This window comes from Cynara cardunculus, assembly GCF_001531365.2.
Source record: "Cynara cardunculus var. scolymus isolate 2C chromosome LG 5, CcrdV1, whole genome shotgun sequence".
In the NCBI taxonomy this organism is placed as follows: domain Eukaryota; kingdom Viridiplantae; phylum Streptophyta; class Magnoliopsida; order Asterales; family Asteraceae; genus Cynara; species Cynara cardunculus.
The window spans coordinates 37131921-37196517 of NC_037532.1; the positions used below are offsets into that span (position 1 = coordinate 37131921).

The following is a 64597-nucleotide window of genomic DNA, read 5'->3' on the forward strand; positions in this document are numbered from 1 at the left end:
ACTAAAAATATTGACTCTGTTAAACAAAAGATACATTGTGATACCTAATCATATATAAGATGCATAGTGATACCACAGTGTTACATCTTCGATCGACCACACAAACGACATCAATGTGATACCCAAGCACACATATGATGCATTGTGATACCATTGTAGTATCACTGGAGGACGGTGGCCGGCGGACGGTGGCCGGAGAGAGAAGAGAGGAGGGAGGAAAGTTGTAAAATACCAAAAATATCCTTGCATTAAAATTTTAATTCAAAATTGCCAAAATTATAAATTTCCTAATTTATCTATTGATTTGTGGTTAATATTGGTTCTCACAGATATATATATATATATATATATATATATTTTGGGTTGCCATTTGTTGGGCAAATGTTAGGATTGTTTTAGTTGGAAACGTTTCATTTACAGTCGTTATGCTATTGAAATTGACTAGTAGTATTTTTTTAAACCACAGGGTACCTATTCAAACAATCTCACCGAAAAGTATGGTGAGAATCCCTCAGCCTATCCCCTAGTTGATACTGACTTGTGGAATGAGGCGGTTGGGGGATCCAAGAAAGGCCGTCTATTTGGGTTCGGGTACAATGAAGATCCTAATTTACTTGATGCTTCTGATGAAAAGTAATATGAGGTCTACATTTTAACATGGTATTAGCACAAAATTTATCATTATAAACACAAGACACTCTAGGATCAATATCTGGCTCTGTTGGAAGCCAACCAACTCATAAGTGTACAAATGATGAAATGCTTGAAGCATCAAATTCTACAAATACCATTTTAGTGAATAATGGAATCTCAGGTAAATTATCTCGTCATTAACGTATTTAATACGATGAGTTCATTTGATTTAAGTCATGTTTAAAGAAAGATCTCTAAAATAACCGAATCTTTGAAGAGAACCATGCGCAATATATGATAATGTACGAAACAGTTATCAAACGAACCATTTTTTTTTTGTTCGCAGGCCCAAAAAGATGGAGATTTTTCAACTATAATGGCTTCGCAATGGATTAAAATTGTGGCAAAAGAGCATCCACCCGATATTTTATTTGGTCAACTAGTAATGCAGCGTATGAAAATCAACCAAAGATTAAACCTCTTGATTACGAGAATACCCTCTTTTAAAGTTTGTTGATTCAACGAATACTGAACTTTAGGCTCAAACTCGATTTCACAGTGAACTCAAAATTTGGATGGAAATGAGAGTTTCTGACTTCTACCACTAACTATTAAGCGCAAGATGAACAACACTGGAAAAGATGATGGGACAAACATAGAAGTATACACTTGAAAATGAAAAACATGGTAAAAAACACAAAAGTTTCTTAAAACATGTTTAAACCACGTTTTTGACTCAAAAATCCTGTATGACCCTTCAAGACCTACCCAGGGCGTGTTCCTCCGTTTTCCAATCCGGCATACATTTCTCACCGGCGATACCTACCAGCAATTCCTTCCCTAATGACTTAAAAGCCACACCCCACCCTCTATTGCAACCGTTCTCACTAAAACCAATGAGCCCTCGGATTTTGAAAAGCTCGCCACTTTTTATAAGGGCATCGATAGTTTCCAATATTCCAACCTCTGAAATCGAGCTAGGATCAAACCCTCTAACTCGTAACTAAGAGAAGAATGTAGCCAACATCCTGGGATTCTTGATTAGCTGAACTGCAAGAATGTTTGACTATGGTTTCAAAATGTTTTGACTTTCTTAGTGGGTTTATGATAGTTTGACTCTAATTTGGTCAAATCTAAGTTTTGATCATGATGATAAAAATAAGTAAATAAAGTTAGTTGAAGGTATATAAAGGTTTTGTTCTTACCTTCTCACTATAACTCTTATTCTCACCATAACCCAACCCACTTATGTCATTATTGTTGTTTCAAGAAATATATGGTTGCACTCATAAGATAATACAGTGTCACCTTTCACGATCTTAATTTTCTTACCTTATGACGGAAGAATGAAACGGTAGCCCGTAACCACTATATACGCTATAGTCTGTCCACCCTGCCTTTGGTAAGAAGAAATTTGTCAACAATAAGTTTGTATTAGAAAAAGTAGGCTAATTTTTTCAGGCTTTGACATGGGATGGTTGACGGCACTATTCTTCATGTGGATATGGTAACAGCTCCTATGCTAGTTTATGAGCTTTTTGAAAAAGGAAAAAGACCCCGAGCGTATTGTCTAAAAGTGTTCCCCGGTGGTTAAGAAGAAAAGTTTTCATGGATAAATACAATATTAGCTATTAAATTAAAACGCTCGGCTGTATAATTCATTTTTTCCAAATAATGATGATTCAGACAACAAAACAAAAGGTGTTGTCTAACTATTTTGCCAAAAAGAGGTAGCAAACTAACCTTTGGAGTTGACGAGAATCAAATGCCAATTGAAACATAGAGAAGAAGGAAAGGCCAAAAGCAACTTGAAAACAAAGCCTCAAAAGGATACACTCCTGTCTTTTACATATAAAAAGTCAAACAAGACACGCCATTGGAGGGGTTTTTTTTTTTTTTTATTTTATTTTTACGGTAAGTCAGTTTACAGACACCTCGACTAATCATAAAGATTTTAGATAACAGTTAATTAGAAAAATCCTCAACAATTTTTTAGGACTCGAATCGAGAAGAGTCCCCAAAGACCCAAACTTTATTGTCATATCATTAAAGTTGTATTAACATAATCACAACTCTATTAATATGATTCACTCATTATAATAAAACTAGATTTATAGATATATAAAAAGTGTTGTAATAAATTTGTATAACATAATTTTTAGGTGTATTACCAGATATTTTTATATGACACTTTTGAGAAGTGTCATATAAAAACATCTTATCACCTGACACTTTTTTAAATAGTATCATATAAAAAACTAACAAGACATGTTGTGTTATAAAAGCTTGGTAAGACAGCCCGAAACGTTCTTTAGTTAGAACACAATAAAACATTCAAACATTTTTGATGTTATATAAACCCAAATTTATTGTAATGATACCTATATTTAAATCAACACAAAATAAATAATACATCAAATCATTCACGAAATATATGACGAGGGAAGGTTAACGAATAAGTTCGGTTACATGTTCGAAATTTCTAATAATTTTTTTATAAGAACATATATATACTTTAAAGACAATCACTAAAATACAATTTTTTAAATGTGATATCAACTTTAGAAATTATAGTCCACTAAATGGAGTGTCCGATTACTTTGGCCATATATTTCTAGTTTCATATAAAATAAGTTTAAGAGAGAAATTATAGTATTTATTTGAATTTTAATAAACCCAAAATAGTTATCAAAATCATGAGAAAGGACATCTTTGATTTTTCTCTTTCAAATAAAATATAACGATACAACACACAATAACCCTAACAAAGTATACATCGTTTTAATTTCTATTAACGAAACACCTTGCATTTTAGTATTCAGTTTTATAAGGTAAGGGATTTTTGGTCCATTAATTTTGAAAAATGGGTCGTTTTTAAGTTGTTAGTTTTTATTATTTTGGTTAAATTTGTGAAATTCAAAATATTAGATAAAAAAAACATATTTATTCAAAAAAACTTGATCAGTTATCTCCATTAAATGATTTTTATAGTCATATTCCGTATATAATTTGTTTTTTCTTTAAATTATGAGTAAATATTTTAAAACGAAAGAAGTAGTTGTTAATAGATTTTACGAGTTTCATTATCATGTAGGTCTTGCATTAATCCGTTTAGATGAATGTCTTTGTCTATCAATTAAAACCTACATTTTAATTAATTAAGCCAATAAGTTATTAATTCTCTACTTTTTTGTACCATAATCCATAAATCTATTCTATACTACCTTATAAAGCAGATTTCATAAAAGTCTTAAAAATAACTTTAAATGCATAAAGTATTATCTTTTGATGCATAAAATCTTAAAAACAACTTTAAATACATAAGATACTATCTTTTAATGCATAAAGTTTTAAAGTCTTAAAAACAATCCCTGAATTATAAAGTACTACCAAATGATGCATAAAGTCTTAAAATTGTTTCTCTAAGCCAATGTCCTCTCCAAGAAATCGATTCCTGCTTCCAAAGCGTCGATTCCTTCTGGCAACGATTCCTTCTCCCAATGCAGCAATTCACGTTCATTAATCTCTACTTCAAACCATCAAGGTGAGTTCTCCATTAATCTCTACTTCTCTACTGGGTTCTTTTTCCACTCCCAATGTCCTCTCCAAGAAATCGATTCCTGCTCCCAAAGCGTCTGATTCCTTCTCCCAGGGCAACGATTTCTTCTCCAATTGCAGGAATTCACGTTCTTGAAACCACCAAGGTGAGTTCTCCATTAATCTCTACTTCTCTACTGGGTTCTTTTCCCACTCTCAATCAATCGCCCACTTGAATCTCTCCTCTTCTGGACAACTGATTAAAACCATTGTATCATTGTAATAGGTTTGAAACCTCTAAATCTATGGCTTTTATTAGTTGATTTTTGGTTTTTTTGCACAATTTTTCTTATGATTTTTGGTTTCTGCTTCCATTGATTCAACCCATTAGGGTTTTCTTCTCTTCCACTCTCGCTCAATCTTCTCCTTTCAAGTTGCTGATGATTTCTGGGTGAGTTTCAAATTTTTTGTGAAGTTTTGGTTTTGATTTATTCTATTAATCATGAAGACGAATCAAGGCATTCAGGTAAGCCTTCATCTTTGTATGCTGACATTCAGGTAAGCTACTATCTCCATTTTTATCTTCGTTGAAGACATTCAGGTAAGCNCATTCAGGTAAGCCTTCATCTTTGTATGCTGACATTCAGGTAAGCTACTATCTCCATTTTTATCTTCGTTGAAGACATTCAGGTAAGCTTTCATTATMGATCACATTTCCCTATCCATTTCGGGTTTTTGGTTTTATTTGAATTTAGGTTAGATTGAATTTGGTTTYCCTATCCTTTCATYTAYGGATTTCACATGTTTTGTTAATTCCTTTAGGGATCATTTATAGTGATTTGGAGAAGTATTTTAATGTAATCTACTAATGTATATACATCATAGAAAATAACTTGGTTTGTTCAAGATCTTCCTGCAAAATCTGCTCCAAACCCATGTCAGGGAGTCTGCTTCAAGGGTTTCAACCCTTTAAAAAAACAGCCTACTTCCTGTCTCCTTTCAAACAAATTATCTTCGTCACCAGAGCAAGAACCATTTCGGGGCTTTCATCACTCCATTACAGGTTTCTGAAATGGTGGCTGACAAGGGTAAGAAACCTGAGATTGGAGAGAAAATCATGGAGGACAATACTGAGCAAATCATGAGCTTGTTCTATCCATTGCAAAGTTGCCGGAGGTCCAAGATGAACTTGAAAAGGTACTTGTTGTTTTCTTGTGGCTTGTCAATTTTCATGTGGGTTTTCAAGAAACTCAAGTTTTGAAAAACATATGCAACATTCATGTTAAATACTTAAACATACATGGCAATTCGTCTTGAATTTTATATGAACATTTTCATAAATTTGACACTTTTGAACTTAATTTTGTGTTTTAGTTAATCAATTGACTCCACTATACTTCTGAGTTTTATATAATTGGGAGGATCCTTGATGCATAGGTTCTGTTTTTGCTATTTGTTGAATCTTTCTTGGTTTACTTTATTGTTGATTGCACTTTACATGCTATGCCATAAAAAGTTACTATGGATTTGCTTGCTACCTCATTGGGCCAGAGTTTCTAGTTTGGTTGTGAATTTAATATAATGGGTTTGCTTGCTACCTCATTGGGCCAGAGTTTCTGGTTTGGTTGTGAATTTAATATAATGGGTTTGCTTACTGAAAAAAGGATCTCAATTTGGGGGTTATATTAGATTATAGGGTTATACATTGTCCCCTGCTGTGCAAAACTGGAAGCACATATTATGTTATCATAGGTAGGCGAAACCGGTGCTGAAGGAACAGTAAAAGTTGCCACGAAACGATTTTCATTCAACCATATGCATTGGTTCTTGTTCATTTAGCCATAAGTGATTTGATTTCAAATAGTTGTTTACTTTTCAATTTTGATGCTCGGACCTGGAACAAATGTAATTTTGTATGCTGTCGGATTATATGCATTTTGAGATTTTGTTATTCCCAAAAGGATCAAATTTGAAGAAGAATGTAGGGTCTTCATAATTATCTTCAAGCGTTTTTGTTAAGAATAATATATAATTTGGACATATATTGCTTCTTAATTGTGCATCTTTTCAGTCTCTTTTTTGCAATTTTTTGGTCTTTATTGGTAGTGCTTGTGAATTTAGATGGTGTTATTTTCCCTAGCTATATTGTTTATGCTTTTGCATGATAATCTTTTCTTAATAGGGGGTTCCAATTTGTTTGTGTTTTTGCATATTTTTGTTATATTTGTATAGGTAATTGGAGGCTTGAGCTGAACACTTGGGGAATGAGTTCGATGTAATTGCATGGGTGGCAATGCCACAACTACGAATTGGAGCACGAAGATCAAAACTGCTTGGTGATCTTCATTCTGCCACTTAACCTGTTGATCAAGGGGACGTTGCTACACCAACTCAAAACAGAACTAGAAGGAAAGCTGGTGGTGGAAGGGGAAGGGGCGATGATGAAGCTATAACAATAGGAACTAAGGGGCCGTTTACCAAATACTTACCCGGTAAGTGCTTACCAATAAATTTTAGCACTATTATTTACTTATCGGGTAAGATTTTAGTCCATCAAAACGACATCGCATGCAACAATTTATCCGATCGCTTACCGTGGTAAGAGTCATCGTTCTCACTTACCGGGTAAGACTCTTGGTTCTTGTCTCGCTCTGATCGGGTAATATTCTTGATCCTTACCATATTCATTCGGTTAGATAATATGCATTGGTAAACGCTTACCCGAGTAAGCGTTTGGTAAATTTTAGCACTGTTATTTACTTATCGGCCCCTAAGGCGGCAATACCGATGAGGCCAACTGCCACTCGTAGAGGTTGAGGTGCTAGGTTGATTTGGAACCAGAACCATCCTGTGATAAAGATGTTGCCATGTAGGGGGGGAGTGCTGATGAAATAATGGAGCTGAAGAGAAAGGAAAGACAACTCCACCACCTGAGAGGGTATATTATTTTTTTGAGATTCATTATTCTTTGATTGATTTTATTATTGGAAATTTTAACATTTGGTCATTATGAGTCTCACATTTGCAAACAAGTAGACTTATTTAACATGTTTCCGTTGTATCATTCTTTTTAGTGTTAATTTGTGTTCTTCCTATAAAAGACAAAGTAACATGTGTATTGCTTTGATGCAGGTACAAGTCGGTAATTCTCCTTCACATAAGCCAACGAAACTCCGGTACTTGATAACTACTTTTTTGTTCTACCATTTTATCATTTGAGGTTCTACTTTTATAGGTAGCATTAAAGTTTTAGCACCATTTTTACCCAATGCTTACCTGATAAGCACTTGGCAGTAAGTCAATATTTTCACTTAGGGGCCATTTATCAAACACTTACTCGGTAAGCGTTTACTAGGTAAATTTTAACACTATCATTTACTTACCTGGTAAGATTTTAGTCAATCAAAAATGTATTGTATGCAACAATTTACTCGGTAAATACTTACCGTGATAAGAGTTATCGCTTTCACTTACCGGGTAAGAGTCTTGGTCTTGGTCTCGCTCTTACCGGGTAAGATTCCTGGTCCTTATCATATTCATTTGGTAAAGTAATTTAACTTGTTCACTTGTCCGAGTAAGCGTTTGGTAAAATGCCCCTTAGCTTACCGTTAAGAATTAGTCTACTAAAACAACATTGGATCGAGTCTATTAAAATAATTTTGGCCTTTTCAAACGACGGGCTGTTTTATTAAAAATATGGTTATGGTTAATGGAGCAATGAGAATTTTTATCAAGTGATCAAACAACCTTGTCTTTAACCAAGGATAGGTATGGTTTGGAAATCATTTGTGATGTAAGGTGCACGTGTCCAGGTTTCGATGGACGGTTTTGTAGCGAGAAAAGGTTGTTGTGTTAGCAAAAAGATATTAGTATAGAATAGCCGATGCCATCAAATCTTCTGTGATGATAAGTATCTCAATTTAATTTGATTGGTCTATGCTTCTCATTGTGTTCACTTTGAAAAAAGATATACTTGAATTTGATGTACATTGGTTGCGTTTTGTTTCTATTGGTCTGCTGCCAAAAAAAAGGTCGTTGTGCTATTAGATTAGCACCCCTGTTGGTTCAAAAACAAAACATATATTAGCATCAATGTACACATATTTTTTGTATTGATTTTAGAATTGTTTGTTTGTGTCATACATCACCAGGTTGAAGGGATTGAAGAGATCTTGAAACCTTCACGGTGTGAAAGTGATGGATCATCAACTTGAATTGCCGGCAAAAGGTGAAGAAAACAAAAGCAGAAACTGTGCCAGCAACATCAAGCAGAACGACTGGTCGTGGAGTAAGGAGGCAATTGGCGATGTTAATGAATTGAAAACTACGATAGTTTCCAGCACCAGAAAGAAGGCCCCGACTACTTCTTGTGGCAATGTGGGGAGTCAACTGAATGAGTGTGAAGAAGTCGCAAAAAACGACTCTTTGGTGGAACATAAGACGAAGTGCATACCAAATATACTGTAGTAGTTGCAATATATAGCTGAGGGAAAGGCACCACAACATGAAATCAAGACACTGTTAAAAAGGAGACTATTGTTCAGAAAGTGTACAGCACAAGAAGATCAACAAGGCTAACTGCAAAGAAATCTGCAGAGCCAAGTGCGATGGAGAGGGAAAAGAGTGAATCTATGAAGATTGATTCGTTTTTGGATCCGAATTTAATTTTGTGATTTAATTTTGTGTATATCTCCTTGTCTTTGAGGCGGGTTAAGGGAAGGGGGAGATGATGATGGCATTTTGTTCCTTGTTTTGTTTTCATATTCTTGTGATTTTGAATTGTAAGAGCTTTTTTTATGCCACCTTGTGTACTTTTTCAGTTTAATGTAATATTTTTGTGCATCTATCTAATTAAATAATAGAAATAATCATTGTAACTTACGATCACACTCTTGGTGTTTTCATAGTTTCTTGCAACATCCATTTATTTATGCAAGTGTTACTCTCTCCAGTCTCCGGTAGGAAGATAAAAGTTACCCGATTGGTAACGGTCTTACCTGGTAACTAGATAAATCTTACCCGATAAGTTAATGAAAGCGTTGACTCTCACTGGTAAGTGATTGCTGGGTAAGAGTTGGGTAAACATCTCCATAAATTAGTTTTTTATTTAGTCAAAAAAAATAAACTTTTTCTCAATTGATGAAAAAGAGTTTTAATTTTTTTTTTATATTGTACTTATTTTGATTGGTTGCCATGTGAAAGAGAGTACTTACTTGAAGAATTATGGTTATGGGATATAAAAAATGATATGTCATTCTAAAGATACTAATGCCAGAAAACCAACTATGGGCTAAAAGAAGATTAAAATACTAGAAGTTTGTTTGGAATGCATGATATGTATGTATATCTACTAAACTATTTGCATCTGTGTATTTGTTTGTGTTGTTAATGCTTTGATGCACATTTTCAAAGGGTGTAGATCATCCTATTTGATTGATTGTTCATTTAAAGTGTTTTAGCCTTTCAAGTTCTTTTAATTGTGGAAGGTTCTCCTCCAAATACAACCAGGATAATTAAATATCTATATTAGAAGATCATCATGTTATAAGATCTCCTCTAACAAAACCACGAAAGCTTCAAAATTGTTTACATTCACGCCTCCTACGGTCCCGCCGCATTGCGCGGGTTCACAACTAGTTTATATAAAATGTGGAAATTATTTTGCATTTAAAAACGTGTATTAATCCATAAAATAACTACCATGAATCAAGGTTAAATGAATCGACAAGGTCAAGCCTCTAGCTTAGGAACCACGGTGAGATCATGAGATTTTTCAAAACATAATTTATGACGACAAATATGCATATATATATATATACATATATCTTTACTATTACTCAATGAGCCACTTAGTGTTTCTTTTAAATTAGGTCTTGCATAACAGATCTCGCGACTTATTTTTTTAAGCTGCTGAGTTTGTACGACCTCTATTAATAGACTAAAAAACTTGAATTATGAGGCCCAAAAAGAAAAATACTTCACCAACAAATATTTTTTTAAGCTGCTGAGCTTGTAAAATCTCTATTAATTCCAAAACCTAAAAATAACAGTCATGAAAATTCTGAGGGGACTCGAAGAAGTTCCAAGGTCTTAATAGTTTTGTGCTAACCCTATCCCTCAAAATTGATAGTTTGATACTCCAAGTGTAATTAATTAAAGATCTACAACTTTTATAAAAAAAATGTGCAACTTTTTTTCACATCTGGGTAAAAGGTTGATTAGTAGAATCGAACCCATGTGTAGTCTTTGTATTGTATGTACATATTAAGATATTATATTATATTATTCCATTTATAAAATTGTTCCATATGTAACACTACCTTTAATTTTTCATTCGGGAAAACATGTACTTGTTGTGTAACTATATTATCGACCGCAGAAAAGTTACTATGGCTTTACATAATTATAATACTCCCCAAGAAAATACGCCTTTCGGTTCAATCCACAATCAAAGTCGAATGGCTAATTTATAACCCGACAACCCTTCTTTTGCCTTCCCACGCTACGGACAGAAAGCAAAGTAGAAAAGCAACCCTGCATAGAAGTCCCCCTTTTCGGCTTCAAACCATCTTTGTTCAACCCCATTTCACCATCTTTCTTGGGTGGTTCATCGATTTCCTCAACCTTTTCTCTTAGGCTTTCTTTAAAAAGGTCCAAAAGTCTCATCTTTTTTTCGGTTGGAGTTGGAGATGGAGATGGCTCAAGTGTTGAACCATGAACTAAGTTGTTGTCCGGGGGGATGGCTATGGCTCTTCCGTTAGATTGTGGGGTTCCTACGGTTAAGCTATGGTGTACCGGCGTATTGCCTCTCGATGGGGTAAATTCTGCATAGGTTGCAAGAAAATGTAAACACAAAACAAAGCCCTTACGTGTTCGATAATAATCATTGAGTCCTCCTCTTTCAGGAGGACACTTTCCAAGAGATGGAATAGAATAACCCGGTTGAAGCTGTATATACTATTGAGATTCACAATATATAATAAAAATTCTAGCAACGATTGACTTGTTGAACCATATAACCATCGTATACTTGATTATTTGTTTGGAATAATTGCAAAAATAACCAAAATTGGAGATGACCCGTCACAAAAACACCAACTTTTTTCAAAATTAACAGAAAATAACCACCTATTTTGCAAAAAAAAAGAAGAGAAAACCCTTTTTCAAGTTTTGTCGGCCCATCTCGGAAAAAAAAAGAGAACCAAAACCTTTTCTTTGCGAAACATACCTTTTTCAAGTTTTGTCAGCCCATCTCGCATAAGGGACATCAAAACCCTCATTTTTGCAAATTAGGGGTTTCGCTCATGGTTTTTGAAGAGAAGACCACAAAGCGAATAAAATATGTCGAAAAGTGGTAAAGAAACGGGTTTATCTGAAACAGGTGGTTATTTTGTGCTAATTTAAAAAAAGTGGTCATTTTTTTCGGGATAACTGCGGGTTTTCAGGTCAGCTTACGCGCACCGACTAGTCCTCCAGGCGACCACAAATGGCGTTGAGTCATCGCAAGTGAACCTCCAGGCTACAAGGGATTTGACAACGCCTAGATTCGAACCCGAGGTAGATGATATTTTCCACCACAACCCACGTGGTTAATTAAAAGTGGTCATTTTGTGACGGGTACACTCCAATTTTGGTTATTTTTGTGATAATCCCTTATTTATTTCTTAGAACTATCATCGGGGTACTCGAAATGAAATGAAAGGTAGGCTTTTAGTTTTTAAGAATCAATGATGATGTTACTTACCACCATTAACACTCATAAAGTCATCTTCATAATCTGAATCTAACCATGCTTGGGAGTCAAAGAAGGTCTCCTCTTTACTGCCTGCAAATGCAAAATAACACATTCATTAAAGATCCAAATAGAGATAAAAAGACATTAGCTTCCATTATTGAGCCCATAAAGAATCAATGCACTCAAGATCTTGCCTTTTGATTATATGTATGCAATCAAAATCAAAATCAACATAAACATAGTTTATCCCAAGCAAATAACATTAGTCATTAACACATTTATGTTTGTGGCCCAGTCTGCATAAATCTCATGTCCCTTTCTGTCCACCAATTACGTGAAACCACATCATCACTTTGTTGACAAGAAAGAAAAAAAATGAATTAAATAAATTTATATTTGAGCAAAAACACAGCAACCCCAACCACCGGACTCACATGAAACCTGCCCACTATATAAGAACTACATGTGAGGAGGTATTTCAAAGTTGATTTTTATTCTAGCAAATGACCTTTCACTCTTATTCTCCATGTTTGTTTGCTAGCAAAGTACATGAAAACCAGCAAACAAAACCAGCAAAGCATGACATACCTACCAATTATATTATGATCTAGAGGAAGAAATGATCAAACCTAAACAAATAATATGACCCAAACAGATGTGAAAGAGAGTCAATTTACAACAATTTTGATTGAATTATTGTATAAAACATGATGAATTGATACTCTTAAAGATATATGAAACCCCTTTAAATTTCTTTTTATAGGAGCATGTCTAGCTGATATATGACTCTATCGTATGTATAATAAATAAATAATATAATAATTCAACTTAGGAAATAAAGAAAAAACTAATATCCTCAAAAGAACTCCAAGAAGGACCTCCCTTTGACAAAATGAATAAATAACATCACCATATTTTACATAATATATAAAATAACATTGCGAATCAAGTACACAAAGGTAGCATAATCATGAGAATCACAAGTTATTACATAAAAGCTTTAAGATCATTAGACGTCAAGTGTAATCAACTCAAAATCAGAACCCAGAAATTGAATCAATCAAGGAGTTAGGAACTGAAATCGCCATCAAGTATTCGAATAAACAATGATTTAAACACACCCACACATTGAATTAAGCAACTAATTGCAGAAATCAAAGCTACGAATCAAACAAAATCGGAATCCCTATCAATAAACCCAATATTCATGAAGTAAATTAGAGCTATGAACAAAATTATAAAACAGAACACTGAAAAAGCATCAAAACTAGAGCAATAATTGAACAAAACCAACAAAAAATGGAAAATAGATTATACGAAAGTAAAATATACCATAATCGGAGAAAGCAGGCGGCGACTGAGATGGGGGCAACTGAGGTTTAACAGCAACATGGCCATTCACCATCGGAAGTTTACCGCTCATTGGGGAAGATTGAATCACTAACTTATGATCTGGTTTTGAAGAATCAAACGACACTTGCACCTTCATTGCAGAAGCCTTATGATGAATCGACACACAAGCACCCATTTGTTCTTCGAAATCAACCGACAACGATTGTTCTTCCCACCCACCACCCAGATGCTTTTGGGGAAGAAAAGTATGAGTGGATTGTGGAATCAATTAAGAGGGAAATTTGTTCGAGTGGAAAGAAGGATCCGGAGAGAGGGGGAAATGGGAACTATTTGTAATGCGATCAAGAAGATGATCAAATTTGGAATGTTTTTATATGATTTGATCAATATTTGTAAACTTGATATTTTCTTTGATCATAACCAAGAGTCAAATTGTAACCACTTCTTCACATTAAAATATTTACATATCATTGCATGTTTTTGCATGACACATTTTTTTATATCGACATAACATATATCATATCTACTTGTGAGAAAAATAGTTATAGTAAGAAGCGTTGTACTTGCTTCAGTGCGTTTTATCTCATTGCATCTTTATCTTAATATGCATTCAAGGATGATGATTTCTTCTTACGTTTTTCACCATAACTCAACCATATATATATATATATATATATATAATAAGCAAAGGATCATGTGAAAAGAAAAATTACGATGAAAAATGTAAGAAGAGATTTAGACTCTTGATCACTTTTAATCTCATGTTCATCCATGAATTGCACTTTAGAAGTAAATTGATCTGGTGCATCTTGTTGCATTTCATTAAAATTGATATTCAACTAGGGTTAATTCAAGGGTAGAGATCTCTTCTTACGCTTCTCACAATAACTTTATTTCTCATCGAAACTCAACCTTATATATATATATGTATGTGTGAGAGAGATTAAATAATATAAAATATATGCAATAAAAAAAAATCAACTCGACACTTGAAATATACATAAAAATATAGAGGTGGTTTCATTACAAACTTAACCACGAGTATAAATCATGCAAACCACTATATTTATATGTTTATGAAAATGATGAGTGTCCATTTCTTATGACTATATATTTATGGAAGATTATCATAATTTGTTTATTATGATCAAAATTTTATATTAAAAAACAACCTGTAAAATCGGATATTCATTAAACTAGATGGACGATTAAAATTAGGTTTATATAATTTGTATAACTATGATGGTTTGTAAATGACCTGCTCTCAAAAAAAAAAAAATACTTTGTTTATATTAATCAGTAAAATATGGTTTTTATATTAATGTTTTAATTAATTGTAAATAAAAATATAACTAACTTTGGTGGTTAAATATTAAATCGCATACCAACTAATGTGTTGTTAACGAAAGAACCACGTATTCTTACGTGCCATTTTTTTATGTTAAACATTATTTTTTATGGATTTTTCTATTTAAAAAGAGATTTTGGAAGGTGGTAGAGCCTTAAATACCAACCACTAAACTAAAAAAAAATATGAAAGACGACGTAATTTGAATAAAAACACTTTTAGTTATGTTTAAAGATATAATCTTACGTCTTACTTAAAAAATTAATTTTTATTGGAAAAATGTAATAAATTACCCGAGTTGATATGATCGACTTTTTCCAAGTCAAACCACATTGACCTTTTTACATGATCAATCTGTGATTTTACGAGACTTTGATCCACTTTAAACGTACACCTCTGGAGCAAACATCATGAACCCACTGCTCTCCCCATATTCCTACTCCTCTATTTTAACCATATGATATCCCTTAATATGTGATGAAACTCAAAACGAACCTTCCTTTGTATCATTTTGATTTTGTTACAACTTTCATTTTTGTGTATATATATATATATATATATTTCGTTTAGATTTGTTATTTAAAATGGAGAAAGTAATACATGTTATAATTGGTTTGTACTTTCCATTTGTAAATATTTCTTTTTTTCGACATTTTCCTTGATCAATTCATCATGTTTATTAAATATCCCTTGTTGACCAATTCGTCATGTTTTTATCCAAATTCTATTGAATTCCTCGTCTCTTCCATCCCCTTGCTTCCTAAAACTCTTTTATTATCCCTCCCAATACAAACCATGGATATATATATATATATATATATATATATATATATATATATATATATATATATANATATATATATATATATATATATATATATATATATATATATATATATATATATATATGTTAAATGAAAATCTCTCTTTTTGTTTTCATATCAACCAATCGTTTGAATACATATATTATTTTACTTTATTGATTACCAGGAACAAAATAAACCAGTAAAAAAATTTATATTATCATTGTTGCGAAAAAGCGTGCTACGTGTGCCCGACTCATCTTCATCTTTGATTCATTTTGTTCATGTTTGTTCGATTTGTAGTCTTAATCTCCATCTCTATTTGATATATTTCATTTGTTCGATTTTGCAACATTCCTCTCTAACTTGGTTGCGTTGATGGAGTTTAGAAAAAAATATGAGAGATCACTAATGTTTTTTGGGGTTTAGGTTTAGAGAAAAACCATAAAAAAATGAAGAACGAGTTTTTTTTTTTTTTACTTCCTTCTCTTTGCGTCCCTTTTCTTTGTAAAAAAGTTTCGAGAACACAACGTTAAGTGTTGTTTTTAGTGTTCAATAGACCCATAATTTTTAGCGATTGAGTTGGAGATGTCCTGATTGTTATTTTTTAAGACAAATTTAGCGTAAAACCCTTGCCATTCTTGAAAAATGAAGTTGGTTTTCCTTTGAAACTGAATAACCGTCGATCAAGAATCCCTTTTATTTAGAAGTAGTGATTTGTTGGCAACCCTTTGATCAAGAAATCTTGAAGATCATTATTACTTTCCAATAAAAGAAGGAGGTTTGAGTTTGACTGAATTGCAAATAAAATGCTGAGGTTTGGTAACGCCGTCACCACCAATATCAATCCTAGGGCATTTCGTTGCGTATTTCTCTCCACCACCACACCCAAGTTCTGCAATTCGCCCATCACTGATATCGGAATCTCCTCCAAATTTCCAATAATGTCGATGGCGGTTGCAGCCAAGATAGCACCGTCGATGCTATCATCAGACTTCGCCAATCTGGCATCAGAGGCCGACCGCATGCTTAGATCCGGCGCCGATTGGCTTCACATGGACATCATGGTACCACTCTGATCTCTCTTTCTTCTCCACTATTTTACCCAAATTCTATTAATCTTTTCGCAATTACACTTTTGCAAGTTCTTACGAAGAACCGTCTAATTCAGTATTTTCTGCTTTTTGTTGCGATTTTCTCGAAAGGGGTTGGATATGAAATTATGTAAGATTGCAACTCTTGACCTAAATATATTGATGAGAAACTTAAGGTCCATTTGTTAGCAACTTAATAAGGTTAACGGGACTCCTAGGCTTATTCAATCAGCTATATTGTATGGTAGTGGCCTAATAATATAGAAAGTGGTTTATCTAGTAAGCTTTCAGGAGGAAGCTTTATGCAGAAAGCGAAAAAGATGGACGTCCCAATTAAAAAAAGCCCTTTCCAAGTTCCATATATGAAAATCCCTCCCAAATAAAAACTTTTTTAATATATAAATACAGATCAATCTACACATACAACTTTATCCATGCATGATATAATAGAAAACCAACCAAACGGCCCCTTAATCTTACTCGCCAATGATATTTAGGTTCTTATTATTCAGAATCCCCACAAAATGAAATTGGATAAAATCTACCAGGAATTCCGTTCACAATAGCCGATTGACCCTCCTCACTTTATAGCCACCTTTTGAACTTAGTGACTGAAATAGACAGAGTTACCCCAGTGGCACTTAATTCAACTTGCATAATGTCTACTTTTTCTGAATATCATATTGAAAAAAGTGGGTTATCGCAGGTTGCGTAAATTCTAGTTGCATAACCTCGGCTATTTCGGTCAATAAGTTGAGATGATGGCTATAAGTGAACAGGGGGTGTCGGAACAGGATGGCTATTTTGGACAATTTCCCGGTAAATGTAAATCCCACTCGAAAATACAAACAATTGCTAAGCATGTTGGGTTTTGGTGAATGCTTTTGGGTTCCTTGCTCCATTTTTTGGCGTCGAATGCATATCAGATTCACGGCCATATGGAGAAATCTGTATCCAATAACTAACTACGCATAGGATGTCATGGAGGATAATTGGGGATAGGGGAAGAGTAGTTTATGGAACTCTCAAGAAAGGCTATGAACATACAACTCACTACTCATATTTTTTATTTTGATCACTTAGGATTTCTCCAAGTCGGTTAGTTAACCGGTTGTTTTTGGTGAATTTGCAGGATGGGTAGGTCCTAGACTCAGCTATAAACCTTGTTTTTGGTAACCATGGGTCTAGGGGCCAGTTTTTGCTTACCTTGACTAATTCCATGGGGTCCTGAAGATAACAACCACGAAAATCCCCAAGGAGATTTGAACTGCTGACCTATGGGGAGGACCCCATAAGATCTCGTTTTTATTTGCCGGTTGAGTTGGCCCTTAGGGTGCGTTTGGTATCCATATATAACAGGGGACAGAAGAGACAGAACAGGACAAAAGAGTTTTTCAACGTTTGGTAAGACAGAACTGGATAGAACAAAACAGGTAAAATGACCAATTTGCCTCAAATGAGTTTTTATATCTTTCATATATTTTGATTAATTCATGTAAATATTAAATTATAATAAAATGAATGTTTTTAATAACAAAATATATCATTAGAAAGTTCCGTCAAGAAGTTAAAATGAGACCAAAATAAATAGTTTATGCAGTTTCCAAATTTTATTTTATACCTTTTCTATATTATTTTTTTATTATTAATAATTATAAATGACATAAATTGACCAAAGTATAGAAGCTGTATAAAAACAATATTTTGAGGACAATAAAGTGAAAGTTAAAAGAGCATAAAGTGTAATAAATAAAATTTAAAGAATGGATAAAATGTAAAGATAGAGGCGTATTTTGATGTTTTAGAAGAGAATTAAATTTTATTTTGAGGGTATGTTTAATAAAATATAGGATTATCCCCCTTGTTCCATGGAGTGGGGGTGGAACTCACTTGTTCCACTATGTTCCGAATAGAAGTCCTGCCAAACGTTAAAATGTGATTTTTGTTCTGATCTGTCCTATCCAGTGTACCAAACGCACCCTTAAGGTGTATCCTTATAAGATATTACAAGATGTTCGATTTTTAGCAATATGTATGGCCATTTGTGCTGACGTCCTTCGTTTTCTGCAGTCACTTTGTACCAAATCTTACGATTGGTGCTCCGGTCATTGCGAGTTTAAGAAAACATACCAAGTAAACCCTTCATTTATTCAACGTGAGCTTCCAACTTCGCAACTTATTCATCATGAATAAGCTTTTCTTTTCTGGTTATGCAGGGGTTATTTGGATTGCCACCTTATGGTCACAAACCCTCTTGATTATGTGGAACCATTCGGAAAAGCTGGTGCTTCAGGTTTTACTTTTCATGTGGAGGTGTCCAAAGGTCCGACAATGTCTGTTTGGAATACCGTCACAACAGAATTGGTTTTATAGGACGCCAAATATATCTAAATGTTCTAATAGACTACTTTATGGGATTGAACAATTGTGCACCCCATGTAAAGGTGTTACAATAAGTTGATAGGGCGCTTTTGGGCGTCCTAAGACGTTCTTAGGACAACTTTTGAAATAAAGTGTCATATTAGTCTTTTTATATGACATTATTTGAAAAAATTTCTTATAAAAGCAAGTGTCCTATAAAAAAAAGTTAGTACGACACTTAATTTAAAAAACGTCTTAAAAAACTTGTTAGGATGCTCAAATACGTTATGTTATCCTACAATAATATCTTTATACACGATTCACAATTGTTTGGTTTTATAAACTTAAGTCCTATGATGCAGCCTATTAGGACATTTAGGGCCTGAACATATTCGGAGCATAACGAGCTTAATGAGACTCACAACTTATTCGGTCAACTATACATGATTGTTTGGTAATGGCTTGATGATTTAGAAAGTAGCTTATTCAGTAAGCTATGAGGCTTCATGCAAAAAGCAAGTTTTTTTCCGAAACCCCTCTCCCAATTAAAGGACACGTTCATTCCGTCTATGAAAAAACCTCTCAAACAAAATCTTCTCAATCTATACAGACAAATTCATCCACACAGACAACTTTGTCCATACAAGACTTGATGAAAAACCAACTAAACATCCCCTTAGATCTTTCACATCATATAGAAGCCGATTTTGTTGTAGTGTACCATTTTACATTTTTAGTTCCAAAAGCTAAAGCTCTATTTCGTTTAGTAAAGCATCTTAAAGAACTTGTTAATTGTTGCAGATAATTGGCAAGAACTCGTTCATCAAATTAAAGCCAAGGGCATGCGGCCTGGTGTGGCATTAAAGCCAGGAACCCCCATTGAAGAAGTGTATTCGCTGGTGTGAATAATCTGGCTCCTAAAACCTTATCTATCTAATAATAAAATTAGTGTTACTATTTAATATCTCGAGCCAATTTGCATTATTATGTAGCTGTTGAATGATTCTACACAAAATTGTTTTGGTCGTGAATGTTTTTCTTTTTGCGATGCATAGCTTCAAGGTGAACATCGTGTGGAGATGGTTCTTGTTATGACCGTTGAACCTGGATTTGGTGGACAAAAGTTCATGTCAGAAATGATGAATAAGGTACACGAGGATGTTAATATTGCTGCTTCACATATGAATACATTTTGGTGTTGTAACTGATTTTATTAACCGTTGATTCTGTTTTTAGGTACGCACACTGAGAGAAAAGTTTCCAACACTCGATATAGAGGTTAGTTGTTCTATTCTATTTACATAATTTGTTGAATTCCGAAATTCTCCTACACACGTCATTCTTTAGGATTTATTGATGCTACCTAGACCCTACTTTTCAATGAGATATACTAGGTTCGTTTGGTTTGAGTAGTCTTGCTGTTTGTGTGGGGTTCATGGCGTATGCGAGTGAACGAGAATTTACGTAAATGGTGATGCAATGAAGTGATTAGGATGCATTATTGAAGTCGGGATCCATTGTAACTGTTGGAGTCCTGTATTGGCCAGACTTTGATCATTCTTCTCGCTATATATCAGAAGGTCCCTTTTCTCCTCAAAAAGTACTCTTTGGAGTATAATCTAATGGAGGTTCCACATAACACATTCTCACATGGTATCAGAGCCTATGTCTACCACTATAGGGAAATCGGTACTCTTCTAGTCCCCTTTCGACACTCTTGGGATGAAGTGTACCTGTCTAGCCTCCGTTGGCAGGGCGTGTTAGAGTCCATGTCGGCTAAACCTTGTTGAAATTTATGTGTCTCTCTCTCTCTCTCTCTCTCTCTCTATATATATATATATATATAGTCCTATTCTTTTACAAACCCAATAATTCGTACAAATTTACAAACTAGTTTTCATGTGACAACACGTGTGGCACAGTGTTTACACAGCGTTGTTTCATATGTTTAATTTTCACGACTGTTTTGCAGTTTCATGAGGATCATGTTTACATTTATGATGCATTGCAGGTAGATGGAGGTTTAGGGCCTTCAACTATTGATGATGCATCTAGAGCGGGGGCAAACTGCATCGTTGCAGGCAGTTCGGTGTTTGGAGCCGCCGACCCGGCTGAGGTTATATCATTGTTAAGGAAAAGTGTCGTTGAGGCGCAGAAATGTAGTTGAAATTTACGCATTTTAGTATGTAGACTACTGTTGTTGTCATCAATCTCTGAAACACATTAAACTTGTACGAATTGTATGGGTACACCTTCAAATCGAGCCAAACCCAACGAATCCAGTAAAATATCATGTAGAGTTAAGACGGGCGAACCTAAACAGAGGCACAGTGTCACCGCTTCCTGGTTGTGTCAGTAGTGGAAAAGAATTACATTATTGAAGGGTGAGAACGTAATGTTTGTTGCGTGTCTCTATATTTCTTATAATGGTTTGTAAAAATTCTATAGGTTTTGTTTTTATGGTCAAATGGTGTTACTTTTTAAAAGAAATCTCGGCCAAGGTTTAGGGTCTTTTAATAAATGTTTAATGGGTCATTTATCTTATAGGATGAGCATGATAAAGACCGATAATTGTAACTAGTAAGAGGGCATGACAACGACCGAGGTTTTGCGTGGTAAGTGAGGGAGAAACTTTTACCTGGTTAGCGCTTATTGTTGAGACGGTGATAAACAATCTATTTTAATGGCCAAGAATATTACCTGACTAGTTAAGTGATGATGGTTACTGATGTTAGTAAGCATTTATTCGGTAAGCATTTGACAAACAACTATTTAAAAAGTTGTTTGGTGCTAGTAGTGTTATTCATGTTTAAACTAGATTTAGAATGTAGGATTGCATCAAAGCGCTTAACTTTATAAAGGTAAAACTTTACGGTGTTTTTGTTGTTTTTATATCCTCATGATGTTGATGTTTTACTGTGAAGATTCAATGTTAATTTTGTGATCTGAAACCCAATCTTATGATTTTATAATATGAGTTGAATCTCATAGAGAACTTTATTCTCATATTTTTGTGATTGTGTATAAGTAATGATGTTATGTTATATGTAATTGTGTGTTGGGATCTGTTTAGCTTTAAGCCGGATCAATGTGCAGCATGTGTTGTCACGTGTAGATTCATCTCCTTGTACCCATGTCTCTCCATTCTTAACAATGTTGTTCAATTATGAGTCAATAAAAACAACTTTTTTTAATTTTACATTATTTAATTTAATTTTTGTCGTCTAAAATCACCCACCACCATCTCCTTTTTTAAATCATATTTCATATAACCATAAATTTATTTATTTGTTAGACAAGTCTCAAAATGTCAATTTCATTAGACTTTTTCTTTGATACTATGTAAGAATATGTAGAACTCAGGACTTACGTTCTAAAACAGAGAATGAAAGATCAATATATATTTCGAAGTCATGCTTTTTATAATTTTCCAGTTGTTTCTTTAACATGTTTTTTTAAATTATCATCTACCTTATCAGCTAGTCTTTATCAAAATTTAAACATTATTAATTTATCAGCTAACAATTAATTTATTAGAGCACTTCTTATAAGAACCCCTTTTCTTGTAGTGTCATCTTCAACTCACATAATTAATTAAGAACTTATATATAATAGTTATTATAAGAATAAGAACTTCTCTTCTGGTCCTATGTATTTTTGCAGCATCAGTAATTATTATATAAAAACTTCTTTTCGTATTATTAAGTCATTACCAAAAAATCTTATACAACTGACTGACAGAATAAACTGTAATTCCTACTAACAATGGTTTTAAGTGTCCATTTAAACAATGGTGTGGCCCCAAAATCCAACTTTTTGCTCTGGATTCCACTCTTCAACCATCTCGATGAATATGCTATGCATGTGGAGCATTCATCCCCTTTTTATTTTGATTATAAATCATTATAGAAAACCAAACCCACGATTCTTGGCCTTCCAACATTTGGGGATTAGGGTTTTTCTAACACTATATTACCACATAACCAAGTGCCAACATCCATTGCAACTCAACAATCTTCAAACTAATTTCACCAATTTTATATCATCGATATGAATCCCAAAATGAGGGCAATTCGGGTTTATATCGCAGTTAGCATGCTTGCTTTCGTTATATGCATTGTGGTTGCGGCATCTGTGTTTTACGTGATCGTATGCAAGAGGAGGAAGAAGAAGAAGAAGATGAAGCCGAAGCATTGTTTATCGTGCAACAGAAGTGTCGATTTGGAGCTCCAACAATTGAGTTTAAGTGTCCGAACTGCGAGCGAAAAGAAAGTCTCGTTCGAATCCTCGTCCCAGATGGAATCTTTGGACGACCATATCCTCCCCACCACCCCACGGAAGGTGGCGGCAATGGTGGTGGAGAGCTATACGGTGGAGGAGCTGAGAGTAGCCACCACTGAGTTCTCCTCCACCAATTTGATCGAGGGATCTGTGTATCATGGCCGCCTCAAAGGAAAAGACGTGGCGGTCAAATGCACAAGTCCCGATACCATCTCCAAGATCAAGTTCGAGCTCTTTCAGAGCCCGAATCGTTTCCACTCGAACATAATCCGACTGCTGGGATTTTGTATGGGAGACGGTACTATCACAAACACGATAGCCACCCACGATGAGTTTTTGGTGTTCGAATACGCCAAAAACGGATCTTTAAAAGATTGGATTCATGGCGGTTTAGCGATGAAGAGCCATTTCATTGCTTCGTGTTCTTGTTTCTTGACTTGGAACCAAAGGCTAAATATTTGTTTGGACGTAGCAAATGCGTTACAATATATGCATCAAGTACTGAACCCGAGTTACGTTCATAGGAACATGAAGAGCCGGAATATCTTTCTAGACGAGGAATTTCATGCCAAAGTTGGTAACTTTGGCATGGAAGAATGTGTTCGATATCAGAATTATCCCGAAGAAGTACCTGCTTCGGGATATCTGTATTCAACTTATCCTTCATCTTGGGACGAAGGGTACATTGCGCCCGAATATTCAAATTCGGGCGCCATTAGTCCAAGCATGGATATTTACGCTTTTGGGATTGTTTTGCTCGAAATACTATCGGGAAAACCGCCTATTAGGAGGGGTAAATCGGAGAGTAAAGACGACGGTTGTCGGTTATCGGAAAGAATCAAGCATATTCTCAACTCCGGTATCGTGGCGGAGAAAGTGAGGGAATGGATGGATAACGCGTTGGGTGAGAATTATCCGTTTGAGGTGGCGATGAAGTTGGTGAATCTTGCGAGAGAGTGTGTGGATGACGATCCATCGTTGCGGCCGACGGCCGGAGAAGTGGTGGTGAAGCTGACGGAATTGGTGGCGGAGGGCGAGGAGGAGCAAGTGATCGTTCGGGAAAGCTCCTGTAGACCTCTAGTAGCCCAGCCATTTGCAATTAAGGATGTAAATGATTTTTAATTGTATTTTGTTATGATATCTAAAATCAGTATTGGGATATTTAAATATATATGATATTGAACGAGCTTTTACTCTTTTTTTCGTGGTTATTATTTCTTTAGTTATGTCATAAGGTTATAAATTTAAAGGGATTGTTTGGCGGTTACAGAATGATTTGATTCATTATAATTAAGAACTTTTTATAATATAGTATAACATGAAATGTAATTGTTCGGTAATTGTTTACAATGAAATTAGGGTGCTGAATGTTTAAGGGAGACCTATAATACAAAATTATTTAAAGAGTTTTAGAATTATAAAGATATAGACTTTTTTTTTGTCAAACAAGATTTATCTTTTAACGATTCATAAACTGACTCTTAATAGAATTATTAAGAGGTAAACAAACGACTCATAAATAAAAACTCATTTAAGATCATATCTCTGATTCATCCATACTTTTGTTTAACTAGACTTGTTCTTCTTTACTTTGATATATGTTGAAATATTCCCTCTCTATATAAAAGGTTTTAGCATTTTAATGTAACACCAGTAATTTAGTAATGTATAAATCTTGTTACATTTTATTGATTTTTACCAGACTACAAGGGTAGACTAGTCTATTTGCAACAAGAGCTTATTAATCTGACTAGTTGTTAAGTTTTTGTTAGCGGTTTGTTAGTCTTCTGTAATTCTGAGTATAAATAAAAATACTCTTTTAATTCAATCAATCAACGAAATTGCTCCCCACTTTTCTTCTATAGTTCGTGATATGGTATCAGAGTATAAATAAAGTTTTGTTCCACTTATTTGAATGACAAAATGTATCTTATTCTCTTTTAGATATACCTACCAAATAAATATTTAAATATTAAAAGAGTACATGTTTAAAAATAACATTTGACCAATCGTTCCGCCCCTGGGTCTGGGTGTGTGATATATTATAAAACGTTGTTTGAGTTGTACCTTTTCATTGGTTTGGAAGGTTGACCATGTTTTGTTGCAACTTGTAAGAAAGGGCAGGCAGTTGCAATCTCAAATCCAATATTATTTTTCGTCACGTTAACAAGACCAGGTTTTATTACTCCAATTTTTATTTTCAATAAAACACGTTTCTAGAAAACAACCGGTTGCATACATAGTTATAAAGACCGTATAATTATATACATTGGTGTTTTTTAATTGTTATATTTTATTTTGAATATTTAACATAAATTTATCACATTGTAATTGTAAATTTTCTATTTTTAGAAACCTAATAAAACTTTCCATATTAAAATGATTAACATTTAAAATTCTTTTAAATAAATAAATTATTGAACTTTCCCAATTTTTAATGATTAAATCTTAAACATTTTTTCTAATAAATTTTATACCAAATTTTAGAAATTGATTACCTTTATTCTTTTAACCAAAAAAATTAGTTATACTTTTTCAAACCATTGGCACCCAACGCTATCGCTCGCTATCGCCACTGCTGTCATTTACCTTTTTTTTTTTTTTTTTTATGTGTACTCATTCTACATTGTAGGAAAAAAAAAAAAGAAGGAACTGAAATACAAAAAATAGATAAAAAGAGATGGATGACGGGGGCAACATTGGTGATGAAGAGTAGACAACAATAGGGCAATGAGGTGTGCCAATGTTGTTAGGTGTGATGGATTTCACTTACATACTATTTGAAAACGATAAACATTTATAATTCTTTTTGGGTAAAAAGATGTGATCCATTTCTAAAAATTCCATGTTTTATTTATTAAAGAAATTTAGTTTTATTTATTTAAAATAAAAAAATTCAGATATTTAATCATTTAAGATGGAAAAAAAATGAAACCATTCATTTTTGTATGTATGGTATTTTTAGTAGTAAAAATACTTTATTTTCCTATAAAAAAAAATCAAATCTGCTGCATTAGTTACAAGACTAGAAAATAATATTTAAAATTAAAATATGAGAAATAATATACCAAAGAAGTTACTAGAAAGATCTAGAAAGCAAATGCCGATATGACCAAAATTCCGACTTTGGTGGTTGCATTTACGGGCAATAACAATCATAAAGCTCTATCAATAAATTTATCAGAAACAAATGAAAACAATATATATACATTCATGAATATGTATATGAAACGATTACGACATCATTTCCCTAAATTCTTCAAAACTGAGGACACCGTCACCGTTCACATCAAACTTAGCGATCATCAACTTACAATCATCAAAGCTTCTCGACTCTCCCAATTTGCGAAGCATCCTTCTTAAGCTTTTCGGCGTTATACATCCGCTACCCTCCGTTTCTTCATACATCTTGAACGCCATTTTTAAATCGTTCACTTTTTCCTCTTCGTTTGCACCTTCCACTACGTTCACCAAATCCTCCAAGCTTAACAACCCGTCGCCATCTGAATCCATCATCGCCGCAGCCATCTCTGCCTCCTCCAATGACAAATCGTCACCAATGCAAATTTGAAGCTCTGACGGCGATATCTTCCCATCTCCATTTTTATCCAAATGTCTAAATACACGTATGTATTGTTGTTGTTTGTCCATCTCTATTTTTATCCCGATATAAACGATCAAGACCACAAATATATATATATATATATATATATATATTAGTTTATAGATATATGTATGTATGTATGTATGTATGTATATGTCTTAGAGAGACGAGTGTTTAACAAGTGAAATTGCATAGAAAATAGCATCTTTATATAACAACAATGTACGGCGTCCGCGTTTTGGCCACGGGGTTTGTTTTGACCAACATTTTAAAGTTTAAGGATGTAAGCGATTACGAATTTTCAAAGTCGGGGTGGAGGAAACATCTTGGAAACACACTCATCCAATAATATCATTATACTACCTTGCACTTCCAAAAATCTTCAAAATCCCCCCTCCTATTTCATGTGTGCACACCGTCATCAAACCAAAGTACAACTCTCTCTTGTATATTTAAAATTAAAAGACAACGTGGATAAATGATATTTAATAACCATTTGGTTTTTCTATAAATATAATTTAATAAAAAATTAGAGTTTTATTTTTACAATTATATTTTAAAGATTCATTTGTTTTTTTTTCTTCAAACAATTATACTAAAATATATAGTAAAATAAAGAGAAAAAATATATAAACAATTTATGAAATGATTTTTAAAACTTTAAAACGCTTTTTCTACACCTCAGATTGACTTGAATTTTCTTTTTTAGTATATTGTTGCTTTTAAAAGAATTTAAAAAAATATTGGTTTAAAATTTCAGTTTTTTTCATTTTGAAAAAGTTGTTGTAGATGCTTTAATAACTTATCTATCTAAATTAGAGAATAATGGAGAAAACTTTAAATACAGAGAATTCTCTAAAACTCTAAAAAAAAGAGGAAAGAGATATGAATTTTATTGTTTATCCCTTTAATGTTTATTTTTTAAAAAATTATTGAGAAAATAAAGTTATAGAGTATTTATATAATATAAATATTCTAAAATTGAAATTAATTGTAATCAAATTTTTTATTTAGAAAAATGGAAAAGGAAGCGACGTTATCAATTGTGAAAGTCGTAATTACAAATAATGAAATAGTGTCGTGTGGATTATGATGAAAATTTCAAGGAGGCGGTGGGGAGGGAAATTGGGAGGAAATTCGTAAAATGTAATGCCATCGTGACCACATATTACTGCTTTGCTTCTAATTAGTTAGTTAAACCACTTTTTTTCATTTTATTATTATTATTATGTTCAAGGAACCAAATAAATATACTCCAATTAAATTCTCATTTTTCTCTGTCTTATAAAATAAAAATAAAAAAAGTCATATTCGATGTGAATTATCTAAAATCTTTATTTAAAAATAAAAATAAAAATAAAAATGGATGGCTATTTAATATTTATTTTTATAAAAGTAATCCGCAACGACTCAAATGGAGGAACCGACTTTTAAAGGTCAACTTGATTGTGATTTTTGCAGGTACCATTTTAATCGAAATCCGTACATATCTCTATTTTTCTGCCATCATCTGTAACACGTAATCTATGACTCATCAATCAATTTGATTTATTATTTATTTCAAAAAAGAATATTTATTACGCCACGTTTAACTTTGATGATCATCACTTATTTCTTAAATTACAAGGATTTCATTATTTAAATTGATTTGTTAACACTCTCACGTTTCAAACAAATGTTTCTGTTTCTGTTTTTGTTTCTATTTATATTCATATAAAAATAAATATATATGTTTTCATAACTAGATTCTCATATCTACATTCAACTTCTTAAAAAGAATAAATTAATTAAGAGTAAAATTAATATAATAATTATACATCTCTAAAACTATGTTAATATATTTTTAGAATTATATTTATCAAAATCGAATTACAAATATAAATCAACGATTTTTACTTGTATTTAAATAATCTTTTTTAAGTATTGTTACTCAAGACCACAAACTTTAAACCAAGTTAATAAAAATAGGCAGAAACCCATCATTTTTTAATTACAAGTTAAGTGCATATTAAGTTACATTGTAAATACACTAAGATAATAGTTTCAACTATTAGGTGGTGTGTATTAATCCATACATACACACTCTATCTTGTAATTGTGCATGTTATTCATTTTTAACGAAAAGATGAGAGAGAAGATATAAAACGTCTGCAATACTCTTTATTTAAATCATTTGCTCAAATTACGAAAATTATAATGTTTTTAGGGTGCGTTTGATATAATAGAACTAAACAGTTATCCATGTTTCACATTTGGCAGGAATTTTATATAGAGCAGAGAAGAATAAAATGGAACAAAAATGGAAAAGGCATGTTGGAACATAGTCAAACAAGATGAAGCATATTTGTATTTTACCAATATAATCTCAAAATAGATTTAGTTTTCTTCTAAAATGTCTAATATGTCTACTTTTTATTTTTTGTTCATTCATTAAATTTTATTTATTGTACTTTATGTTTTTAAACTTTTATTTTCTTATCCTCAAAATATTTTTTTTATGTAGTATCTATGTGTTCATTAATTTATTATATAGTAATAATTAAAAAATGATGTAAACAAGATATAATAATTAATTAATTTACATAATTTATCAAATATTAATAATAAAAACATGATATAGCAATTATCAAAAAAATGGGATTGTGAAAAGAATTTATAATTTATTAAGGACAGAATATAGAGAGCTAAACTGATTCAGCCTAAACTAATAATTACTACTCGCTATTCATCCAGACCTCTCTAAGGAGTTGATACCTAACGGTATTGCGACTCCCGCCATCTTTCAAAGCCCAGATGGGCTTTGATGAAGCAGTTACGGTCCGAGAAGTGTCAATGATCGAAGTCAACGGTGAATCCAATTCATCGAGTTCATCATCACTTGTATTTGACTTTCGTAGGATCGAAGAACCACTGCGTGATAACCGAGTCCCGTTTCCATCGTCTCCTAAGATGCATCCAATTAAAGATGCAGAAGGCGGATGATATACGATAGGAGGTGCAGCACAAGGGAGCCCGATGATGCAATCTTCGCCACTCTCGAGTAAATCCTTAATCAAAAATATTAGGAAAAAACGCAAGTATATCAAATGTCGAATTGTATACTTGTTTTGTTCCACGATAATTCGGAAAATTTCCATGCTAGATTGAGATATCTATCTACGACTACACATAAGAGAATAAAAACATGATTTATTTAGCTCAACGGCCTTCTTCATAAGCTCGTTTTACAAAATGGTCCTCTAGTGTATTTCTAAGTTTTTAACTAGGGGCAAGGCTGTTTTAAATAAGGGGCAGATCAGATGAGAATGTCATGCTCCTGATTAAAATTTTATTTCAAGTCACTTATCCAAAGGACCTTTGACTTTATGATATATTTAAGAGTTCGGTAAAGAATGCTTCAAAAAGTTTTTCTCCTAAACACCTATGACTACTATCAACTTTTGGTGGTATACTTGGTTATTATAACTTTAAATGAGATTCTAATTAAATCCATAACCTTATGATGTTTTGTTAATACAGCCATTTTTTCTTCAATAGATCAAGAGGGTTATGGATTTAACTAAAATCTTATTTAAAGTTATATACTTAAACAACCCCAATTTGGTATAGGTCCGTTCAGGATGCAATTTGGAACATTTATGTAGCATCGAGCCTGGTGAGAAAGCCAGGAAAAGACCCAACAGGCATACAAACTCACTCTCTCGGGGCAGCAGAGGAAGGCAACATTTATTAGGAGGCGGCAATTCTTGGTCATTGAGATTCATGGTAATTAGGATTAATTTTATGGGTAAGCAAACTGCTTTAAGAGATCCATTGTTGCAAGACTAAGTAGAAAGATTTCACGTTAGTTGAGGATAGGAACAAAGGTTGCATTATAAGAGGCTTGATACCTCCTTTATCAAACGCGTTTTAAAACCGAGTTCAGGTGTGTGGACAAAAATGGACAGTATCTGCTAGGTTTAGCCTGGGATGTTATAGTTATAGATGGCATTGGAGCCAGGAACCGGACTGGTATAGCAAGGATGCTTGGGTCCCAAGGGGGCGGATTGTACCAAAATCCTACATTGGTTGGGGAAAGGAACAAAGGTTGCTTTATAAAGGCATCTCCAACAGCCTAAGCTATAATTTTCTAAAATAGATAATCAAAAGTTAAAATCTCTAAAGAATCAGGAGGAACTAACCTCTGAATCCAGGGCTTCAAGCACCACTTCAGGAATAGGGTCCGGGCAGAACTCATCCGGGACGAAGCTATCAAGAATCCTCTTTATTAGCGGTACACCAAAAGTAGGACACACCTTCAAAAAAAATTAAGACTTCTATTTAATCGATCAACGGGATATCAGGATTTTTAAAAGAACAATTTTGGTTTTTAAGAGTTAGAAACCTCTTTCCGGATCGTGTTGCTTAAGAGCATATCTTTTGGAAGCATCATGAGCTCACTCAGTGCATTCAGGAGATGAAAAGAGTTGAAGGATGTACCGTAGCTTTCTCTGTTTTCATCGTAGTCAGCTTCATTCTCATCTGTTAAAGAGTCATTGATCTCAATGCCAAATAGATCGGTGATCCATCTGGACCAGTTTCCGATCTGTGCTCGATCAATAGAACAAATATTATGGCTTTTAAAACATGACCTTATAAAATACTTGAAGTAGCGTTTCAATAGGCTCCGGGAGCTTTTTTCCAATTATGCCCATAGCGTTTTTCCAATTAATTTTTCAAGATGTCCTTTTAAGTCATTTCACATTGTCATCTAGCTTAAGAACTAGGTTATACCAAACATGACTAGTTTATCAGCTAGCTTATTAGCCAAACAACTATCTTATCAGCTAATTTGCCAAACATAGCCCAATACTATATGTAAGTTATTATATACCCACGACATGTGTCACATAGATATACTGCCAACGAGTATGTAAACCTATAAGGGTCGCACACAAAGAATACGTACGCTTCTATTATGAGAACCCGAATTAAATCATGTTGATTATTAAAACGATTATTTTTGTAGAATAATTATAAATATGTGTTAAAAGCGTAATTATGATAATTACGAGATTTTATGTGTAAATATAGATATTTATGTTTAAATAAATATATTTACGGATAATTATAAAAGCTTATTTGAGTTATAGTCTATCTATAATTCAATCAACCTAAAAATAAGGTGATAAGCCTAACTCTTTGATGATTCATTTTAGCTATCAGATAAAAACAGAAAAAATAATATATCATCTTTCTTTTCTGTTAAGAAACGCATATTTAGACGGGTTTTGGGCTAGCACCTAATAGAAGACACAAGCATATTCGTGTGTGGATCTTGATAGAAAAAATCTACATTGATTTCTAAGGTGCTCCTTTAGAACCCACGACGAATCTGAAAGGTAAATTTTCCAAACACCCTATGGTTTATTTAGATTTGTTTTAATAGTCATTAGATCCGGCTACAAGGTTTAATATTAGAAAAGTTTTCTAATAAAGTAACCTAAACTATTTTTCCGCTGCGTTTTAGTGGTTACAAAATTGTTTTAAAACCCTACACAATCAAACACATAAGTTGTTAAACATTGAGGTTTCATTCATTTATGCCATTTTTCTCCATAGTCGATTTTGTGAGTCTGTACTTTATCACTAAATGAGTCCCAACTTCACATATTCGTTTCATGCTATATAAATGAAATACACTAAATGAACAATGTTAAAATGGAGAAAGTGAATTGGACCTAAGGTTAAGATAACATTACTCACCGTCTTTTTCAGTTGTGCACCAGCTCCAAAGCTTGCTTTCCCTGACGGAATAGGTAGAACCCTGGCATCACTTATCGGGTCCGATAAAGGATCTGTTGGAACCTCATCAGCTGATTCCCGAAGAATGGCGTTAAACATGGCTACATCTAATCTACCCGTGCACTGCTTCATTATCTACAGTAAGGATAATATATAGTTTAGAAAGCACCTCTTAAACCAAACCAAACGAACCCAATATATCTAACCCAGACGTGGGGTTTGTTTCAGGTGAGGGGTAAGATGTAGCCAGACCTTAACCTCAAAAGAGTAGAGCGGTTGTTTCCATAAGGGTGCGTTTGGTGTCCAAACTGGATAGGACAGCACAGAACAGAACAGGAAAGAACTGTTGTTCAGCGTTTGGTAAGACATAAGTGGACAGAATAGAAAAGTAAAATGACCAATTTACCCCTAATGAGTTTTTTATATATTTTGATTAATTTATTCTTTACAACAAAATATATCATTGGTAAGTTTTCGTCAAACCACTTTATATTATCCCTGATCTACAATATTTTTTATTATTAAATATACGATAAAGTACATAGATTAATGAAAATATAGAAACCGTATAAATATCATATTTTTTAGGACGGTAAATGAAAGTTTAAAAAGCATAAAATACAATAAATAAAATTTAAAGAATGAATATAATGTAAAAAAGGGACCTATTTATTTTGATGTTATATTAGTAAAATATAAGTTTATTCCAGCCAGTTCCCTGGGGTAGCGGTGGAACAAGTCTGTTCCACTTTGTTCCTGTTTGTTCCACATAAAAGTCTTGTCAAACGTGCAACAGGGATCCTGTTCTATTATGTCATGTCCTGTCCAATGTACCAAACACACCCTAAAGACTCCGACTAGTAAAAAGTGTGTGAGAGAGAGAAAGGCATGTCCACAAAGCATAGTAAAAATACGTAACCGATGTGGATAGCATACGCAAGCAACCACAATCATGTCCTGCAGCTCGAACAGGGCAAATTCTTTCACAGACTTCCACGAAAGCCGTCTTCCAAAGCTCCAAGGAGGAGTTCACTTGCTCGTGATCATATGAAGCAGGTGATGTTTTACAAGATTTATTAGATTTTGAATCTACAACTCTTCTAAGGATACCCTTTGCAGCGGTGGTTTGCATATAAGGAGCAAGAGTCTGAAAGATATAAGACGAGATTAGACACCTAAGGGATCGTAAAAATCTGAGCACTGGAAAAGAATGTGATTGTGGGAAAACCTGCCACCAGATGGACTCGATAATGAGCGAGAAGATCCAAGATTCGATTTTTTCCAAGATAGAAGTAACCATACAAGGGTCCTCCCATTCATTAGAAGTTGCAGGTAGACCAATTCTAATCTCTTTTAAAGAAGAGTCTTTCTTCCATTTGAATGGAGATATGATCTCGTTCTTTCCCTTCTCGGAGATCCCAGCATTCGTTTTACTAGATTGTCGGGCAGAAACTGATGCTTGCTCTTTCTCAAAAGTTTTGTGTATTATTGCTCTTAGTACAACGGAATTTGACAACCAGAAAGTCAACCTGTGTTCAAAAAGAAAGAAAGGACCAATTAAATAATTTTGGCCATGTTTGGCAACCGTAAGCTAGCCTATTTATGAGCTTATTGAAAAATTCCTATTTGGTTATAACCAAAGGGCCTGTGGCCCAGCAGGTATCATAGTGGTTGGTTTGTGAGTTTATTTGTTGCATTTACTGAATATAAATATTATATACTTCCAAAAAAAAAAACTAATTTAGAAGCTAGATTTTTGAAAAACTACTTCAAGTAGCATTACAATGACCTTCAGGGGTTTTTTGCATTTTTCCCATTATGCCCCTATGTATTTTCCCAATTAATTTTTCATCATCCATTTAGGTCATTTTACATTTTCACCTAGTTTTTACCATGACTAAGTCATCAACTAACAGTTAGTTTTTCAGCTGATTTTACCTTGGAACGTCATTTCCACAAGCTTTTGCGACCAAAATCAATCCCGACACAATACTTCTTGCTGAAGTTGCTCTCCTGGACTGAAAGTTCTCATTGCATGCATGAAGGTACAATCTAGAAAGACGCCGTGCTGGGGCATGGACTTTATTAACAGAACTCCCATGCTCTGCAACTACCGAGTAAAGACTAACCTCAATAGCCGCAGCTTCTCTCAGCTCGCCTTCAAGAAATCGTATCCTCTGTTCCAAGTGTTGTACCTTGTTTACATCTTGACCTCCGTTCTGGCCAGGAACACCAACCTTTTTGAATTTCTCTAAGACTTTGTCACTCCTTACGGATCCTTTGCTAAAATCTGAATCCAATGAAGCGCCAACAGGCTTCAAATTCTTTAATCTATCAAGTAAAACATCTGATCCGTTGCTAAAACCTGAATTCAATGAAGAACTAACAGACTTCAAATTCTTTAATCTATCAAGTAAAACATCCGATCCATTTCTAAAACCTGAATCCAACGAAGAACTAATAGATTTCACATTCTTTAATCTATCAGCATGAAAAACATCTGATCCAAGATCTCCCATGATTTGACTTCCTTGTCCCGTTTGACTTGCATCCGGGTTTTTTAACTGTATACAAGATTGTTCATCGTCCACTCCACACAGTTGAGATTCCATGGATTTGATGTCATTCTTACCAATAATGGCCCTTTCTGGAACTTTCTCATGCAGATTGACATAGGGGTCGTTTCTAGAGTTTCCGTTCAACCATCCATTTGTTCCATTATTAGTAATAGACGACTTTGATAGTTTCAAACTATAAGATTCAGCCTTTTCTGGTAGCATTGTGAATCTTGAGTTACGTAGATTAGATAGAGTGGTACGAGCATTTTCTACTTCAGAATATAAATCTCTTGATGATAAGATGCGTGAGCTTCCCTCCAATGAAGCATGTGCTTCATAAAAGGAGGATTCAGCGACCCTTTTATCTTGAACTAAGACTTCTTGATCATTAACCTTCCCACATCTTCCAGATATCGCCTCTGATCCGTTCTGCAATCAGCTGCCACCAGGTTAATGAAGAATTAAAACCAACAAGCTTATACGCCTGTCTAGGAGAAAGGGTTAGTGAGTCGGTAGTTAAGTTACTAGAAACCTAAGGGGTTGTTTGGTTGGTTTCCATTAAGTCCTGATGTCTATGTGGATTAATATGTCTGTATAAATTTGGGAAGTTTTTGTTAGGGAGAGTTTTTCATAGATGGAAGGAGTGTGTTTTTTAATTGGGACGAGCAGGTTTGGAAAAAACTTGTCTTTCTGCATAAAGCTCCCTCCTAGAAGCTTATTGAACAAGCCACTTTGTATATCATTAAGCCCTATCATACACTCATGTGTAGATGATCAAATAATTTGCGTGTCTTGTTACGCTCGTTAAGATGCTAACAAGCAGGCCCTAAGTTAGACTAGAAGGTGTGTAAATGTTTTTCCTGTACCTGTTTCTGTTTATATTGTTATTGATTCTTCATATATGGTTTCTCAAAATTTAGCATATATGTCTTTCTCTCTCTCTCTCTCTCTCTCTCTCTCTATATATATATCTATATATATATATATATATATATATATATTGTATTGTTATTGTTTACTCATTGTTAGAATCCGACAACGGCTAGACTTGGAATATTTATCCCCATATATGTTGGAACTTCCCTTCTTTCCTTAAGGGTTCTTTTGGAGAGGAAATATGGGGGTTCCACATATTCTCACATGGTATCAGGGCAAAGGTCTACCACTCTAGGGACAAAACACCCAGGGGCAATTTGTACTCGCTAGGCCCTCCACCCGTCAAACCCCCTCAGCACTATGGGACAATCTCTTCCCGTTTAGTCGCACATCGGCTAGACTTGAACTATTTATCCCCATATATATGTTGGAACTTCCCTTCTCTCCTTAGGGGCTCTTTTGGAAAGTAAATACGGGGGTTCCACATTCTCACACTCATTACTCATATCTAGCTTTTCAAATCTTAGCATATATGTATTTCTCCCTTTCACACATTTTTCACTACCCGAGGGTCTTCACGGAAACAGCCACTCTACTCTTCAGGGTACAGATCAAGTCAGCGTGCACCCGCAACCCCCCCCAACCACCAACGTGTGGGATATACTGGGCAGGTGTCGTTTGTAAGCTTATAAGATTGGTTAGCTGCATATAGAAAAAATAAAAGAGAAAGCAAATACAAGTACCTCTCTTTGAGGACTTAAATTTCCATTGGATCCAATGGTTGAAGAAGCAGCAGCCATGGAAGACTGAGAAGAATTATCATCATTGGTAATGGAGGCAGTCTCGGCTTCCTCAGCATACTCTTCATTCATCAAAGCAGAAACAGACTCAGAGTGGTTCTTGTCCAATGATCCTTCTCTGATTAAACTATCAATGGATGAAGACCTCATACGATTACTTCTCTCAGAAGTCTGCATTTCAAGGAAGAGCATAGGTTGAGCAGTATTACCAAAAGTCCGCTTGCAAGTCATAGGCACACTGATCATCAAACTCTCTTTCACAATACCATACTCTGCAAAATCTATGGTTGCAGTAGCCAACAACTGCCCTTTTACCGTTTTGTCCCTTCGAGGTTCATACAAATTAAACTCTATACAGTTCCTTTGGAAAGTTTCAATATCTCCGGCCTTAGTTGACATATCCCTTGATAATGTCACACAAAGCCTAAAAGATTCATTGAATTCAATTTTACCATCACCAACACTCAAACCAGAAACGATTGAAGGAGCAACTGCTTTAGTAGACCCTGAAATCTTGTCACCATATACCCATTGTATCAATGCAGATCGAAGTGATCTCAATGACTGAGATGGAGGCCATGGCTTAATCTCTACAAGATTGATAAGATAATCAAGTTGGACATACAGGCTCCTCCGGTTTTTTGTCTTCAATCCCAGTAACATTTTTCTTTGACGAATCTTTCTATTGAAAAGTTGTTGTCAATGCCTTCAATTGCTATGGACTCACAAGAAACAGGTAAAGAGAATGAGCTACACATAAAATAATATGCAATCGAAAAGGATTACAAGAAAGATTCTCAGTTCTTTGACAATGGGAAGAAATCAAGCTTCGCCGGAAATAGGAAAAAACTTAAAAAGCAAAATGCAACAAAGTTTGGTTTAGCTTCTATTTAGTATAAGGTATAATTAACTTTTTCTCAATTGATGTAACAAAATTTCCTATTTTGCACCCATTTTCAACAGTAAGCTGTTGATGTTGTAACATTTGAGGCTATGGATATCCGTTTAAGCAAGTTATACAAAATACTTACGAAAGGGTTACGGTGAACAAAGATGATAAACTTGATATCCACTCATCAAATGTTGCAACATTTTCCGGTAAAAAAATAAAAATAAAAATTATGAAACATAGTTACATAAAAAATGAAAAAAGTTCCTTGCTACACTAAATAGGAAGGAACCAAATTTCGTTGCATTTGACCCGAAACTCAATTTCACAGGCCAACACACTTCATCCATCAAAACTCATGTTTCTGCATTAATTTATATTGACTAAAGCTTTCCCGCATTATCAATCAAGAAGGGGGTTAAGCAATTAGACCGATGAATGCATAAAACCCAAACAGAAAAAGGTCAAAATGAGATATAGAAGTTCCAACGATCGTAGAGAGTGATCGAACTGTAATGTGATTAACTGAACTTACCCCAAATTTACAGAAACACTTACAAATTAACAGTTGATAACTACAGTAGATTGAATTAGGGCAAAAGCGATAAATATAGTACCAACAATTGCTCACTCAATCGCAAGAACATAAACCACAGTAAACACATCACAATGCCATCATCAAATACAAAAAATCAAAGTAAAAATAACTAGAAATAGAAGAATCGGCGATAGAGAGAAGGAAGCTCATTGATCGAAGGAAGACTTACATGGAATTAAGCGTCCAGAAATGGGTGAAATGTGGACAAAAGGTAAAGGTTGTTTTCGTGCATGTGAGATGCTTGGTTACCAACGCAGACCAACGGGGGCGTTTTTCTGAACTTCGATATTTTTATTCAAACGGGAAAAAGAATATTTTTCACTTTCAGTCCCTTGGGTTTTATGATTGTCTTTCTAAGTACCTTTAAATTTAAAAGTGAATAACATTTGAGAATGCAAGCCGCTTTGAATTGATTTTTATTTGTGTAACGTACTTTTAAAACCTTCATAAATTTTGGAGATTAAAAAACAGATACATGAATGTATGAGATGTTAATTACAAAAAGAAAGGTTTGTAAAATACATTATAAAATATGAATTAGAGTAGAACTGTTTTTTTACGCTTTTCCCGATTCCCGGCTCTCCTAGGGTTCCTACTAGGAGAAAAAAATATCGATTAATTCTAATTCTTTTTTTCTCTTGATTCCTTTCCGTTCGAGATGTATCAAAGGACATCATGCGTTGACGGGTGGCGAGTTCCCATGTTGACTTATGAATTCCATTGGACCCCTAAATAATACATTAGATAATCATCCTACTTTTCATGCAATATGCACTTTTCATGAAATTGGCAATTAAATAATCCATTTCACCCTGATAAAAAAAAACAATAATTTTCATTGGACTTCTTGAAAATTGTAATGTTTTTGTTTTGTATGAGATTTTAATTTAAGTTTACTTGTTTGTAAATTAATAATTATCAGAAAAATCTTGTCGGTGTTGATTTTACATGTAGTTTTAGTGTAAAATCATGTTTAAATTTAGTCGTCTTCTTATTCTTTTATTTTATTTTTCTATTGTTTTCATATGAAGTTGAAACTAAAAGAAATCTTGATTTTTTTTCCCCTTTAAATGATGGAGAAATGATCATACATGAAAGAGTAATGATTAACATGAGAGTGAGAGGGCACGAATATGACTATGCTGCCAAATTAAAAGGAGTAAATTGTATAATTGTACAACAATGAGGGGGGTAATGAGTAGTTGAAGAATATTGGGTTATGAATATTATTGAGTAGTTGTAGTCGCGAGTCCGGAAGGTGTAAAGCACGCTCCAATAACTGTTAAGACGCAGTTGCCCGCGTACCCAGAAGTGTAAAAGAGAGTGGATGCCAGCTTTTTATTTACGGTGATAGAGCGGATGGGATTCATAAAATAAAATACAAAGTGAGCTCCCGTTGCCGTTAGCGACGTATTCAAACGAATAAACGTTATCATTTTAATATTAAATTATAACAAAAACGACAACCGAATAGCATTCGAAGGAAATGCAGTTGTCAACGAATATGGTTATCGCAATAACTTAGCTTCCACATATTATTCACACACAAAAAAGTTCAATTTTTTTAATAAAAAAAGTTACATTCATCATTAAAATATTTCTTATTTTAAAAAAAATCAACATTGATTATAATATTCAAATATTTCATTCATCTATTAAAATAATTATATTCAAAAATTTCCTATTGATAAAAATTTATTTCTCTCACATCGTAATTATTTTTGGAGTAATCTCTATATTTAAAACTTTCTTCATTTTAGGATACTCCAAGAGTTTAATTTTAATTCAAAATCTTCATTTTTCTATTTCTTTATTTTAGAGAATTTGTTAGAGATGCTCTTAAAGATATGTATTATGTGAACAATCATTTGAGTCTCTCAAACTACAAAGTGTTATTCACAATTCTTTTTAAGGAGTCGACTCCTTGTGGGCACTGAGTTTTTAAATCAATGTGTAAAGAAACACAATTCTTGCGTTTTATTGGGTTTGGGATGAGGCTTGAAAAATCTGTTTCCAATAAGCAAAATGAAGTCCGGCTTTTTCTAGGTTCAGGTTGATTGGGTATGGTTGTGGGGCTGAAAAGGGGTCTAATTGGGCCTTTTTCAAGTTCTTTTTTGGAATTTTACAAACCAAACTTTTTTAGAACATGCTTGCCTCCCAAAATATTTGACCTAGTCGGGCTTTGAAGACGGGCTTTAGACTATTCTAGGTCGGGTTTCAAGCTTAGTTTTTTATCGTACATATCTATAACTGTGTATGATTTGTTTCTTATGTAATGCTCTTAAGGTGAGAAAATGTGAGTGTTGCTGACTGAAAAGCTTTCCTTTTAATCGTTTCCTTTTTAGAACTCAATACACAATATTGTTGTTAAATATCACATCGTCCTTACGAGCCAACTCATCCATAATGCACATGGACCAATTATACTCCAAAAATTCATGATTGAGGGATCAATTCCCATTTGAGAGTCTGCGACAAACCATCGTGGCTATTGAATTTATCAAGATTATTTTCTTACAGTCACAAGTTACCAGGATTAATTCAGACATAACATGTAACATTAAATAACTGACTCACGTATGATTTCTAGTTCATTTAAACGATCAAAGTGTACCGATGTAAAAATATTATGATTGTGATTTTTATTTTATAAAGTACAAGTCTATAATGCATCTGCATTTATAATAACATTTGAATAATAAAATTGCGGTGGACTCATTTTAATGTTAGTTTTCCAACGTAGATTAGAATAATTTATAGTATTAAATTAGCATTTAATACATTTGAAAAAATAAATAATAAAATGTTATTGGGCTCCCTATAATGGTTCTATTATTTTGTGCCAATTTTAGGCCCATCCATTGGGCTTTGAATCTCACAAAATGGGCAATTCTTAGACCAATCTTAATTTCTTTATACCAATCCCATACCTCAATCAATTTGGAATACAAAGGGTAAAAAAATGGGTCCTGACCCTAAATACTATTTTCGTTGTAACCGGTCCCAGTCCCAGTCCCGGTGTCGACTTCAGACCAAAACCTGAAGGCCTAGTTAAGCTTCCTCGTAACCGATTATGAGAATCGGTTTTGGTTCTAGTTCTGGTCCTAGGTCAGGCCCAAACCGGTCCTAATTTTTTTTATTTCGATTTTTTACATATAATTTTTTTGAATTTTTTAAAATTGTATAAAAATGTTATTCTAATACACTTAAAAATATGTAATTGAGTCAATCAAATACATTTAAAAGGGAAGAGAAAAGAAGATGATAAGCAGGAGTTGTTAAAAAACGAAATTGAATACGAGTTGAGATCACAAATTATAGCGAGAATGGTGATCGTTTTTTTGCGTTTGTTAGTTGGTATCTTCCCCCATATACCATATGGCTTGTATGTAGGACAAGTGGAACCCAAAAAAGGTCAAAAATGGAGGGAAAAACGATCATATGAACGTTGGATAACAACTATGAAACGGCTAATTTTTGAAAAAATTGGGTCGGTCCCTCTTTGGGCCCATAACTGATCCCGATTCGGGACAGGCTTTGTTTTTCGAAGAAAATTGCAGCCGGTTCTTAACTGGCGGTCCCAAACCGGTCTCACTTGGTCTCGGTCCTCCACCGTCCCGAACCGGACCCATTTTGAAATGGTGATCTCAAGCTTCGCCAAACTAATCATATAACAAGCCGTGAATGTATGCTTTTGTCTACAGCCCTAAAGTTAAGCTCTTGGTGACACCAAACGTATATACAGATGGCAGGATTTAAGCTCAAATTGATTTTATCTTCTTTTTGTCTTTATTCATTGTGTTACCACTCTTGTGATTAAAAGATTTATATAAAAATATCAAGTATGTAAACTTAAAATATTCATAAAAAAACAAGTAAAATGGTTTTAAAACATGTTAAGTGTTCACAACTTTTATATCAACAAATCAAATCATTATTTTAGTAACAATGTTCATGTATCTGTATTTCACAATTCAGCAAAGCGGACCATCGTTTTGAAATCGAACCAACTAAACATGTTTTAAAATGGTCTATGCTTGTTATACAGTCCATTCATTTTACAGCCTGTCAATATTTTAAAAACCAGTTATAATAAACTTTGAAACCAGATAAATTAATAAAATTTGTATTTGGTTTAACCAGTTACTATGAAGTATTAATAAAGTGAAATGGGGACCAAAATAATTTAAAGTAATACTAAAAAAATACAAGAGATCCTTCAAGTTGAATTCAAAATTGATGTGGAGGTTTTTTTTTGCTTCATCAAGGAGCAAACCCCACCACACCACGAAATCCATGGATTAAAGCATTTAATGTCTTGGCAATAAATATATAAGGTTGTGATGTGGTCCATCTTTTACAAATTGTTTAAATTAACTTTATATTTTAATGAACTGTAGGTAATGTTTTATATGATTTTTCTTGTTTAAAAGATAACATTTACTGTATTGACAAACATATATTTGTTAATGTGTGTGCTTCATATGTATTCGGTTCACAATCTTAAACTTTTTTATGTGTAAAGTTTGTTTCACAAACAGATTAAAAATGTTCACGTCATAAAACAAATACATGTAAAATAAACACCTTATGAAACAAACATATGTTAATTAATATTATAAAATTTAGTCTTTAATGGAAAAATATCATATGGAATAACAAATAATATAGTAACTCTTCTTAAAGGAAGACGCCTCATTTATAATACAAGTTTATTTAATAAATAATTAGGAGTATCTTAATACACAAACGATATAAAGATTGTGTATCATTGTACTGAAAAACCGAAAGAAATTGATAAAAATTATCCCAATAATCTTTTCAATGGAAAAGTCATAATGCATACATTAATCTTGGGTTTTTTTTGGAAGTACATTAATTTTGGGTCAATTATAATAAATATCAACATACCTTTGCAACTATTTGACGTATAATTTGATATCAAACCTTACAAATCGTTGTGTATTTTTCAAACTTGGTTAATTTGGATAATTTTAACCGAAAAATGTCTATCTTGTATTAAAAAACTGAATGATTTTTATCATAAAAATATAAACAGTTTGATATTTTTATTAATTTGTTTTTAAATTTTGAAAACCAAATCATAAGTAAAATAAAAAAGTATATTGTTATTTATTTATAAACTATAAATTATCTCTTAAATCTAATATCAAACAGTAAGAAGTATTTGTAATTTATATGACTTAAAATAGGAAAATTCAAGAAACGATTTTGAACAATATTCTTTAGTTTTTTAGCCTCTTTTTTCAACATGACCAAAATAACCAACATTTTGCAAGTATTTATGTCACAACTTACAAAATGTATTTTTTTTTATAACTAAATACGATTTTAGTAAGATTGATTTGGGAGTTTGGCATGACAACTAGCAAAACGTCCTTTTGGCTTGCAAAATTTCCCTAATAGCTATAAAATGATTTACCAAAATCATATTTTATTCACAACAAATATATTTTATTAATTGTGAAATACACACCATAACAATATTTTGACTTTCTTAACATAAAAGAATAACAATTAAAAACTAAAAATGGTCACCAAAATGAGCACTTTTGAAATATAGGAATTTAAAAAAAAATAGTGTATTCTTTAAAATCATGGGAAAAAGGAAGCAAATTCAAAAAAAATTGTTGGGGACAGTTATTATGGTTCAGAAACCACCAACCACCATATCAAGTTTCTTGTATGGTCATAATCTCATGATTATGTTCTTGTAATCAGACTTTAATCAATCCATTCACTATTCTTTATAAAAAAAAAAGTATTATTGTATTTTAATTCAATTTTATATCAGAATCAAATCAAATTATGTCTTAAAAATGTAACGAATAAAATTTGATATTATTGTATATGAAAAAGAAATTAATAAACAGAGGTGTATTTAAGCCACCCACTTATAATGGTGCATTTAAGTCTAATCCTAAAATAAATAAAACTGTTTTTTATCATCCATAATTGAAAATTATTGATGTAATTAAATATAGCCGGTAAACACTTGATTTTGAAATCGAAATAGTTTCCCTCCTATACACCATTAATTATTAATAGTTTTTTAATTTTCAAAAACAAAAAAAAAACACGTTAACTAATTAAATACTTAAAGTAACAAATTATGAAAATTTCCATGTCCCCAAGACTTGGAAGCTGCGTCCTTAATTCACCAAGAATTGTAGAAGCCGCCACTGTGTTTTTCAATTTATATTGTATAAAAGGTTGTTTGGCGATTACTGATTGATTTGGTGTAAAATGATTAAATAATCAGAATAAATTAAGAGCTTTCATGGTGTAGAGCAAAATGATATATAATTGTTTACAATGAAATTAGAACGCTTCATTGGTTAAGAGAGACATATGATACAAAATCATTCAGAGAGTTTTAAAACCATTAAAAACATACTTTTTTTTGCCAAATAAGATTCAACTTTTAACAACTCAGAGATTGTCTTTTAATAAAACTATTAAGAGGTAAATAAACAACCCCTAAACTAATCATATGACAAGTCCCAATTGTAGCCTCTATACACGATTCTGAGGTAAATCTCAAATATCAAGTAATGGTTATTGATTAAAAAAAGTTGCGTCGTCAAAATAAACCAAAAAGAAAATCTTGTAGTTCTTGGATGATCACAAACAAAATATTGATCAACATATAGTGTTTGAATAACAATCTTTTAAATCAAAACAACTACAATTTTTGTTGTAAACAATTATGTAATGGTTTGTTTCTTTTTTTCTTTTAAAATAATATAAAAATATCTCCAACAGATATGTTATATTTTTTTATCTCTTCTTTCAAATTTGAAGATTTCTTTTTTTTCTTTCATATTTTTCTCTATTTAAGCAAATAATTTAATATAGTTGTTGGAGCAAACTTTTTCCAAATTTTTAAAGCAGTTTGATCTCACGTGATTTTAAGTCTATATAACTTTATATATATAATATAATATTGCAATTCTTTAAATTTGGTTTTAATATTTGTAGTAGTTAAAAATAAGTTGGATAAACTGAAAATTCAGTAAAAATAGAAAAACATATAGAAGAGTCACGTGAGACTCAACATTGATGGCATGGAGTAAGGATCTAAACACGTACCAACACTTCACTAGAATACAAATTAATTTTAATAAAATTATTAGTATTTTCAAACAGTCAAACACTATTGAGTATTGACTACCGGCCCAACTCCTCCCCTCTTAAATAATTATCATTACTAATAAACTACAACTTAATAGTAAATACAATAAGATATATCTTTATTTTGATATTTTATTTTACTTTTTGTTTCTATCGATGTTATAATACGATTTTATGTAGTTTATATAAAAATCTTTATGCTCACAATGGATCTTTAACACAATCAATAGATCACATATGTTGAAAGAATATCAATGATACGCATAAGTGATTTAAGATGTGTTTACCAAAATACTTACCCGCTGAGTTCTTACATATAAGAATGAACACTTTTCACATAACTTATTGAGTAGGATTCTAGTCCATCAAAAAGACATCGTATGCAACAATTTATTTGGTAAATACTAACCAAATAAGAGTTTTTTACTCTCACTTACTAGGTAAGACTCTCGCAATGTCGCTCCTTACCGTCACTCTTAACAGGTAAGATTCTCGATCTTTGTCATGTTTATCCGGTAAAGTAAGTGATTCGGTAAGGATTTATAGAATAAAAGGACCCCTTAGTTTCAATTTAGATGAGTGCTTTAATGTTTTTGAATTCTCTTAAATATAATGGACCGAGACTAAGTTTGGTGACAGTGAAATTTGATTAATATAAATTTTGGAATTTATTTAAATGAAAGCTAATATGTCAATTTATAGGCAAACAACAAGCGACTTGCTTTAGAGGATGCGGGTGCCGAATGGACAAAAATGTGGGCATCCAACTTTTAACATTTTAATGAAACTAGTCTGTTAGACAGTATAGTGTGTCATACTGTGAAAATAGAAAAATTCAAGTTACAAACGTCCGAAGATATATCCTTACAATAGTCATAGTACAAAGACAATTATTTGAAATCTTTCTAAAAGTAGTTTAGACATATTTTGGTATCTTTAAAACTAATTCAGACCCTTGATGAGCATTTTTACACATTTGATTCGGAACCAATAAACCGCGATTTTGTTCTGAATCATTTCACTCTTTATTTTTCTTTGATTAATTCGTCTTTATTAAATTATATAATTAATTAACATTAAAAAAAATAAAACTCAATGTTCCCATTGTGGTTCCGAATGCATGTTGCAAGGGCCAAAAGCACATGCAATGCAACGTCACTCGTTACATGTGTTTAGTAAGATTTGCACACAATAATTATTTTGTTAAGTAAACTATAAATTTGGTCCCTGTGGTTTGTTGAAAATAACAATTTTTTTTGTTTTCATAGTTTAAAAATTACAAGATTGCTATTATAGTTTATAAAAAAAAAATCGGTTTTGGTCTCTCTCTCTCTCTCTCTCTAACTACTGCTAAATAGTGTTTCGTTAAATGAATGATATTTTCATATTTTATTGATATGTTTTTATCATTTACATACTCAAAACCATAGGGACGAAATCATAAAATGTTAAAATCGATTTTGAATGGTTAAAAGACAAAAATATTGATAAAATGACGAAAATGTTGTTTGTTTAACATAATTATTAAACGACCAATAAGGGAGGTGGGGGGGGGGGAATCCAGATGTTTTTTCAAACCATGATGATTATCTTGTAATTTTGAAACTGTACAGATGAAAAATGTTATTCCCAACAAACCACAAAGATCAAATTTCCAGTTTACTTTATTTTATTTATTGAAAATTCTACAGTAATTTTTACCCATAAAAATTCTAAACGATATATCTTTTTGAACTGACTGACTGACTCTGTATAACATCAAACATAATAATTGGTAGTAGAAAGTTTGACATATAAAGGTTGGGTAAATTATATTAAAACGAAACATAATATAACCGAATCTTTCTTTTATTACAATGATTGTAGATATGAAACTTATTGCTAACACATACAATTTTGATAAAATATTGTACTAATGAGAATACAGAACAAAAGTCGGGTTGAGAATGAAATAGTTACTAAATAAAAGAACACGAAAATGAGTAAAATACATGTAAAAGCACATGTGATTACGTATTAGATCACGGACCAAGTCATCATACACTCATACATTAACCATGTTTCACAACCGTATCTAATTTTATCGTAAAATTAGATATGATTTGATCGTTTTTATATTCTTTTATTTTATATTGTTGTTGGATCATCTTTTTAGAAAACAATGCATTTACTTTAACATTTTAATTATTCAATTTCATTTAATATGGGATGGAACTTTTGTGTGAATAAATAATATTGTGGTACTAAAGATGGACGACCAAAAAATCACGTAGTGGTCACGTGACAAAAGTTAATAAGGGCAGGAAAGGGGTAGGGGTACCCTTGGCACTGGCTACTGGCCTGTGTCTGGTCAAAAAGATTGACTGTTTGACCTGAAACCCAACTCCTCCAACACCCTTCACATTAACATCTGTCTTTGCATATTTACTCAAATACCCTTTTTCCTTTTCTTTTCCTAAGATCATGGCTTCTAGTTTTATCAAGCAATCGTTCTGAGGTTGTATTTGTTTATGTTTCATTTTTTTGGACCTTATATTTATATAAAAGTTAGGGGTAGACTAAATGCACACATATATATATATATATATATATATATATACGGTTGAACATTAAAACTTATTTTTTTTATTTTTAATATATTTTTGATCTGATTCTGACATAAATAAGGATATATATAGCAACATCGAAATTTACTGGGTCTTCTTTAATTTGGTTTTTATGCAAAATGCTATGACCTTATAATTTCAATATACTGGAAGCATAGTAAGTCTTGTGAGAAAGAAAGAAGTAAAAACAACGTAACAATTTCTTTTTCCACACGATCGTTTAACACAAGAAATAAGTTTAAAATCTTGTTAGGCAAAACCGAGTGAATAGATATTTAATGTTTAATGCTTTTGACTCGTATATGTTTGGTTTATTGGTTTTTGAAGTATATAATATAATCAATATTATATACATGACAAAACTAACACACATTCCTCATCTTTGGTGATACTTGAATTTTTTGCCTCAGGACCAATAACCATTTGGTTATTCAATCGATTTCTTTTTTTGTTAACCATTGGTATCTGGATCAACTATCGTATACCTCGACTAATCCCAGAGGCTTTGGAGAATAACCAGGAAAATCCTGGGTGGCTTTGCAGAACATGAACTGGTGGCCTTATTGCTAGTCGAGTTAGGGCTGGTTATACTGAGACTCACATCTTATTTGGTCAACTATACATGACTTAATGATATAGAAAATGGATCATTCAGTTAGTTTTTCAGAAAGAGCTTTATAAAAAAGCAAAGTTTTTTTTCATCTATGAAAAAACTCTTTCAAACAAAATACATTATAATATATACAAACATATTTATCCATATAAGACTTGTTGAAAAACCAACCAGAAAGCCTTTTAGTCCCAAAAATAATAACGTTTATTGATTGGTTTATTATTAATGTAAAATGGTTTTCTCAATACCCAACGTGGTCCAATGAGATTGCACCTTTCCTCTAGCTCTTGGATCCTAGTCAAAAGCAACATAAAAGATCTCTTGGGATGATTTGAGCCACGATCTCCGGTTAACACATAAAAGGATCCCCCAATCCCATGGAGATTTGAGAAACAAACACACCACATCATGGTACGCTTCATGCCTTCAACTTTAAAGAATCTATGTCTTGATTTCAACAACTTTTTATATTTATTCTTCAACAAATTTAACTTAGCGTAATTGGTTACGTATAATTAGTAATCTTCAAGAAATCTATAAGTTATAACAATGCGTTTGAATTACTACTGTTATTGGGATTTTGTGATGTGTAATTCAATAATATTCTCGAAAATGATCCCTCTACTCTTTAAAATAGAAAAAGAATTGCATACATATTACTTACATATTCTGCATCTATCATCTGTGTGGAATTCTTTTGTTTGATTTAAAGATTGTTTGACAGTTGCTGAATGATTTGGTGCATAATGATTAAAAAACTCTCATTGTATAGTGCAAAATTAAATATAATTGTTTGATAATTATTTAAAATGAAATTAGAGCGCTGAATGGTTAAATGAGACTCATGATACAAAATCATTCAGAGGGAATTAGAATCATTAAGAGACGGACTTTTTTTTTTGCCAAACAATATTTACATCCTAACGATTCAGAGGCTGTCTCTTAATGGAACTATTAAGAAGTAAACAAACAACCTCTTAGTTAATTGAGATTTTGTGATTCATAAAACATCATGAACCGATTCAATCTTGCTAGGTGCTACAAGAGCATCTACAACTGATTTTTTAAAATTGTTTAATTTGTTCTTTATTTTGCTCTAGCAGATTGTCTATACTATTATTTATAATAGAGAAAAAACTTTAAGAATTCTTTATAAAATTTGATGTGAAGAGGGACAATTTTTTATTCACTTTGCCGATAAAATTGAATTATTATTATTTTATATAAATTATAGAAAAAGTGTTTGTGATTAGAAAAAAATTATAGAATATTTTAATAATATAATTAAAAATAATTCAATGATTTAATTAATACTGAAATTCTTTAAAATAGAAAATCTATTTAAAGTTGAATGTAATTATTTTGAAAATTTTAACTTCTAATTTTCTATTTAAACAATAAATTATAGGAAATCTCTCTAAAATGATTTAAGAGACTATTTTGTTGGTCAAGAGTTGTCTAAATTTTGTATGAATTATATAAATATAAACATTTCAGGGGATAATTACTTAAACGCTTACCCGATAAGCACTTGTCTCGGTAAGAGTATACACTCCGAGTGAATTCCAGTCAATCAAACCACATTGTATGCAATAATTTAACCAGTAAGTGTTAACTGAGTAATAGTCGTCATTGTTATTTACCGAGTAAAACTCTTGATCATGTTATCACTCTTCTTAGATAAATCTCTAGATCTTTGTCCTTGCCATGTATATCTGGTAAGATAAATTGTTTGATAAATATTTACCGGATCAGTGAAAAAAGAAGTTAACCATCATAATTATATTTTTTTATATTAAATTACTGATTATTAATTTGCAGAAATATATGATTTATTATGGTTGAAATTTAGTTACGATGCACTGTGGTTTTTAAAAATAAAAATGCTTTGAAAACCGGAACATACAAGATGAATGTCAACCAAATACTACCTGCAAAAAGCTAAGTTAAAAGCATACCTACCATATATCACTCATCATCATATCTGAGTTTGTATATACTACAAGCTACAATAGATTTTTAATTATTCATAATGGATAGTATTAATTTTAGGATAATCATTATGAATATTAAATAATGTTTGAGATAAAGTAGATTTAATAATATTTTATAGTTATTTATTACGAATAATTCATAAAATAATTTTTTTTAGTTTATTAAATATTTATAGCTTTTATTTAAATTTATTTATATGAGGACTTAATTGTTTGAGAATTTCTTATGTTATAATAACCGTAAAATTTTTTATATTAAAGTATTTTTTTATATTATATTTTTTTATATAAGAGTAACATTTAATATATTGATAAATATATATATGTTTTTCGATGTGCTTATTTCATATGTATGCAGTTTATGATGTGAAATTTTTACTTGTAACTTTTGTCTTACAAAACAAGTAAAAGATTTACATTGTCAAAACAAATACATGTGCAATAAAGACATTGTGAAACAGATATATTTTTAATCGGTATTCCAAAGCTTAGTCTTAAATGAAAAAAATCATATGAATTAACAAATTATGTAGTAATTCTTAAGGTTATCATAATTTCATGTGGTTTAAAAAAGGCTCCGCCTACGACTAGCTATATAACCATGGTCAACTAATACGGAGGTTACTATTTATTTTTATTATTGTTCGTTCTTACACATTCTTGTTCTCATGTGCTTTGGTTCTCTTTCAAAGTCCCTGAAAAGTAATTCACCATTTCTTGTTTTAGCTCATGTCTCATATTTATTAAACATCATTACTCTTTACAGTAATCGAAAGATTTACTTGCATATTTTCTTTTAAATCCTATTTCTAAATCTGATATATTGAAAATATTTTGTTTGGTTTATTATATATCATATTAAAAGGCTCGAATCGTATATTTTTCGGTGTTTTATGAAGAGATTTGTGAAGGAACACTTGAAATATGGTCACATTCACAGATCTTGAGCCAAAGTGAGCTACGACGGCCGTTGTCACGTGCCTTTTAGAACAATGATTTTAGCATAGCCGTTGAAGCAAAAAAATTCTTAAATCTTTCAAATATTCTATTTTAGTGTAACGGTTAGAGATCATTTTGAATTCTAATTATCCGTTTTAAAGAATTTGTTGAAATTGCCTTTTATATTTTGATGTATTTTACCCATTACTGGATATAAAACTTATTCTAAATTCTTACGTCCTATTTTTGTCTGTTAATCACATGAATACACATCATCATAAAAAATAATGTAAATAAAAATATGATATGTCTCGATTTTGTTATGAATATGATAGTAAGTTTTATTTTATAAGTAAATCTTATTATTAAAAAATAAAATTAATTCCTATTTATTTTTAAAATATAATTATATGATCATAAAAATTAAAACGACAAGATTTATTAAATATTATAAAATCAATTGTGATTTTCTTCAAAGGGTAAATAGATTCTATAAAGAGATACTGACAAATGCTTTATAACCGTGGTTAAAGTTAATCACACCTCCCCCTCCTCTTGTTCTCTCTGGCGCTCTCATTATTCAATTTCTCTAGAGAGAGAAAACTTCTCCCAATAAATAAACCACACACGACTAGAGAAAACAAAGTCAGTCTGCGAGTGATTTTGCTTGTTTGCTGCTACCGGAAATGATGGTGTTCGGTCACTCAGGGACCGGCGGAGGTTTCCTTCCTGGAAAACAACAGGTTTTTCCGGTGGACTACGAAGCCGACGTTTCTCAACGCCTCCTTCAAGCTTCCTCCTCCGGCGATCTCAAATCGGCATTTGATTGTATTGACGATCCCTACGTTGACGTTAACTTTGTCGGCGATGTTTCCTTGAAGGTTCGTATGGCGGAGGTTCACTGCCGCGATGAATCGGAGAATGTGGTGCGATTTGAGTATAAGGACTTCAAAACCGACGTTACTGCTTTGTTCGTCGCCGTTCATACTGGAAATACGACACTCGTCAGAAAATTACTGGTATAAAATTTTGAAACTCTGTTTCATTGACTGTATTTAAGTTGACCTCCGGTATTTAAGTTTACAAATCAGATCATTGCATTCGAACATTTTAAATTCCACATTAAATGCTCTTGTATGATTAAACTAATTACACTTTTGATTTCCTGGATGCGACTTCTTGTTGGTGTTTTTGTAAAATACAGTTTATAGTAGTAGGAGCGGTTTCAAATAAAAAGTATATGAGAAGGTAAGTAAGTTAACAGATGGTTCATCCTGGAAAATTCTATTTGAAGATGCATATATGAATCAATGTTATAGATTATTCATATGAGTTCACATATACATCCTCAAATGTAGTTTTTCAATATGAATCGGTTTTTAACCTTTTAGAGCTAGAATTTATGTTCAAAAAGCATCAGCTGTTTGTACAATGTTTAAGAAACAATGGATGCAGTTTTCTTTGGCTCCATTGATGATTATTTGTGAAATCTAAGCTTGTATTCGTGTATTAATTCAAAATTTGAAGTACGTGCACATTTTCAGTGAGTAATTAATTAGTGGTAAGTTTATTTTTACACTTGCCTCTTTTATAATCCATAAAACTGAATCCGTGCTACTTGATTTCAGCTATATGCTTTGTTTTATATTAGCTAATGTTTCTTCTAAATTTTGAAGACTTATAACTTCAAATCATGAATACTCGATGCTTTTGAAATGCAAGTCGAAATGGTCGATGTAGAAATTGTACATTCATAGCTTGAAATTGGTAGCTTAAGCTTTTAGGTAATGGTTTGAAAATGTTAATATATATCCTTGAAGGTCAACCTATAAACAAGAAGCTAACACAAGCTGATTAAGCCTTGTTTAGCTACTCTCACATCAGAGCACTATGAGGTCAATCGGAATTTATAAGTGGTATTTTGCAGGTATTTCTGAAGTGAGCTAGTGAATTGATGAAAACTAGAATGCTCCATTTGACCCAAAATGCTCTTCCTAATGTGACATTAGCTAAGCAAGGCCGAATCAATTTGTATTAGCTTCTAATATACAGGTTCGCCTTCAAGGATATATGTTTAACATTTTCAAAAAATTACCTGACAACTTAAACTACCAATTTCAAGTTATTGGTCAAAATTTGCGGGTCAAATGAAGTTTATAAGTGGTATTTTGCACCTACAAGTGGCTACACCGCAAATTCCTTATTTTTTTGTTTTCATCAACATGGAGTTTATGCTCTCAATACCAACAAATATCTAAAACGTTAGGTATATCAAGGCTTCCATGCATATGTGAATAGAAAAATGAATTCTACCTTTTTATGGTTATTTTTGTGTCCATGTTATAGTCTATTGTTTGCCTAGAGAAAGTCTTAGATCTGATTTAATTCATGGTTATAGGTGGGCTTTGACTTATGGTACTTGCAAATCACACCATCCTAACCAGATTAAACCATGCTATGTGGTTTTCTAACTAAATGGTTATTACCTTCATTTCAAAACAAATACCTATTATAAAAATTACACTACATTAGAAGTGTGTAATATTATTACACTTGAGGATATTAATTTATTAAGCCAGACAATTCTCTTATATATATATATATATATATATTGATTTTTAATCCACCGACTGCCTAATTGAATAAGCAACACAGGATTAGAGCTTACACGTGTTAAGAAGATCCATCTTTTTCATGGAAATCCATGTGATTTGTGACCCTGAATATTCAAATAAATAATTGCTCTATGGAAAAGAAGTGGACGTGCATGTATCTAATAACAGTGAGGCCCATTCCATGCCGCCTCTACACTCTAAACTCCTGGTCAGCATATGAAGCGATTCACAGCAACACCTTTCATGGGCTCACTGGAAGTCCCATGCATTAGTGTCCATCACATCAGTAGCTCGATTCCCATCTTTTGTCTGTGTGTGGCCATGCCCATCTGGACTGAAGGAAGCATCCCGTATAGTTTAATTAAGGAAATTCACCAAAATAGCTATTTCAAATTCCCTAATTTATTTTATAGCTATTTTTCTACTTAATTGAACAAAATAGCGAAAACAAAATCTGCCTTTGATATATTTAATATTCATAAAGTGACACTTTAACAAATTGTTAGAATGCTATATACGAATATTTTCACATATTCTCACATTGTGTCAGAGTCAAAGTCTACATCTGGGAGTTTCATGTTCCTATAAATTGCTAAAAGGTTACTTGTTAAAATTTGGCTATTTTGATGAATTATATTAGAAAAGAGGCTTTAAAGTAAATTGGATGGCTTAAAAATGGCTATTTTGGACAATTCCATACACTAATAAACTATTGATCTGGGTTTGCATGTTAAGCAAACAAAAAAAAGAATAAAAGAATACTATGCTTCCCCAGTGGGTTTCTATTTGTCCATTATGCGAAATGACAACGTTTTTTTTTTTGATTATTTTGGTAAATGACAGAACCGTGGAGCCGATGTGAATCATAAACTATTTAGAGGCTTTTCAATGACAGCGGCAGTAAGGGAGGGCCATCTTGAGATCTTTGAGATCTTAATTAAGGCTGGTGCTTCTCAGCCTTGTTGCGAGGAAGCTCTACTCGAGGCCAGCTGTCATGGACGCGGAGGAAAATTTATCGAGTTGTTAATGGCTTCGGATATGATACGGCCCCATATCGCTGTTCATGCTCTTGTCACAGCATGCTGCAGAGGATTTATAGATGTGGTTGATGTCCTCTTGAAGGTAAAACATCAGTATGTCGGTTGTTGAGTAATAGTTGCTCATCAGAAGCTATTGATAATTGAAGCATCTTTTTAAAGTACAACATATGGATTATTAGATTAAGGGTCAGTTTACCAAAAGTTGGTTGAGCATGACAAGGACCAAAAATCTTACCTTGTAAATGAGGGAGAATGACTTTCTTGGTTAGTGCTTACTGGGTAAGAGACGTATACCAACAATCCATTTTGATTGCTGAAAAAGTTACCCAATAAGGAAGGATAAAAGTCACTTGTCCCAATTTTTCACGTCCCATTCATGTCCATTGCCCACCAATCACGTGAATACATGTAACTAGAGAACGAATATGAATATGAATTAAATAAATAAAAATATGATGTCTTAATTTCACTGTTAGGAAAGGAATGGGACGTTTAATTTTGGGACATTTGATTTTCATCCTGGATGGTGATTTTTGTTGGTAAGCGCTTACCCAATAAGCGTTTGATAAACGATCCTTAACATTTTGAAATCTAGCCACACCAATCATCTTTGAAAACGAATTGCAAGATTTCTCCTTACATTTTTTTAATCATGCAACGCATTAAAGTTAAAAGATATCAACCAATAAGACTATTTTTGACAAACTCACTGATAAGCTAGTTGTTAGCGGATAAACTAGTCATGTTTTTAATAATTAGCTTGTGGCTTAAAAGGACATGATGAACAATATGGGTGGCATAATTGAAAAAAGACGGGTGGCATAATTGTAAAAAGGTGAAAAATGCCTATGGAAAGCTAGCTTATAAGCCAATTATCAGCTAACCAAATGAAACTTCTACAATAAGTTTAAAAAGATTAGTTTATAGTTGTCAAACGGGCAAACTTGCATGTTATCTTCTCCATTGTTTTCAATACTAAGGTTGCATTCAATCTCTAACATGATTCTTTTTTGTAACAACAGTGTGGGATAGATGTAAATGCATCTGCCAGAGTGTTGCTCTGCTCATCTAAGCCTTCTCTCCATACAAATATCAACTGCACACCCCTTGTGGCAGCCGTTGTTAGTCGACAAGTTGCTGTTGTTCGCCTGCTGTTGCAGGTAACCTGTTAATCTAAGTCTCAAGGTTTGGAATCTCGTGAAGCCGGCCTGATTTCGTGAGACTCGTGAGATCACAAAGTAACACTGAACCTTCACTATAAAACAATGTGAAGTTACAAAAGAACACCGAAGATTCACAGTAAAAACACCGCAAAGGTTTGTTTTTGTATGTTCTTAGTGTTTTTGCTGTGAAGGTTCCGATTGTTTTTGTGCCTTCACAGCTGCACTCACGGGTCTCACGGAAACAGGCTGGTCTCAAGAGAACCCAACACTCTAATCAAGTTCATGATTTTAACATGAATTATGATCTGCCAAATTGATTACTTGTGTTTAATTGTTAATCGTTATATGCGATTTATGCCTTTTATGTTAATTGATATCATATCATAACATCATCCCAAAAGTTGCATTAACTTCTGTATGGATACTGGGATTTGGATTGAAATCCTTCTGACGCTATCTTTTAAGGATTCTGGGGAGTGGGGACCTGTAGTATCCTTGTTACAACAAGTGTCGAGTACAGCTGGACTTTTGGAGCCATTGATGTTTATACGGCACTTGCATCATAATGGTTCACCAAATGGCACCAGAAATTCAGAAACTGAGTTTGTCCAGTAGTTGGTGGTTGGTATTCAGAACTGTTCAATGAATTAATATCTTATCCTTTACCATGGTAGATAGTATTATTCTACTTCACTAGGAATTGATCGTAAAAGCCAAAATGTCGAATAAATTCATTAAGTTATTACTTATTAGAGTCGGTAACGGTGCACATTAAACCTGGCCAGGACAGGCCCTAAAAGGACCAGTCCTTTTAGGCGAAAAAAGACCAACCTCGGTCCTTTACGCTCCAAAATCGTCTAACCGGTCCTTTATGCACCTCTACATGTTAGAGTCCCGAATCAGCTAGACTTTGACAATTAGACACTTTATATTCAAGGCATATTTGAACTGGAACGTAGGAACTATTTTGAGCTAACTATTTGTGTTTTGAGATATTATTTACGAAAGAGACCTAGGTTCATTGAAAAACTACATGGTAAAATAAGGAATACGCCGATAACCATTTATTTGTTTGCTATGTACAATTGTGTAAAAGTAATTGAAAATGTTTTTTGGTTTTTATGTACGAGTGCATACTAGACAAATGAATGGTTAATAACACATTTCCAACGAAGGTTCTTATAAGAACAAACTTTTTGTACTTTTTCTTATCACATTATTTCCATGTCACTAAATTAAAAATCTACATAAAACTTCATAAAGGTAGTTCTTATAAGAAGTCATTTTGTAGGTCTTATTTATTTTTTTCAATATCAATATTTTTATAAAAAACTATTAAAATACCAAAAAATATATAATATAGAAAGCCCATTAAAATATCATTTCACACAAACATAAATGTTATAGGGACATACCCATTATGGTGGTTACGATGGCATATGATTCTTCCGTTGTAGTGTAAAAATATTTAGGTTGGCAAAAGGTGCATCTGTATCGATTTGTTGTGTGTCACTATATATATTTTGAAACTACGATAAAGACACAAGTTTCCTTTGGTAAAGTTGATTTGCAAGGTTTTTCTCTATTCTAGACCCGAGTTGGAATCCTCTTAGTGTCATTTTCTTAGTTTTTAGTTTCATATTTATTATGTTTTTGAAAAAAAAAACTGCAATAAAAAACTTAAACACATGGTCCTCACATATGAAAAATAATGAACTAACCAACAAGCCAATTATTATGTTATAAAAATATAACGTATATTTGTTTTTATAGTCAAATAATGTCACTGATTAAAAAAATTTATGAGTCCATCCCTATATGTTAAAATCAAGGTTTTGTATGAAAACTTAAAGGATGTAGGTGTCTTATGAGAAGTTGAGAACTCTCCGATAATAATTCAGAACATCCACTTTTTTCTCACAAGACAAGTTGCTGAGTTTTTATGTTTTTATTCTTTTTCTCCGAACACAAACATGTATAAATATATTAATTTCAAACAGCTTAAAGATAAGGCATTATTTGCTTGCCACAATCATGGAACTAACGTAAAGCTTGTTTTTTGTTCTATTTTTCTTTCCTTTAACAACAAAGGCTGGAGCCGATGTCAACATCAAGGTTCAACTAGGAGCATGGTCTTGGGATATGGGTTCGGGTGACGAGTTTCGGGTCGGAGCTGGACTAGCGGAGCCGTACGCCATAACTTGGTGTGCGGTCGAGTACTTTGAAGCCACTGGTGCCATCTTGCAAATGCTACTCCAACACATCTCCGTCGACACGTGTCACAATTCTAGAACCCTCCTTCATCACGCCGTACTTTGTGGTAACACCTCAGCCGTCAAAACGCTAATAAAATGTGGGTCCGACATCGAATACCCATTTAAATCCACCCAAAAGAACGAAACGCGACCCGTACACATGGCTGCCCGACTTGGATTCCCATCGATTCTACAGCAACTGATAGAATCGGGGTGTGATATTAATTCAAGAACCAAATACAATGGCGAAACTGCTCAAATGATTTGTGCCAAGTATAAACGGGAAGAGTGTCTCCGAGTCTTGACCGAGGCTGGTGCGGACCTCGGTTCGATCAGTTTGGCGGGTCAGTCCGCACGGTCTATTGCCGAGTCGAACCGATGGTCTCTTGGCTTTCAACAAGCAGTACTGGGCGTTATTAGAGCCGGAACGATACCGAAATCCAGTAATCCGTCTGTCTTTTCGGCTCTAATGTTCGTAGCTGATTCAGGAGATGTACACGCGTTGAAAGCTCTAATCGTTCGAGAAGAAATTAATCTCGATGAACAAGACGAGAAGGGGTTTTCGGCGGTTATGGTGACGGCAATGAGAGGTCATATCGAAGCGTTCCGGTTACTTGTCTATGCCGGATGTGATGTGAAGCTTACTAATAAAGCCGGCGAGACCGCCATTTCTCTATCGAAAATGAACGAGAATTCCGATATGTTCGAGAAGGTAATGATCGAATTCACCCTCGAAAAAGGTAACCAAAATGCGAGAGGGTTTTATCCACTACATTACGCCGCTCGTCACGGCGACTTGCATGCGGTCAAACTGTTGGTCAGCAGAGGATACGACGTAAATATGCCGGACGGGGATGAACACACACCGCTCATGTTAGCAGCAAGAGAAGGGAATTCGCAAATGTGCGAAGTATTGATTTCGTACGGATCCATATGCGATTTCGAGAATTCAAAAGGCGAAACCGCACTGTCACTTGCGAGAAAGCACACCGAGAAGGAGGCAGAATGCGTGATATTGGACGAGCTTGCGAGGATGCTAGTTCTTAGCGGGGGTGACGTATTGAAACATACGAAGGGAGGGAGAGGATGTTCACATATGAAATCGTTGAAAATGATAGCAGGTGGAGTTTTAAGATGGGGGAATTCGAAAAGGAGAAATGTCATTTGCGAGGACGCCGGGGTGGGACCAAGTGCGAGTTTCCAAAGATGTCGAAGGAAGAAAGGCGATGCCGAGAGAGCGGGGATCTTCTGGGTGGTGACGATGAAGAACAAAGAGGTGCATTTTGTGTGTGACGGCGGGTTCGAAATGGCGGAGTTGTGGGTGAGGGGGATAAAGATTGTGACAGGAGCAGCTCGGAAACAAAAATAGTAGGGTTTTTCTAACTCCACCCCCTCCTATAGATGCATGTGAGGGGGATGTGATTGTGTAGGGGGTGACTATGTGAGGGTGAGAGTGAGGAAAAATTGTGAGGGTGTGAGTGAGGGTTGGTGTGAGGAGGAGGGGGTGAAAAGTGATGTAAGGGGGTGGGGATATCAACCCCCAAATAGTATTAGAGGTAGCGTTTCTTTTAGGCAAATTGCATAAAAATGCATCATATTTTGTTCTGATTTTTATTTTGGGTAACATATTTTTATATCCTTCGTTTTGGTATTTGAGATGTAATATCTTATATATCAAAATGAAGGTTTGTAAATATATTACCTAAAATAGAATTGGAACAATAGATTGCAATTGTATGTAATTTGTTCTTTATTTTTCTAGGATGGGAGCTTTTGTATGTGTAGATATGGTACCATGAGCATGAAATACTTCCTCTCGAAGTATTCTTTTCTATCAAATAAATCTAAAATTTTCCTATATGTACCCAATTTTTTCATATGATAAAAAAAGCTAAACAACTAAGTCACAATAAAACTGAGTATACTAAAATTTCTACTGCCTAGGGTAAGTGAATAAGGTAGTGTTTGGTATGAAAATATTACTGGATTGGATATGACTGGATAAGATTTGAGTGGATAGGACAATAGAAGAATACTAGATTAAACATGACTGGAAAAGACAAGTTGTCTGTGTAATATTTGACACGACTAGATTCGGATAGCTGCCTGTAAATGTTGTTTAATGATTTTTTTATTGTTGTTACCGGTGGGTTTTTGTCATTTCTTATATCACATCAAACGTAAAGCCGTAGGTTTTTTTTGTATCATGTCCTTACAATACCATCAAATCTTCCAAATGCAGCCTAAAAGAAACACATATGGACTTCCCTCCCCCAACAAACTATAATGCTGATGGGAGAGGAAGTCAATAACAGAAACCAAAGAAAAGTACAGATTGTGGTCCATGAAATACCCAAAAAAGGTTGTCCTCTCCGGAAATCTTGGGTTTAATTTTGTTTTTATAAGTGTATGTTCTACACCTCTTTATTATACATTAACATAAACCATTTCAGTCTTTCTGCAAATGTAATTACATCAAATGACCCAATGACACTAAAAGCACCAACAATTTATGGGTTTAATTTCCAAAATCTGAAAGTGGTAAAACAAAAACTTTATCCTTATTTGATACAAGATGAAAAATGTGATCTTCTGGTCAAACAAATTACCTCCTACAACTGAAATAACCAAAGAAATTGTAGGTTTTTGACTTTTTGGTACCAAGCAATAAGAGAACAAGTTTGTATACCGTAACATATTTACTAGACATATCATGATACAATTCTTCATCAAGAATAGCAATCAACTTGGGATATAAATATTTATACATATGCATTTGGTTGAATATTTTTTTAAACGACAACTATATATTACCAAAAAAAGAGAACAAGTACAAAGAAGAAAACATAACATAAGGTTCGTAAGAAGCATCACTCATCAAAGCCGAAACAAACAACTTCTGTTGCTATATATTTACCTTATCTTTTATACACATCTTTTTTTGACATAAATGCATATAAATGAAAAGTCGAGAACCGGATTTCCGTTGTGTACCGGAGAACCAACAAATTTATCATGAATAACGGATGTGAATTTTTTACAACATGATGAATGACTTGTCTATTTCTTACAACATGACATATTCTCGGTGGTTTTCAGTTCACAATGGGAATGTGATTTCTCATGCAGAACTAATCTATGCATATACAAAATTCTGGTTGGGTTAGATGATTAACCTTGGTTTTATCAATGATTTTAAAAATAATAGTTATACGAGATTAGAGATGGTTTAATTTACAAACTCAACCATTAGTATAAACCATACAAACAAATTAATTGAGATATTTATAAAAATTATGAGGATTCATTTATTATGATTTGAAGATTTATGAAAGATTATCAGAATTTATTTATTTATTTATGATCAACGCTTTATTTTATGAAACAACCGAGATATTCATTGGACTAAATGGACATTTAAGATCGATTTAGAAAGATTTAACAGCTTGTGATAGACGTACGCTCTATGATAGTAATTTACAGATAAAAATCACTTGTTTCAAAATGACACGTTTTTCCTTTCTTGTCATATCAATAAAATTAAGAACACATAAGTTTTTTTTTAATTCATTTAATTCATATTCATTTTCGACAATAAAATTTTTTTACATATGATTTTTATCCGTAATTTATAACTATAATTTTGAAGCCCTGTCATTCTTGGAAACTTGGATGGGTCTATTTTAAAAAAATCAACAGTAAGCCCAAGCCCAATCCCATTTCAACGATCCCTTACCAAGGAGGGAGGCGAGGCTAAAGTGACTCTGTTGAGTATAGAATGCATTCGTTGATCGACGACGAATAAACAACATCGAATCGAAATCTCCAGGGTTTTAGAGGGCTTTAAGCTTTCTCCGATCTCTATCGTTTGCTGTTCATCACTGAATTATTGGAAAATGTCAGGCGCAGCTCAATCTTTCAGTGGCAATCTTAAGGTACACTTCTATGTCGATTCTGAAATTTGTTTTTGTTTATTTGTATATCGGTTTTCTTATATAGTATATGTATGTTCAAGTGTTTGGATTCTATTGAATTGGTTGATGAAGAGATCTCTGGGCACGCTATCTGTTTGCAATTATCGGAAATTGTAATATGATTTGTTTAAAAATTGTAATCACACTTCTACTGCGGGATTTATAATCATCCAATTGGATTCTGAACAATTTATTCTTCCTGGTGACGTCTGTGTGAGGATGTTGTAGAACTCTAGCATTTAGGCCTATGTTTTTATCATTATAGTAACTAGATAGGAGCGGAAGTGTTGAACAATAGCCTTTTATTCTCGATTAATATTGATTATTCTATATTCCTGTGTTTATTAGAAGCAAACTTTTAATACCATTTGGTTAGTTATAGATGTTGATTATCTGTGGTGACTTGTAGTCTTGTACTCTTGTAGCAAGACGAGGTCATTAGGAGAGGTAGATGTTAGTTAAGATTGACATGGAGTAGTGAAGAGACAGTTGCATGAGTGGTGTCTATCAAAGGATTTGGCCCTATATTCAAAAGGACCCCGTTCATGCTAGGAGCCCTAGCGGAGTAGGGGGTTCACCGGTTAAAGTTTACATTTGTGTTGCACTTTGTTGGACTTTGTGCTATGCAGATGATTCAGCAAAGTACAAGTCTTTTATGCTTTCAACAATAAAGACCTATTCTGGAGGGCCACGTCTACTTAGATAGGCTTTGATTTCTTCTTTGTTTATTCCTATTTTTTAGCCTTTTTATTTGTAGCTTTCTCTCTCTGTTTTGGCTATAAAAGCCTGTAGTTGCTGCTGATTCGAATAAGAGAAAACATTGTTGGCTTCTCTATAAGTTTGTTGTGTTCATATTTGTTTCCTGTTTAAGTAATACTACTCTTCAATTGGTATCAGAGCACCATCCAGGGCCCTGATTTCTGAAAGTAGACACAGGCAAACACGAGTGACATTGTGAGGCAAACACGAGTGTGAGCGCAAACACAACAACTTATTCGATCCGATACAGAGAGTAACCAGGCATGTCGAACGAAGGACAGAACCTGCTAAGCATTCCGAAATTTGACGGCGATTATGATCATTGGAGATTGTTGATGGAAAATCTCCTTCGGTCGAAAGAATGGTGGCACCTGATTGAGCCTGGCTACGTTGAGCCGGCGGCAGGCGTAAGAGAGACAGASGCGGAGAAGACTGCACGAGAGCAGTTGAAGCTGAAAGATTTAAAGGTAAAAAACTATCTTTTTTCAGCAATCGATAAGAATGTTCTGAGGACTATTCTGCAGAAGGAGACCTCTGCACAACTTTGGGAGTCTTTGAGGAAAAAATACCAAGGTAATGCRAAGGTAAAGAGAGCTCACCTACAAGCCCTCAGAAGAGAATTCGAAGTATTAGAGATGAMAGATGGAGAAACTATAACCGATTACTTCTCGAGAGTAATGCTGGTGGTAAACAACATGAGCAACAATGGAGAAGTAATGCGGGAATCACAGATTGTAGAAAAGATTTTGAGAACTCTCACGGAGAAGTTTAACTACATCGTGGTGTCCATTGAAGAGTCCAAAGACATCGCTAGTCTCTCCGTTGATGAGCTTCAAAGTTCGTTGGTGGTTCATGAACAAAAATTCAGGAAGAAGGTTAAGGAAGAAGAACATGTGCTGAAGGTGACTCAGGAAGAAGGATTCGGAAGAGGTCGAGGTCGAAATGCAAGTGGAAGCTATAGGGGTCGAGGAAGACGGAGACCTTCACCAGGAAAGGCTGCCGTGGAGTGCTATAGATGTCACAGACTGGGACATTWTCAATTCGAGTGTCCAGAGTGGGGAAGAAGGGCCAACTTTGCAGAAATGGATGAAGAGGAGGAGGAGCTTATGCTTATGGCATATATTGAACATCAAGGTAGTTCAATTGAGGAGTTTTGGTTCTTGGATTCAGGCTGTAGTAACCACATGAGTGGCAACGAAGAATGGTTCACAGATTTGAATAAGAATTTCA

General features: G+C 33.3%; 7 protein-coding genes across 7 annotated transcripts; 4 read left to right on the top strand and 3 right to left on the bottom strand.

The window, feature by feature from the left end:
- Positions 1-10506: 10506 nt before the first annotated feature.
- On the bottom strand, positions 10507-13601 carry LOC112513424 (uncharacterized protein At3g27210-like). Its single transcript, XM_025119685.1, has 3 exons — positions 13238-13601; positions 11915-11995; positions 10507-10994 (listed from the first exon to the last, which is right to left on the bottom strand). The coding sequence occupies exons 1-3, from the start codon at positions 13431-13433 to the stop codon at positions 10633-10635; spliced, it is 639 nt and encodes a 212-aa protein (XP_024975453.1). The 5' UTR covers positions 13434-13601; the 3' UTR covers positions 10507-10632.
- Positions 13602-16359: 2758 nt separating this feature from the next.
- Positions 16360-21031, top strand: LOC112513841 (ribulose-phosphate 3-epimerase, cytoplasmic isoform-like). Its single transcript, XM_025120215.1, has 8 exons — positions 16360-16476; positions 17636-17640; positions 18574-18636; positions 18720-18826; positions 19666-19763; positions 19920-20012; positions 20101-20142; positions 20876-21031. Exons 1-8 carry the CDS (start codon positions 16360-16362, stop codon positions 21029-21031), a joined length of 681 nt encoding a protein of 226 aa, XP_024975983.1.
- Positions 21032-22926: 1895 nt separating this feature from the next.
- Positions 22927-24267, top strand: LOC112513078 (protein LYK2-like). The gene has a single exon (XM_025119202.1). The coding sequence runs from the start codon at positions 22927-22929 to the stop codon at positions 24265-24267; it is 1341 nt and encodes a 446-aa protein (XP_024974970.1).
- A 1987-nt stretch (positions 24268-26254) lies between these two features.
- On the bottom strand, positions 26255-26829 carry LOC112513271 (calcium-binding protein CML38-like). Its single transcript, XM_025119490.1, has one exon. The coding sequence runs from the start codon at positions 26794-26796 to the stop codon at positions 26380-26382; it is 417 nt and encodes a 138-aa protein (XP_024975258.1). The 5' UTR covers positions 26797-26829; the 3' UTR covers positions 26255-26379.
- Positions 26830-29424: 2595 nt separating this feature from the next.
- Positions 29425-37430, bottom strand: LOC112513080. The gene is made up of 9 exons (XM_025119203.1): positions 36711-37430; positions 36619-36669; positions 34472-35520; positions 33762-34062; positions 33453-33680; positions 32495-32668; positions 31134-31334; positions 30931-31044; positions 29425-29796 (listed from the first exon to the last, which is right to left on the bottom strand). The coding sequence occupies exons 1-9, from the start codon at positions 37428-37430 to the stop codon at positions 29464-29466; spliced, it is 3171 nt and encodes a 1056-aa protein (XP_024974971.1). The 3' UTR covers positions 29425-29463.
- A 14817-nt stretch (positions 37431-52247) lies between these two features.
- LOC112513081 (serine/threonine-protein phosphatase 6 regulatory ankyrin repeat subunit A-like) lies at positions 52248-60003 on the top strand. The gene is made up of 4 exons (XM_025119204.1): positions 52248-52580; positions 55020-55298; positions 56239-56376; positions 58471-60003. The coding sequence occupies exons 1-4, from the start codon at positions 52248-52250 to the stop codon at positions 60001-60003; spliced, it is 2283 nt and encodes a 760-aa protein (XP_024974972.1).
- A 3627-nt stretch (positions 60004-63630) lies between these two features.
- LOC112513082 lies at positions 63631-64571 on the top strand (the record flags this gene model as incomplete). Its single annotated transcript, XM_025119205.1, has 1 exon — positions 63631-64571. A coding segment is annotated over exon 1 (941 nt), but the record flags the coding sequence as incomplete, so codon positions are not given.
- Positions 64572-64597: the final 26 nt, after the last annotated feature.

Coding starts and splice junctions, on each gene's coding strand:
- LOC112513078 (XM_025119202.1), top strand. CDS start 22,927: ATGAGGGCAATTCGGGTTTATATCGCAGTTAGCATGCTTGCTTTCGTT.
- LOC112513271 (XM_025119490.1), bottom strand. CDS start 26,796: ATGGACAAACAACAACAATACATACGTGTATTTAGACATTTGGATAAA.
- LOC112513080 (XM_025119203.1), bottom strand. CDS start 37,430: ATGTTACTGGGATTGAAGACAAAAAACCGGAGGAGCCTGTATGTCCAA. Junction 36,670..36,710: donor ATTTAAGTCCTCAAAGAGAG/GTACTTGTATTT, acceptor TTCTATATGCAG/CTAACCAATCTTATAAGCTT. Junction 32,669..33,452: donor TGCGTATGCTATCCACATCG/GTTACGTATTTT, acceptor TCCTTACTGTAG/ATAATGAAGCAGTGCACGGG.
- LOC112513424 (XM_025119685.1), bottom strand. CDS start 13,433: ATGGGTGCTTGTGTGTCGATTCATCATAAGGCTTCTGCAATGAAGGTG. Junction 11,996..13,237: donor GCCTGCTTTCTCCGATTATG/GTATATTTTACT, acceptor TTGCATTTGCAG/GCAGTAAAGAGGAGACCTTC. Junction 10,995..11,914: donor CTTTATGAGTGTTAATGGTG/GTAAGTAACATC, acceptor CAACCTATGCAG/AATTTACCCCATCGAGAGGC.
- LOC112513841 (XM_025120215.1), top strand. CDS start 16,360: ATGGCGGTTGCAGCCAAGATAGCACCGTCGATGCTATCATCAGACTTC. Junction 18,827..19,665: donor TCATGTGGAGGTGTCCAAAG/GTCCGACAATGT, acceptor TAATTGTTGCAG/ATAATTGGCAAGAACTCGTT. Junction 20,013..20,100: donor TGTCAGAAATGATGAATAAG/GTACACGAGGAT, acceptor TTCTGTTTTTAG/GTACGCACACTGAGAGAAAA.
- LOC112513081 (XM_025119204.1), top strand. CDS start 52,248: ATGATGGTGTTCGGTCACTCAGGGACCGGCGGAGGTTTCCTTCCTGGA. Junction 52,581..55,019: donor CACTCGTCAGAAAATTACTG/GTATAAAATTTT, acceptor GGTAAATGACAG/AACCGTGGAGCCGATGTGAA. Junction 55,299..56,238: donor TGGTTGATGTCCTCTTGAAG/GTAAAACATCAG, acceptor TTGTAACAACAG/TGTGGGATAGATGTAAATGC.